At 37.7% G+C, this 62476-nt stretch overlaps 1 protein-coding gene across 1 annotated transcript; it reads right to left on the bottom strand.

Annotated features, from left to right (window-relative positions):
* Positions 1–4213: 4213 nt before the first annotated feature.
* LOC149833231 (uncharacterized) lies at positions 4214–62230 on the bottom strand. The gene is made up of 8 exons (XM_090012755.1): positions 62128–62230; positions 61578–61601; positions 60433–60538; positions 60033–60101; positions 16629–17122; positions 15513–15774; positions 5597–5805; positions 4214–4423 (listed from the first exon to the last, which is right to left on the bottom strand). The coding sequence occupies exons 1-8, from the start codon at positions 62130–62132 to the stop codon at positions 4357–4359; spliced, it is 1236 nt and encodes a 411-aa protein (XP_089868881.1). The 5' UTR covers positions 62133–62230; the 3' UTR covers positions 4214–4356.
* Between the last annotated feature and the right edge of the window lie 246 nt (positions 62231–62476).

Here is a 62476-nt window from a genome sequence, read left to right as displayed (position 1 = left end):
TTTAATATACCCATTTAACTTTAAAAAGGAGGAAAATGCTTGTAAAATTTGAAATATGCGATGCTTTTCGAAAATAGCCTAAGAGTGTAGGCTGAATGTGGCTTATACGAAGATAGCAAATCTGAATTTCATTCGTATTCTGACTATGGTCATAAATACGAATTTCACCGAGTTTGTCAACTCCCTAGAAGCTTGTGCACGTGTCATTCGTGTAAACTGTGGTAAATTTCAAAAATGCATGAATCATCATTCATCATACATTAATATTTACGAAAGCAAACTATATGCAATGCAACTCTATTCTATGCAGAAAATGTAAATTCTTATTTCAATATTACATTTGACTTTACATCAATAATTGAAATTAAAAATAAAATAAAATCGTCAACCTGAATATCCCTGCAAAACTAGAAAAATACGTTAGTGAAGATATGTAGGTTTTTCTGGATTTATCCAATAATTATGGAAATTATTGGATTTATCCAGATATAAACCCAATTTTATGCCTCTCTGAGATAAACAAGGTGAAAATAATGTAAATATGAAGAAATAATGAAATGAAAGATTTTGAAATTCAAAATTATGATGAAATTGACCAAAATGCCCCTAATAACAAGACTATGACCTTGAATAAGGGTTTTCAAAAAATGTCTTTGTAAATTTGGACTTTTGAAATTCAAATGGATGCTAATGGAGATAAAATTGAATATGAAGCATCATAATAAGATTATGCACATGGCGAGACCCTAAAAATACCAAAAATTCCTAAAATATCGCTAAAATATCAAATTTCGCCAATATTTCGCTTGAATCGGGACTCCGCGGGTACCCTGTTTTTACATTTAAATCAAATTATGCCCCAAATGAATTCCAAATTCAATGAAATTCGGCACTTACACTCTTGATAACCCTAATAACAAAATAAAACTGAAAAACAGGATTTTTCATTTTAATTTAATACAGAAATTAAATAAAAGTTAACAAGATAGGCGATTTTGTTTCGTGGTCATGAACCTACAGTAGTATTAAGCACAAATCAGATATCAATCTACCATGAAAATTCCTGAAATTTCACATGAAGCAAATAGATAGAAAAACAAACAATTTTGCTTTTTACAGATCCAGGATCTGATTTATGGTCGGAGAGATATACCTCCGGCAACACAGGTGAGATTCTGGTAAGCATAAAATTTAAGGAAAAAGAACAGGTTAGATCTAAAATTCCGAAAACAATACAAAACAACATCTAAAAATTATAAAAATTTAGAGAATGATAATAGACATACATGGGATCATTTTCCATTTTTACAGGTCTGAGATCTGACCTAAGGTTGCAGAGAAACAATTTCGGCAACATATGTCTGAATCAGGTAAGAACATGATGAAGGGGAAAAGGCAGATCTACTCTGAAATTTGGGGGGAAATAGCAAACATTGCCTAAAAATCTTGAAATTTTAGGAACTGACAGTAGACACCCCGGAGATAATTTCCTCTTTTTACAGGCCATGAATCAGACCTATAGTCGGGAAGTTATGATCGACCTAAGTCGATCTAAAGCGCCGTCGACGTGCAACAGGCCCTGTAACACAACTTTTATCTTTTGATTTATGAAAAATATCAAACAGTAGCCTAAAATTCTAATAAAATCATGTAAAATACTAGACACCCCTGTAAACACGCTGCATTGACAAATCAGCGTTTAAACACCTGCAGCGTTTTCACAACATCCAGACCCTGGTTTAGTATTCTATTTTTTAATAGGTCTACAGACTTTAAAATGTTTCGGTTTTTTGTGGGAAAGCAGAGACAAATAAAGGTATTCAACATAAAATCATCAAGATTTATTGACATGAATTAATACATGAAATCACAACATTCCTATACTCATAAGATCAAAACCTGTAAACTACCATTAAGCATTTAACAAAACTAAACTACACATGAATATAAAGCAATGTAATAAAGCTAAACATAAGGCTTAAAACATAAAAACTACCAAAAAAAATGACAACAAAACGTAAAATCATAAGGGAGACATGCTTGATATTCATATTAGCTATCGAAGTGAGGGATTCAATCCATCAAATGGATGAATCGCCTCATTTATATAGCTCTATCACGAAATAGCTACCATTTCATGCCACGTGAATTCATAAAAACAAGTCTTTTACCAACGTGAATCCAGTTTTGAACTGTTTTCACGTGGTATTCATAACAACAATGCATGATACTTTATATTATATTGCGGCAAGCATGATCATCATGAATGTTTAACTAAAAACAAATACAAAACTATGAAAAGACTAAAGAACTTTACCTTGGATCCTTGCTTGCCACGACTGGAATGGCTGTTGTAATGGAGAGGGCTGAAACACCTTGATATTGTTGGAGGAAGGAGGAGGGAAAAGCCCACAAGTCTGGGGTCCTTGCTTGCCACGGCTGGAATGGCTGTTGTAATGGAGAGAGCTGAAACACCTTGATGTTGTAGGAGGGAGGAGGGAAAGCCCACAAGTCTATGTGAGAGAAGGAGAAGGAAGGGATTAGGTTTGCTGAAGGAAGGAATTAGCTGCTCAAGGGAAGGAGAGGAGAGAGGCAAGTGCATGAGAGAGAGATCTACGATAGGGAGAAAGGATAGTGAATAAAGAAAGGAGAGATAAAGAAAAAAGGAAAGAAAGGGAAATAGAAAGTAGAGGAAAAGTAGGGAGAAAGAAGGAAAAGGAAATAGAGGGAAAGAAGGGAGAGATAAGGAAAGTAGGGGAAGGATTTTCTATTTTTTTTTTGTTTTTTGAAAATTTTCAAGTGTGGCGCCACATTGGAGTGGGCCCCACTTATTTTTAAAAGAATGATTTAAAAATTAATTGAAAAACCAAAGGGGTCAAAACGATTTTATCAAATTTTCAAAAAGAGAATTTTGAACTAAATAAAAGAATTTTGTATTTTCGAAATAAAATTCAAAATTTGAAGTTTCATCCCCTTTGCAGAGTGAGTCCAACTTAAAAATTTGAAAATTGAGTTTGAAAGAAATCCAGATCATTTTCTCAAGAAAATATTTCGAAATGTAAGGTCCCGAGAGTTAACAAATGATAAAATATCGATTTAGAAACCCAAGGTTTGGAGTTGATTTCAAAAAGTTTTAAAATTTGAATATGAATTGAAAAATTCAAAACTAGAGTTCTAGACCTCGAGATGACATGCAATGACGTGGAATGACTGACATGCACTGACATGCAATATTTTTAGGGAAATGCACTTTGAACAAAAGATTTAAAATCTCAAACCCCTGACACATATAAAATTTAAAAAATTTGCAGCTGAAGATGAATATTTGAGCCAGAATATAGAAATGTTGAGGATTTGAAACAAAAATTGGACCTCTGAGTGATCCAAGCTCAAATGTTAACCAATTTGTTCTCTAAAGGCCTAAGAGAACAGGTCTCAACGGCTGAAGAGAGGTGTTTGTGAATACGAGTGAAAATTTGAAGTGTTTACAATACGCCATCCTAGATGAGTCAAGTCACGCTTAGCCCGCTTACCCTACACAAGCTGCTCTCTTGATGAGCCTGAACAAGGTTCATGCGATACCAAACTGCTCGGAGTCTCGAGCATCTCAATTTATCAGTACCACTTCCACACAAACGCAGTACAGGATTTTGTAAGGTTAAAGTAGACACGGCATTAAGCTTCCACAACTCCACTGTTTACTCCATCTTACCTTATCATTCCCAAAAAACAAAAGAGCCATGATAAGCAAAACCTGCTTATAACAAAAATATTTTACTGCAGGATTCTACTTAGCTAGATCACTGAAAACTCGAGAAAAAAGGCCTACTCATCTCCATTGGTGAATTTACAGAAGAAGCTAAGGAATCAAGAACTTGCTTCAAACAATTTGCTATTGGGAGAGACAAAAAGAAACTCAGACAAGCATAATTTCTATTTGATATGGTTCGAGCTGATCTGAATGACAACACTTAAGAATCGATCAATCAAAATTGAAGAAATTAGGAAAAAAAATTCCTTGACGGTTATACAAACTGCCAATTTGGATTTTGAAGAGGAAGAACCAACAGATGATCATGGGATTTACTCAAGAAAAGCCAAACGTGTCAACCTTCCTAAGAGTCCTCGCATTCAACCAGCTTCATGGTACCCAATGACAAAAACGGAAGCTAAGCAGAAGCATATAAGATAATGCAAAGATACTGTACAAGTATGAAAGAAATAGATTATATTTATATGCTCGTGTCACTGCGAGTCACACACATAACTTGAGATAAACGTAAGATAGCTGCCCATAATGAATGAGCAGATTAATGGTTAGCATACAATCCGATAACTACTAAACATAAAACCATTTTATTCTTCTTCTTCAGCCTCCTCCAGCCAGTTCACAAAAGGCTCCAGAGCTTTCACAAATGTTTGCCTGTTTCAAAAGACATTGGAACGACAGAGCAATCAAAATCAGCATTTAGACAGGCAAGTTGGTGCAATAATTCATGCGATAAAGATCTGATAAGAGAATCATTTACAAAAGAGCAGCAGATCATTTTAAACAGTTAGCAGCCAATGAAAAATACTAACACACAACCAATGGGGGCTCCAGGTGGTTGGTAGGAGCTGTCAGTGCACATCTCCCTGTGGTGGGACGTTGCAGGTTTAAAGCCCCAGTGATACTATTAAATAATAACTGGTGGGGGTCTGCCTAACCCCAGCCTGCCTTTCAAAAAAAATACTAACAGATCAATACGATAGGTTCAGTTTTTTCTTTTTCTTTTTTAGTGTGCAGTTTGGATGTCCCATTTACAGGCCAAGAGGTGTCACATTGAACATGGACTTAAGTCGGTGTCCACACTGTAAAACTCCATGAATACTCTCCCCCCCCCCCCTTCCCTGCCCGCCAAAAATAGCTTCCCATTTGACTTGGGCCTTGCGGCAAAGGATGTGCACCCCATGTATCGAACTCTTGACCTTCAACTTGAAAGCCTTAAGCCAACCCACCTAGCCAGGTGTGTGGAGCCTTTAGGGGCTATGATTTACGGTCTAGCTACCAAATACCATTATGGGTAATGTGATGGGAATGCCAAATAAGACAATTACAAACAAATATGCACTGGCAATGTAACAGGCAGATAAAACCAGAGACATGGAGAAATTATGGAAGTCGAGAAACTCTTAAAATTAAAAAAAAAGACTTTAAAGATTTTAACATGGTTCTAATGCATTCTTGATGGAAAATTTTCAGAAATTACCTTTACAAGTCTAGCCACTAGTGTAAATAGTAAGGGAAAACTAGGCACTATTTGTAAGCTGCGTTAAAAACATTGTAGTTCATGGTGACAAAATACTGATTTACTTCTCAGAATGCAAATAGATGAAGGTACACCAGCATAAGAGGCTGAAGAAACTGATCATTCTCCTCTTTGTTTTTTCCTCGTTTGGGAAACCAATAACAAGAAATCACTTTACTTTTTATTCTTTGAAGCAAGCACACCCATGAAAGTATGCATGCACACTTACCGGCAATATGCACTATGCCTTGCCTTCAGGACGTATGTTTAATAACAAAAAATGAGGTGCAAATAGCTGACTTCCATACCTGCCCTTTGGGTTGCTACCTCTACGAAACCACATGAGAATGGTGTCTTCTGCAAGTACATCCTGATCATAAAGAGACCTTATAATTTCAGGAAAGAGCTTCATAAGCTTGGCATCCTCGTAGCATTGAATCTGAACTTTGTACATGAGCTCAAGCTCTAGCTTCGCATTGACACAAAATGTGCTAAGAAGTTTCGCCCATGTCTTCACCTGTTAAATAGGGCACATACAATAAGACTACATCCTTGGATCAGCATGCGTACATGAGAGAGAGAGAGAGGGGTGTAAAAATGCAGGCCTCATGAAATATCCAAATTCTAGTCTTAAATTCAAAAATAAAAAAATGTTCATCACAACTAAAATGATCAGGTACGGTGATCTAATCTGAAGTTCAAACATGGGATACAGTGAGACTTATTTACTTCAGCTCAGTGATGGGTTCCTGGAACATACCATCAAAAATATTGCTGCAACTGTCCATCAAAGGCCAATTCAAATATTTCAAGACCATAAAAAAGAGCAACGATCAATCATCATCTGTTGAAGTACTAAAAGCAGGTCAAATAATTCTCTGAGTGTAGACAACACTTTGAGGCTACCAGCAGCAACCAGGAAGGACTTAAAAAATTGGATATCCATCAATCTTAGGTAACACAGAAGACCTTTATTTTTGCTTCAGACTTCACAAGGATGAAACATGCACGCACACGCACGGCAACAAGGGCAGGTCTGGCCTTAAAACACCTAAAGCCATTTTTGAAGTGTCACTGGTTTCTAAACTGAGTGGCTAAAAGATAAGCCATGTCCCAAAATCAAAATTCATACCTACAGTGTAATAACCTTATTTTTTTACCTTAGTTAATTGAGAAATTTTATAATACGTAAATGGGCTTGGGATCTACATTCCGGATCCAAGACCCAGATAGGATCTTTAAGTATATATGTATAATACCGTGTATAAATATATATATAAAATGATGAAATATATATATATATATATATGCTTTACACAAGTAGATCAGGGGATCCACGATTGGATCCATACGGATCCAATCTGTGGATCCATACGGCGTGGGTGGTGCGAGTCCAAAACCGCGGCCGGACTTGGATCCCGAGTCTCAGACCCGGACTTGGCCCGCACACTGCAAAAAAAAAAAGAGGTAAAAAGGCAACCCGATATGGGTTGCCCGATAAATCTGAAACAAGAAGTTAGGGTTCAGAGAGAGAACCCTAACTGAAATCGCATGGGAGAGGGTGGGCAGGAGCACAGCCACCGGAATGAGGGTAACAACCTCCTCTTTTCTCGGGAGGCCACCTTCCTTCTAAAAGGGGGACCCCGAACCCTTTTTCTCCCTCACTCTCGTGCTCTCTTCCCCTCATCTCTCATCCCTCATTCTCCCGTTCCCTCTCTGTTTCCCCAAATCATTCCCTATCTCTTTTTCTCTCACGCGCGACGTGAAGGGGGCGCTGGGGACGCGACCCCTTGTTCGACAGCAGGGTCACCGGAGGTGGCGATATCAACTCCTCACGGTAGCAGCCCCAAGCATCAGAAGAGGTACGGTTCTTCTTTTGAATTTCGGTGAGGGATCGAATATCGGTTCGATTCTGTGTAGTGTTTTGAAATGAGAATCCATGGGGAAAAACTCTATATGGCTGTCTTTCCTAAGAAACATGAAGGGCGAACCATGGATCGCTCTCCATGGCCCAATAGCTTGCTCTTTCGTCTACTTTCTTCTTTCTTTTTAAGAAAAAAAATCTGTGTATACTAATGAATCAAAAGGAACTGATTTCCTCTTTGTTGAGATCATAGTTTTTGTTTAAATTGATTTCATTGTTTCAATTTGGGCAGCGTATTCTTGGAATTGTGTTCTTGGATTGGAATCGTGTTCTTGGATTAGATCCACGTCAGGGGCGTCAATCTTTAGTGGTTTTCTTTACTGAAAGGGGGTTCACGCTGATTCTGGTTCCATCGATTGGTGGTTGAACATGTACCTAAGTCGGACTACCATGACACAGTCCAAATTGTTTTCTGTTTAGGATTTAATCTCTGTCAGGAGGGGCTGCGTGTTTCTTTTTGTTTTCTTGGCCTGAAATCACGCTGGGCTGATACATTATAATCTGTGTCTCTCCTGAATAACGTTTCACGCTGAGTGAAGCTTGATTCGGGTGGATCGGCAATTCTGATCATAAACAAGATTGTTTTTACACATTCAGAAGGGACACCATGGTTGGGATTAGACCTGTGCAATCGCTGCCAGACCCAGCCGACATGGGTCGGCTGGGTATGGAATGGAATAGAACAAAAAGGGAAAAAAAAAAGAATAATATAAGTACATTTTTTTCACTTATACATGGTATGCATATATGTTGATTCAAAATTCTTTCACAGGTTCTCTTAACTTATATATGTAAAATTTTCTCCAGTGTGTAACTGTTTCTTAATTGTTGAATGTTTAACTGCATACTTGCTCAATAATCATGCATCCTATCAGATATATGATCGTGTATTTGTTTCTTTAAAAATACACCTATACATTAATGGGTGGGTACCTGTCCAGCCTTGACAGCATGCACAGGCCCGGGCTGGGCCAGTGCAGGTGCTGTCAGGCCCCAACAGACGGAGTCGGCTGGGTTGGCTCAATTATCCAGCCTGTTTGCCAGACCCGACTGATGCAGCTCACGTTGAAGGAGGAGAGAAAATAATGGCCCACCGTGAATCGGTGGGACTGAACTTCTTTATTAAACTCAGAAATGTCTCAATAAACAATAAAAGAAATGCAATAAACAGGGAAGAATGCAAGGGAAAACAGGAAATAAGTAAAAGAAGGGAAAACTGCAGCAAAAAGAAAAGTCGGCTGGGCTTCTTTTAATCTTCAATGCCCTTCACGCAACCCTAGACAGCCTCTTAAAGACTGTTTACTGGACCGGGTCGTGGATCCAGGTTTGGATCCGACCCACGATCCGGTTCAGTCTCCCTTTGCAGCTGGTTCTGGGGCGTGCGAGCTCCGCCACGCCTGACGTAGGTGCGCAGGGGTACCTCCCTACGTCGTGGCTCCGTCCCTGCAGGTGAGTCATCTCCACGGGGTCTTTCATCTGCCCTGTGTGGTGGATCGAGTGGCACGCTGGGCCCAATCGGGTCCTGCCCTGCATCATTCTCCCCTGGTTGGGAAGAAGTCGGCTCTGTCGACTTGTTGTTGCCACGGTAAGCATATAGATCAGCCACGTTAAAAATAGGGGAAATATGCCAATCATCGGGCAGCTCAAGGAGGTAAGCATTTGAACCTAACCGCTGGAGGATCCTAAAGGGGCCATACTTCTTAGGACTTAATTTGCTATAGGTACCGACAGGAAAACGCTCTGGACGCAGGTACACCCAGACAAGTTGATCGACCTCGAAATGGACATCACGACGACCCTCATCTACGAAAGCTTTGTAGGTCTCATAGCTTTCAACAAGTTTGGTCCGGACTTGTCTGTGAATGTCACGCATATATTCAACGGCATCAAAGGCATCCGGAGCTGGAGCTGAGAGATCTGACACAGGGGCGAGGTCAACGACATGGGTGGGAGACCGACCATACACTACTTGGAACGGGGATTTACCAGTGGATCGGTTAATGGAGTTGTATAGGCGAACTCGGCTTGAGGCAGAACGAGATCCCAAGTTTTGACATTTTCACCCACTAAGCTCTGTAATAAATTTCCTAAGGTGCGGTTCACGACTTCGGTTTGGCCATCAGTCTGGGGGTGATACACGCTACTGAACTAGAGCTTAGTTTTCAACAGGGCCCACAGCGACTTCCAAAAATGGCTCATAAAACGCGTATCGCGATCGGAAGTGATTGTGTGAGGTAGACCGTGGAAACGGGCAACATCTTTGAAATAATATGAAGCGACTAAAGAGGCATCGGTGGTACGCTTGCACGGGATAAAGATAGCCATTTTGGAGAACCGGTCAACAACGACTAAAATTGAATCAAAACAACGTGGTGTACGGGGAAGGCCCACAATAAAATCCATGGACACATGCTCCCACGGTCGCTCAGGAATGGGTAACGGGGTGTACAGACCACTATTCTGACGATGACCCTTGGACACTTGACACACATGACAGCCTTGGATAAACTTGGCAACATCTTTGCGCATTTTGGGCCAAAAGTATCGTTCATCTAAGAGAGCGAACGTCTTATCATGCCCGAAATGCCCTGCTAACCCACCTTCATGTAATTCAGAAATCAACTGAAGCCTGAGGGAGAAATTGGGTACACATAATTGGTTGCCACGGAAGAGGTAACCATTATGAATACAAAAACGGGGGTCAAGGTTACGAGCGGAAGAGGTGCATCCTTCTCAGACTTTGTGAAAATCAGGGTCCGTATAGTATAACTCTTTGCATTGTTCAAAACCTATGACCTGCACCGACATAGTCATCAACAAGTTGTTCTTCCTACTAAGAGCGTCAGCCACCTTGTTCAGGGTACCCGATTGATGCCGAAGCGAAAAGGTGTACTCTTGCAAGAAGCTGACCCACTTGGCATGACGGACACTCAACTTTTTCTGACTATTCAGGTACTTCAATGCCTCATGATCCGTGTACAAGACAAATTCCTTGTAAATGAGATAATGCCTCCAACCCGCTCCCAGGGACCCAACGGATGGTCCCCGAAATCCAGGCCTGGGTCCTGCTGAAAACTGTTCCGGCCCGGACCCTTTCGGGTTCGGACCCATCCACACGGGTTCGCCAGGTTCCACCCGCTGGTTGGTCATCGCAATGCTTCTGCGCGCGGGACCAGGAGGGAAAAACAACTCTTTCCGGGGTCGGTTTGCTGCGTTGGGGCTCGCAGCGGGGTCCTGCGTACTGCTGGGTCCTTGCGGACCCAACCCTACCTGCGGCAGACCCACAGGAAACCGAGCCCTGGTCTGGGTTGCACTCGGACCAAAGTTTGCGGCAGGACCCGGCGTGTCGCTGGGTTCCTGCAGGCCCAGCCCGGCCGGTGGCATAGCCCCCATGACTCGAGGCCAGGGCAATACTGCACCATCGACATGGGGTTGCCCTGCCCTACCTTCTTGGTTCGGATGGGGGGTACCTGCTGCGTGTGACGCCGTGGCTGTCGAACCTGGGAATGGAGAAGGATCTGCTGGTCGTGGGGCAGCAACACAGTCTGGTTGACAGGACGTCGGCTGAACTGCTGCCGCGTCTGCTACGACCTTCAGTGCACCCTCCAGTCTTTGCCTTGAGGTCGCAGTGGAATCCACCGGCGACTCAAGGGCAGCGACTCGGCCTTCGATCCCATCAAGTCGTCGGGATATGGTTGCCACGTCCCGACTGATACGCACCACATTTTCTTGTATTTTTGTCAACACCTCCATGACACGCAGCATCGGGTCTTCGCTGCTCGCCTCCTCACGCGCTTCGCCTTGTACCGGATCGGTTCCCTCCTCAAGAGCCATACCGCTGATGAAGTTGGAACGCCCGCTGTTCTGATACCACTTTGATGCAGCTCACGTTGAAGGAGGAGAGAAAATAATGGCCCACCATGAATCGGTGGGACTGAACTTCTTTATTAAACTCAGAAATGTCTCAATAAACAATAAAAGAAATGCAATAAACAGGGAAGAATGCAAGGGAAAACAGGAAATAAGTAAAAGAAGGGAAAACTGCAGCAAAAAGAAAAGTCGGCTGGGCTTCTTTTAATCTTCAATGCCCTTCACGCAACCCTAGACAACCTCTTAAAGACTGTTTACTGGACCGGGTCGTGGATCCAGGTTTGGATCCGACCCACGATCCGGTTCAGTCTCCCTTTGCAGCTGGTTCTGGGGCGTGCGAGCTCCGCCACGCCTGACGTAGGTGCGCAGGGGTACCTCCCTGCGTCGTGGCTCTGTCCCTGCAGGTGAGTCATCTCCACGGGGTCTTTCATCTGCCCTGTGTGGTGGATCGAGTGGCACGCTGGGCCCAATCGGGTCCTGCCCTGCATCACCGACCCAGCTGACTGGAGTCGGCTGGGCTTGGTTGGGACCCAAGCCGACTGGGTCGGCTGGGTGTGAGCCTCTTTCTGAAGAAAGACCTTTGTTCTTTAAATACATTTATAAATATATATAAATATATGTGTCAAGAATCGGTATTTACATGTTGTCTGTACTTGACCAAATTATGCAAAAGTTAGGCATGCATTTAATAAAAATTTGCATTGACAGTCAGGTGGAGTGTAATAGAAACTTGTGTTGACGGGCATATGGCATTTCCAAACCGAACCAGTGCATTGATAGTTACACACACTTGAAAGAAAATGTGCATTTGATGTTTCTTTCAATGAAAACATGCATTGACAAGTATGTGTGCACATGATGGGAACATGTAGTGATATGCTTATGATTGGTTTTGTTTTGCATGGATGCACATGCATTTGGCACATTAGATTGATGTTATAAACGAAACATTACTCTGATTTTGATATGTGATACATTGATGGCCTAAATGAACCATCGCCGGCCTGGAGAGCCGTGAGCTAGGTTGTTTTTCATATATGTTTAATTGCATCACCCAAACCACACAGGTTGGTACTGCACACTACTACACTGTTCTTGTTGTCCTCACGGGCTAGAGTCTCATAAGGGTCCTTGCAGGGATAAATGTGAGTTTTTACCTTTACTTTTGCATATGGTATTGCAAAACTTAAAGAATTGTCTTTTAATAAAATATAGTAATAAAGAACAGTGTAATATACGTTCTGGGATCTCCCATTTGGAGAATGAGGATCTTAAAGATTCGGTCTTGGGGATACTGTGAGAATACAAAAACTCTGTGAGCTTTATTTTGTTCCCTTAACCCGATAGTGAGGTTCCTTCTCCTGGCTACGGTTTTAGGGAGAGTCCGCCACTTTACCTGGGGATGGTGTGTTTTGACACAACTGTTGTTTTTTGTACCAAGAAAGTGACACTTGTGGGCATAGGGTGTCCCTTGTGTCCCCGACATTAGATGTAGAGGTCTAATGTTCCGAAGGTAACTCGGTCGAGGGCTAAGTTTGAAGCTCAGTAATAAAATACAAATTGTGTGTTAAGCTACCCTGGGAACCTAACTTGACCTCGGGAATTGTACATGTTTGGTGTATCCATGGACAACGAAAATTAAAAAGAGAAACTTAAAGTTGTATGCATTTAATAGGGCATGCATATGAAAAAATGAAGAACTTAAATGAAAGATATCAAAAGGATTCATGCATTTCACAGAGATCAGGCATGTTCCTGATATGCATTAGATCATGCATATTTTAATTATTCTCTCAATCATTACATAATGATAAGTGTCTAATGTTTACTTCTTATTGTATGTTGAAGTTTTGCTCCTTGCTCTTGCTTAAATGTTGATGCATGTTTAGCACTTATAACTGTTGCATGAAAAATTTCTTAAATGCTATATGATGTCTGGTTTCATTTCCCTCAGATTATTGCATGAAAACTTATCTATATTTTTTTTCTCATCTATTTCACTAAAAGTAATTGTGCTCAGGATTTCGGTTCTAACACCCTACTTTATTGGTTTTTCACAAAGTCAGGTGAGCAGTGAAGTTGACAACTACTGGGAGGGCACGAGAGTCACACTTGGTTCTTGACAGCTTCACTAGTGGACAGAGTGACTCTTTCTTTTTGTCTTTTAGTTCTACTGTTCTTTTCAGTTCCTTGTTTCAGTGAGTTATTACGTTATTTTTTGTTGAGTAAAACACTGTCTCTGAAATTGATTTTTGATTCATAAATAAAGAGGTTGTTTTGGTTCTTATGGATGATGACTGTAAGTTCCTTTGTGGTGTTTGGCTATCCAGTTGGAATTGGAATTGTGAGGACCCCGGGTCTCTGGAAAGTTTTTCACATTATTTAAATAAAAAATCCGCATTTTCAAGAGATATGAGTTGGGGTCGTTACATACAGCCTCTAAATAATAAGAGCAAAGTCAGATTACCTTGCATTGGTTCTAGCAAACCTGTTTAATTGAACCACGAATTTCACACCTTGAACAAAACAAATCGAAACTGACAGACCAGAAAAAAGACAAATCTGACTAATTCTCTTCCAGAACTGAGACAGAGGGGCAACTATGTAATGTAAGAAGGATATGGAGATTCCCGCATGGATGACATGGTACCCAGACTGATTCAACACTAAGGGGGGCCTTTGTTTCAGCCCAAAATGAGGGGAAGAAGCCCATTTTCATATCAAAATGAACCTCATTCCCACCGAGGGTGAAACAAACACCATGTGAGAACCCACAGTGGGGTCCACACGCTTTCCAATGAAAAGAGGAAAATAGAGAGTTGATAGCTTTCATACATTATATTATTGCACATAAATAGTATAAGACCCACAAGACACATAGAGTCGTTCACTACATGATTCAATACAAAAATCATTTCATCAAATTTTTTCCATTTTTCAAGAGCTCGGCAGATCTTCAAATATTTACAATTTGCATATGTGAAAAAGAATATTGGTTTATGTTAAAAAAGGTGCCCTTGTCTATTCCAAACCATAGTTTTCATTCTATCCATGGAATTTGCAAAGGCTCAATGAATCTTCGTTGAAAAAGAATACTTTCCCTATAAGTGCCTGCAAATTAAATTTTTAATGGAAAAAATCCATTACTTGAATACATCTGCTGCATATTAGATTTTCAGGTCCTTTCTGTAGGTAACACATTTGCCATTTTTAAGATTATGCATATTGTCAGGATTGAATGTCGTAGCACATATGCTTGTGTGCATGTGTTGGTGTTTCCTGCATCTTTTATTACCTATATTCATGATTCCCTTGCTTGTGTGCATGTGTCAGTGTTTCCTGCATCTTTTATTATCTATATTCATGATTCCCTATTTTTTATTTATGTTTATGAAAGTTTTTTTTTAAAGCATCCAACCTATTGACAATATTCAAAACCATAGTCACAAATGTCGGTATTGGCTATCTCTCGGAGAGGCTATTTCTGGCGATATTATAGGTTTGGTGATAAATCTTGGGAAAAGATTGGGGTTAAAAATATAAAAAATAACAAAAATAAGTAAGAAAATAACATGTTTAGACAAAAAATACATAAATAATAAAAGAAATAAGTAAAAAAAATCTAAAAGAAAAAAGAAAACATTTAAAATGTAAAAAACAAATTAAAACAGTACAACTAATTGATAATATCATGAGAATGTCGCAATATTCTCACGATATTATCGCAATATTATCAATTTGGCGATATTTTCAAAATATCTTAATATTTTATCTACATTATCGTTTGCTGAATTTACAGCAATAATATCGCGATATTTTCAAAATAACGCTGATATCTGTGACTATGTCCAAAACACACCAACTTTTTCATCATGCTAAAAATGCACCTGATTTTCTCTTCGTTAATCAAAACCAACTTCCATCAGATGAACTCAAGACATCTATCAACCCAACTTGGGTTAAGCTTTTACATTTCAACCTATGTCACACGGACACTCCATTTTGCCCTCCGTACCCGTGTCGACAGGTGTGTCCTCGTGTCAACACACATTGACACCTGAACATGCCATTTTACCCTCTGTACATACAAGTTTGTATTCAATTTATAATTTATAATTATATTTTCAGTTTATAACTTTATATTTTCAGTATATAATATATATTTTAGATATAGCATATATATTTAGATTATATTCAGTTTATTTTGTATTTATGTGATATCTATTATATTTAGATTGCCCTCTGTACCCGTACCCAGGTGACATATATTTCAACATATTTACCCTCAAAACGTTACAAAATACTACACATGCAAACCAACACCCACAAGATCCGGACTCATAAGATGCAACATTTTTGCAATAACAGCACCACTTTTCTGGTTCAGCATGTGTGTGCACACACACACACAGATAGAGAGAGGAAATAACCTGGCGAAGTGCCGCATTTGTGTTCTGCTGCTGATTTTTACCAGACCATTGGACTGCCTCCATAATGACATCCCACAAGATCCGGACAACATCAATATCTGGTAATTTAGCATCCTTCACACGCTGCTTCACTGTTTCTATAACGTCAGATATGTCAGACTCCTCTGAAATCTGTGCAATAAGAGCAGATTTCATCTCCTTCAGTTTGACCTCAAATATCTTTTTCTCGTTGTATTCAACTAGAGGTATGAGCCCTTCCTTCCTGCAAAAAAATAAGCACCCAACAGTAAGATTTACTAATGACAATGAGTGTAATCCACATACAATTTCACTCATATCTATCTATCTATTTTTGTGTGTGTGTATATATAGAGAGAGATGGGTGTATCATCGAACACCCATCTCATTCGACGCAGGTCGGATGCTGTTTGCACCGCTGATCACAAGCATGATCAGCAGCCCAAAAAAATTGTGCAAAAAACAGTCTTTGGAGGCAGTCAGTGACCACCACTAAAGAGTGTTTCTTGATACACTCATGTCAATCTGAATGAATCAGTCTTTCCACGGACAGTGAGTCCAGGCCTGCTTAACACGCACCAAGCGTTCAACCACACAAATCCTGTTTGATGTTAATCCTTTCCGCATATATATATAAGAGAGAGAGAGGCTTTAAGCCATCACAATGTATTTTGTCAAAATTTAATTGTTACACAAACAAAACAACTACTATAATATACTAAAGATAAAAAACACTCAGAGAAAAAAACTTTACAGTTTCAACTACCTCCCATCTTAGACCAACCGAAAAGAACAGAGGCATGAAACAAGATTGTTCCTCAAAGACAGAAGTCAGCATTTGATGTGCTTGTGTCATATTCAAACACACACTTTACAAGTACAATGGAAGTTGAGCAAACCCTCCAGTTTGTTGATCCAATGACATTGATGCCTCACGGAAAATATAGGCATATACTTTGTACTAGTCATACCACTTAGAAAAGAGAAACAAAATCCAACTTTCAACAACATTTAAGAAACATTGCCATCTTATAAAATATCAGGCAGTTTCTTGATCACTGCTTAAACAAGACCATGAACCCAGAAGATGAATACCACCTGAAGTGCTCAGAGAAACCTTCTGCAGATCGTTTTGCAGTGGGGAAAAACTCCAGGAGATTGTCTTCCATTTTTCCCCGCTTCAGAAGGAATATCAGATCATCAAGACTATTCTCAACCAAATACTCCTTGAAAAAGTCTGTTACGAACGAAAGAACGAGCCCCTTGGCCACAAGGCTGTCCTTGAGCAGCGGCTGAAAAACTGTCTCTGGTGGAAGCCCTGAAAGCTTCTGAGAGAATGTAAGGGCTGTGAAAATAGCAAGTTTTTTCCTCTCATTCTCTTCAAAAAGTTCCAGTGACTGAAGGAATTTTCGCATAACATTTTCAAGATCCTTTATGAGAAACGGTCTTCTTCTCAAGATCTTTTGTATGTAGAGAACAGAAGGAAGGATGGATTCACGTGTTGGTTGACAATCTAAAACAGAGTATGTGTGGCGCTCTCCTTCATCAGGCTTGATGGTGCCAGGTTGTGTACGTCCACCAGTGAAGACCACCTACAGTCCATGATTTCAAGCAGACAAACACATATGTAGGATCTAAGAATCACAATTAATAAGATCTTCAACAGAAATTCTATAAACATGGAATAGATCGAACATTGTCAAAAAGCACAGAACCAGAATAGACCGCACAGAAATAAGATAAACACTCCCTAAAAGATTAAATTTGTGGATCTACTAGGGTCTCATGGAGTAAAGCAGTTCTTGTTCTTTATTGCTTCAGTATTACCTTCTCATGCATTTAGTTTATCAAGATCGAATTTACATCCCTGATAGAAAAACTAAACAAAAAATTCAGATTAAGGATATCAACTAAAAGGTCAACAGCTAAGTATTCCTTGCCAGGTCCAATCCATTCTTACATTTTAGATATGCAGTTCATTATCAGCAGCTACCTAACCTGAATCAATATTAACTTGAATCAATTCTACTCTGGGTATAGGAAAACCTAAAAGCATCGGATTGGGTATATATGTAGGACTTCTATAGGATCAGGTACCTGGCCTGAATCCATATTTTGGTACCACACCCAACCTGGATATGTCTGTGTATCCCATCGAAATATACATGCACATGAAAAGTGAAATGGTAGGTGTCGAGCCAAAACATCCTGTTTAAAGGTGAAATACACCACCACTATACCAACATGTGCTTATGTCACATAGGCACGGGCATGGGTGCAGGTATGTGGGGTACAACATGGAAATATTTAAGTGTGTGTGTGTGTGAGAGAGAGAGAGAGGGAGAAATTATGTACGCATGTAATTTCACTGAACAAACTTGTAGCACTTGTTAGAGATAGGGTTTCACAAGAGAAACAAAGGAGAGAAAACTTAATATTCTCATTCATCTAGAAAGAACAAGAGTCACACTTCCTTTTTTAAGGGGTCGACTCTCACAATGTCACAAGTAAAACAAGAAAAACTAAAATAGGACTAAACTACCCCTAAAAATAAGCTAATGTACAAAAGAATGTTTAAGAAAAAAGGGGGTAGCACAAGCCTAGTAATACACCTATTTTACATAAGTCTCAACACCCCCTTTCAAACATGGAATGATGTAAAGGGATCATTCTTAGTTTGGAAAGGAAAGAGTTGAAACGTAGAGTCAAACTCTTCGTAAATACATATGCAATCTGATTCTTTGAGCTCAACTGTTCCAAAGCAATAACTTCATCTTCATAAGCCCTCCTTGTATAATGACAATCTATTTCACTGTGCTTGGTTCGCTCATGAAATTCTGAATTCTTTGTAATATGAATAGTGCTCATATTGTCACAATATAACAGAGTCTTGTCTATAGTGGAGATTCTTTGACTCATTCAATAACCATTGTATCCAAATAATGTAATGTCACGTATTTTCACACTTAGTTAAATTTGAGATTTTCGAAAATTTGGCTAAGTCTGGGAGAAAAATCGTTTGAACCTCGATTTTAGATTGATGTTTTTGAGTTTGGGTTTAGCCCAGGTCTCATCAACTAGTCTAAACGAGCCACTTAAAAGGTGAGAAAAGGTTTTATTTTCGACCTTTAAATTCAAGCAAAAATCGAGCAAAAATCGGGTTATTTTCAGGCGAAATTCGTAATTTCGTAGTCGTGTAATATATCGTTGGATGCATCTCGAAATTCTGAGCGCAACGATGTCTTGTTTTCCTGATTTCGAGTTCTAGTTTGCCCGAAAATCGCATTTTGCTGAAAATTAAGCAGTTTGTCGAAACGGATCCGGAGTTGGATCAGATTGGATCCAAGGCCTATGATCTGAACTAATATGTATTTGGGTCTTATTTAAGTCCTACTTTAATCTGGATTTAATCCAGATCTTGATCCATTTCCGTTTTGGGTATGAGTTTGGATTTTGGACTCGGATCCAAATCCAAATCCAAGTCCAACGTTTTTCCAGCTTTAAATTCACTATAAAGCCTTAATTTGAAGTCTAATAAGGTTGAGAAGCCTTTTGGGTTAATTTGGTAATTTTTGAAAGTTTCTAGGTAATTTTAATTAATTAGTATTTAATAATTAATTAATTAATATTAATTCCAAATTTTATTTTTGGGGCTGAGTAGGACTTTTTAAAAGAGTCCTTATTTCAGCTTAAGAGAGGTTAGGAAAGTGTTTTAAAAGAATTGAAAGTTTTTGTTTTGAAAAGTCAACATTTGGTAGTATATCCAAAAAATTAGGAAACTAGAGGGAGGGAAAGAGAGTTTATCTTTTTTGGAACTCTCTTAGAGAGGGCTGGAGAAGGAGGGGCGACCTCCACTATGGGGGCCTATAAAAAGACTTCAAAAAGAGAGAGAAAAGAGTAAGAGAAGGAAAAAAAAGAAAGGGGAGAGAGAAAGTAAGGAAAAGAGAGGTAAAAGGGGGAAGAAGATGAGGATATTTGATCTTTTTCAGCCATCCAACCCTTGATCCACCATTACTGTGGAGGAGTAAATTCGATCATTTCCTCTAAGATCCATAGATGAAATCCATATGTTTCATCTTTTTAAAGGTTATTGTGGAATAATATACATGTGGATGTATTCTTATATTAAAACAGAATTTTAATCTACGAAAAATATAGTTTGCCATGTGTGTGCACCATAGTATTGTCGATTTTTTTTTAAAGACCCATGTTACGGATTAGTAGGGCATGTGAATCTGGAAATAATCAAACAAAAACGTGGATGTTGTAATGAGATATTGCGGAAATATAAAGAGTGCATACAAGCACATACAACAATGAAAAAGAGACAATATCACAAGTCCACGAAGGGACTACACAAGCACAAGCCTTTAAGAAGGCAACAATATACAAAGCCTCTTATTGAAAAGAGAGAGAAGCTCTCAAGAATGAAAAATATACAAGGGGATCACCCCTATTTATACAAAAGGAAGAGGAGAGAGGAGGAGGCAAAATGCCTCAAAAGGGGAGCCAAAAAGGGGGCTCCCATGGAGTCGTTGGGAGCCCCCAACGGTCACATTTGTGACCGTTGGGGGCTCCAACGACTCTATGTTGGAGCCCCTTTTTGTTATTTAAAAAATACACAAAATAAAAGGAAAAAAATAAAAAGAAAAAATACATTTAAAAGAATAGTTGTTTTCTAAAACAACTATTGTGAAATTACAAAACTACCCCTATCGGGTATTTTGTAATATACAGAATATATATATTATATATATATATATGAGATACATTTTAACACCCCCCCTCAAACTTTACGGGGAGATGACGGAAAGTTTGCCAAGAAGAAACATGAAGCGAGGAGCCGGAAGAGCTTTAGTGAAGAAGTCCGCCAACTGATATTCTGAAGTGACATATGGAAGAGAAATAGTTCCTCGCAAGAATTCGTCACGGACATAGTGGCAATCCATTTCGATATGTTTTGTACGCTCATGAAAAGTATGATTGCTCGCAATATAGATGGCACTCTTGTTGTCGCAACAAAGCTTTGAGGCTTCGGTGATATCAACTCCCATGTCTTTAAGCAAACTGCGAAGCCATACAAGTTCCATTGTCGTGGTTGCCATAGCCCGGTACTCAGCTTCAGTGGATGATAGTGAAACTTTCTGCTGCTTCTTGCATCGCCAGGCAATCAAAGAGTCTCATAGAAAAACACAAAAACCAGTAGTTGAGACTCGATCATTGGGATTACCTCCCCAATCTGCATCAGTATAAGCAAGAAGATTCAAGGAAGAAGAAGATGATAGAAATAGCCCTTTATTGATGGTATTCCGAATGTAGCGGATGATTCGGAGAACAGCACTCATATGCACAGTTGTAGGAGCATGCTGAAATTGGCTAACAGAGTGAACCGCATGAGTGATATCTGGTCTGGTGATAGTTAAATAGGTAAGAGACCCAATGAGTTGTCTGTAAGGTGTAGGATCTTCCAGAAGAACCCCATCCTCCAACCGCAATTTGGCATTAATAACCTCGGGAGTCTCTATTTTCTTTTCATCGGAAATTCCAGACTTAGAACATATATCTGCAGCAAGCTTCATCTGTGACAAAATATATCCTCTAGGAGAATATGCAACTTCAATTCCAAGAAAATATCTGAGAAAACCTAAGTCAGACATATCAAAATTATTTTTTAACATATTTTTAACATTAATAATACTATTTTGATCATTCCCAGTGATAATCATATCATCAACATAAAGCAATAAAATTACAATACTAGAACCTGCATGTTTGACAAAAAGAGCAGTGTCAGTATAACAAGAGTGAAATCCTAACTTTATCATGATATCACTGAAACGATCATACCAAGCCTTAGGAGCTTGTTTAAGGCCATATAATGCCTTTAAAAGCCGAAGAGTTTGACCTTGCTTAAGATTTATTCCGGGTGGCGGATCCATATAAACTTCTTCACTTAAACTTCCATTTAAAAAGGCATTTTTTACATCAAGTTGATAAATAGGCCATTTTTTGGTTGATGCAACAGCTATTAAAGTCCTAACACTGGTCATTAGAGCTACAGGAGCGAATGTTTCTTCGTAATCAATGCCATATTCTTGGGAGTATCCCTTAGCAACTAATCTAGCTTTATATCGTTCTAAAGAGCCATCGCTTTTAGTTTTAACTTTGAAGACCCAACGACAACCAATAGGTTTTTTGTGTGAGGGTAGATCAACTATTTCCCAAGTATTGGCCTTTTTTAGCGCATCAAGTTCAACTTGCATTGCTTCAACCCAATGAGGTATAGATTTAGCTTGATTATAGTGTGCCGGTTCAAAATAAGAGTGTAAGGTTATTAAACATGCCCGATAGTTGGGAGTTAAGGAATCATAGGATACAAACCTATTTGGAGGTATTGATATTCTAGAAGAATGCCTAACTTGTGGTTCCTCAGTGGATTCAGAGATTTGAGAGTATTTTTCGAGGACACTAATAGGATTTTCTTGATTTCTTCTTGAGTAAACATTTATATTGGTGTCGCTATCATGAATATTTATATTAGAATCACTATCATTTGAGGGTGTTATGTCAAGAGGGGATACCTCACGAGAATCATCAATGTTTTCAAGAAAATCTTCTTGTATGTCATCAATAAGATCATATAAGAATATATAGTCAATTTCATTTGTTTCTTCTAGTTTATCAAAACCGTTTTCTTCTTCTAGAAATGTTACATCTTTTGAAATATATAACTTATCATTCTTAAAATCATAACATTTATACCCTTTTTTATTTTCACCATATCCTAGAAATACACATTCAATTGCTTTTGGAGATAACTTATCCCTTTTGTGTGATAGAAAAAAACATTTGCAACCAAAAATACGAAGACGATTGAAGTCGGGTGAAAATTTAAAGAGTTTTTCATATGGAGAAGCATTTTTTAACTTAGAAGAGGGCATTCTATTGATTAGATAGATTGAGGTTAAGACGACTTCGGCCCAAAACTTCTTTGGAATATTCTTAGAAATAAGTAATGTTCTAGCGGTTTCAATAATATGCCTATGTTTCCTTTCCGCTAGGCCATTTTGTTGGGGAGTCCTAGGACATGACTTTTGATGACAAATGCCATTTTGGGTTAAATATTTTTGGAATTCGTGAGATAAGTATTCGCCACTGGAGTCGGATCTTAAAATAGATATGTTACTTTGAAATTGATTTTGAACCTTTTTATGAAAATCTTTAAAGAAAGTAAATACTTCCGATTTATGACTAAGGAAATAAATCCAAACATACCGAGTAAAATCATCAATAAACGTGACATAATATGAATAACCTCCTTTAGACATAACCGGAGAAGGCCCCCAAACATCCGAATGCACCAATTCAAAAGGCCTTGATGAATGAAAAGTTCTAGTTGGAAATGGAATAGACTTCATTTTTCAAAAAATGCAATCTTTGCAATTAATTTCTTTTTCCTTACAAAATTTGTTTCCAAAAGGAAAGAGATACATTTTGGAATAACTTGGATGACCAAGTCTTTTATGCCAAGTTGCCATGTTTTTTTCTTGGACATAAGAACAAAAAAAGTTTGTAGGGAGATCAAGATGGTCCATATAATATATGGTCTCCCTTTCTATGGCCTTGCCCAATCCGCTTCCCGGACCGGAGATCCTGCACAAAGCAACCATTAGATGAGAAAGATATTTCACATCCATGGTCGGCAATTTGAGAAACCGAAAATAGGTTTAAATTTAGTTTAGGAACAACTCTTACTTTTGGAACACAAAAATTTTGTGAATCTTTAAAAGAACCAATACTTGAAATTTTTAAAAAGGTTCCATCGGCCGTAGAGACACAAGAGTCCTTTGAATTGGTGCAAACATCAACAAGTGCATTTTCATGAGGGGTCATATGAAAAGAAGCTCCGGAGTCAAGGATCCAAGAATACGTACCGGGTGAAGATGATGAAGCAATAGCCGCACCCGATGTGGAGGAAGAAACTTTTAGCATTTGTTGGAGAGCCATAGATATTTGTCCAAGAGTTTCCTTGATGTCATTGTTCTTGCCTTCATCTTCTTTGGTGGTGGTTTCCTCAAGAGAAGCCACTTTAGGTTTGAAGGTTCCAATAAGCTTAGGACAAGCGGGTCTAATGTGACCCGGCTCATTGCAATAATGACACACAATCATTTTTCTTCCTCCATTGTAGTTTCCTTGTTTCCCAAAATGAGGAGGCTTGTAGGCTCTAACATTATTACCCGGTTTGGATACGGCAAGGACTTCATCAACATGCTTACTCATGCCAAGCCTTGTCTCCTCTTGAGTGATTTTGGCAATAGCATCCTCAATAGGAGGAAAAATAGATCTATGGAGAAGTGAAGATCTCACTTGCTCAAATTCGGGACGAAGCCCAAAAAGAAATTGAAACAATCGCTCTTGTTCCATTTGTTTTTGCCTTAAATCAACGTCTTCCATAGAAACCCATTTTGGCTCTAAGAGAGCCAATTCATCCCATAGTGGGTTTAAAGCACTATAATAATCTTGAATGCTAGAATCACCTTGCTTGGTGGTTCTAATCTTTTCTTGCAAGAAGTATGCTCTTGCAAGATCCTTTTGGGTATACATACCCTTCATAAAGGACCAAGCCTCATTGGCTCTACGAAATTTAGCTATATTAGCACATACCTTAAGCTCCACATTATTCATAAACCACGCAAGGATTTTTGCGTGATTGCTTTCCCAATCTTCCACTTCCTTTTGATGACTTTCAATGGCCTTGAGGCGAGCATCTCCTTCAAGAGCCTTTTCTTGACCTTCTTCAATCTTCGTGAGCATAAGCTTAGGTTCCGGAACGGAACCCATGACAAAACCCCAAAGCTTCTTCCCTTTGAGATTGTTTTTCATTGCCGATGCCCACATCATATAATTCTTTCCATTGAGCTTGAAAGAGAGGTCGATTTTTGTCTCCATGATGATGCCAAGAAGTGAGAAGATATCTATGGGATATGAAAAAACACGAACCACACCTTTCCTTCAAGAATCGAGTGGCTCTGATACCATGTAATGAGATATTGCGGAAATATAAAGAGTGCATACAAGCACATACAACAATGAAAAAGAGACAATATCACAAGTCCACGAAGGGACTACACAAGCACAAGCCTTTAAGAAGGCAACAATATACAAAGCCTCTTATTGAAAAGAGAGAGAAACTCTCAAGAATGAAAAATATACAAGGGGATCACCCCTATTTATACAAAAGGAAGAGGAGAGAGGAGGAGGCAAAATGCCTCAAAAGGGGAGCCAAAAAGGGGGCTCCCATGGAGTCGTTGGGAGCCCCCAACGGTCACATTTGTGACCGTTGGGGGCTCCAACGACTCTATGTTGGAGCCCCTTTTTGTTATTTAAAAAATACACAAAATAAAAGGAAAAAAATAAAAAGAAAAAATACATTTAAAAGAATAGTTGTTTTCTAAAACAACTATTGTGAAATTACAAAACTACCCCTATCGGGTATCTTGTAATATACAAAATATATATATATATATATTATATATATATATGAGATACATTTTAACAGATGTATGTTTATGGTAACAATTGATATTTATTTCATAATCCGGTTGTTAACTTATGAAACTGAGTATACTTGAATTATGCAATCATACCTTGTGCAAAAAAGTTATGCACGTGCATACTGAGATTTTTTTTCTTCTTTACTTGTGCACAAGCATGCTTGAAATTTTTATGTCTCTGTTGGTATATATACATAACTTTTACTGTGTTAGGCCTCAGCTGAGCTACATGCTGGCAGCCCCAGCCAATTGGATCGGCTGGGCTGGGCTTCCAACCAGGCCAGCTTGGTGCTGGCCATGTCAAAAAAAAAGGTTTTTTTTCTGTGTGGGCTGGCTGTCAGACCAGCCAAATTCGGCTGGCCTGACAGGCCGAGCCTGGTGGGCAGCCGAGCCCAGCCGAGTAGTCGGCTGGGCATGTTTTGAACAGAAAAAAAAAGTTTAATAAGAATTTTTTTTATTTCATGTTAGGGCTCAGCCGACTATCCGACCCTTAGTTGGCTGAGTAACTGACCCAGCCGACTGGGTCGGCTGGGTCAAGTGTATTGAAAAAATATATATATATATATAGTAAAATAAATAACTATAATGCAGCGTGTGGTATGCTTTTCTTTTTAATTTTAGTTTCCTGTTAAGTGGGTGTAACTGAGTACATGTTAAGGAATGGGATTGTTACTTGACAGGATATGTTGAAGGTAACGTTGGTGTATGTATACATTTAAACTTATGAGTAGGACAAGTGTGGTCTATAAGAGTGTGCATCTATATGACAGGAATACTTACATTAAATGAAATTATACTGTGAACATAAATATGCGTATTGGTATGGAAGCATGCATTTAACTTGGACACGTGTGCACTAATGCATAAGCTTATGAATTTATTGTTTCATGTGCATCTCAAAAGTTTGCATATACGAAGGTGCATTAAAAAGCATGTGAAAGTAATGCATAGTGACATGCGATTGATGATTTTTGTATATGAATGCATTGATGATCAAATGGATCATTCTGGGCTATGTGAGCATTGAGCATGTGTTGCTCTTTGTTTTAGCTATTCTATGCATTGCAAAAATCAAATGTGATATTATTGTTTGTATTGCATTGTTCCATAATGCCACGGGTTGTGGTCCCGTGAAGAGCTTGACACGTTGAAGCTTATGTTATTAATTTTGCATGTTGATTTGCAAACGTAAAAGAGATGAATTAATAACAAAATAAAAGAAAGTAAATAAAATGTAATTTATGTTTCCTTGATGTCTTTTCTTTAGTGTGAGAATCTTGAATATTGTGGTTCTGAATAAACCGTGAGGATACTAAAACTCCGTGTGCACTGTTGTTGCCCCTGAACCCAATATTGAGGTTTTTCTCCTAACCACAGTTTTAGGGAGAGTCCGTGACTTTGCCTGGAGGTAGTATGTAGACACAACTGTTGTTTTGGTATACCAAGAAAATGGGCGTCAGTGGATGCTGATTTTCATGGTGTCCCCGACATTGGATGTTGATTTTCAATGTTCTGATGGATGGTGTTGTTCCTGATATCGATCGACGGCTAAATTTGAAACCCAGTAATAAAATATTTGTGTGCTAAGTTACCCTGAGGACCCTACTTGACCTCGGAGATTTTACCCGTTTGGAGTATCCGTAAGTAACGGTAATTAAAAAAAGAAATTTAAATTGTGTGCATTTAATAGGAACATGCATATAAAAAAGAAAACTCTGATAAAAGATAATAATTTATTCATGCATTGCACTGAATTATGCGTATTCCTACTATGCATTAGATCATGCATATTTACTTGTTCCCTTAATTGTGATATATTGATGAATGCATGATATTGTTCCTTAATGCATGTTAAATGTCTTTAATGTTTAGATTGTGATCTTTGTTGCTATTAAATGTTCTCTCATGTTTAGTAAATGTTCCCTATTGCATGAATGATTATTTGAATTATAAATGTGTTATATTTATGTCCCTCTAAAATATTGCATGAATCTTATTTATGTTCTTTTTACTTATTTGATTCATTAGAGGGACCTGTACGCAAGATTTTTTCGATTCTGACACCCTACTTTTTATATTTTTCACAACCTCAGATGCTTAGTGGGGAGGACTTGCTTCTGAGAAGAGTCACGAGAGGACCACACGACTACATGGCAGATTCTTTAGACGGCGTGACTCTTTTCTTTTGTCTTTCCTTTTGCTTTCCTTTTAATTAATTATATCTCCGACTCTTTACATTTGAATAAATAAAGTTTGGTTTGGTTTTGTATGAAAGATGAGTATAAGATCCCTTGTGGTGGTGGTGGTGTTTAACTATAAGGCCATGAGTCTCTGGGATTGTTTCCGCACTTGCTTTTAAAAAAAAAAATCCGCATTTTTAAAGAGTATGAGTTGGGGTCGTTACAGGTTTGGTATCAAAGCCCACCACAAAATCCTATATTCTATCATTTTTTGTACCAAATTTTTTTCTTTTGATAAGTGAGCCATGATGTCCGAGAATGCCAGCAAGTCGTGCCTCGTACTATAAAGCAGTCTCCGTCGCTGGTAAGGCTATCACTAGTAAGGCTATGAGAAACTTTTATAAAAGGATGTGAATTTCTTATGTATTTATGGTTTATTTCTTAATTTTTATAATATGAATTAAGAAATTGTAATGCGCTTGTACAATTGTATTTATTGTATTCGAGATCAATCTTAAGAGGGTAGGATCGATCGGGTTATAACTTTTTTAACTTTTCATGTTTTAGATGTATACCTACACTTATTTGGTACGTTGTAATTTCGAGGACAAAATTCTTTTAAGGGGGTAAGGATGTAATGTCACGTATTTTCACACTTAGTTAAATTTGAGATTTTCGAAAATTTGGCTAAGTCTCGGAGAAAAATAGTTTGAACCTCGATTTTAGATTGATGTTTTTGAGTTTGGGTTTAGCCCAGGTCTCATCAACTACGTCTAAACGAGCCACTTAAAACCTGAGAAAAAGTTTTATTTTTTACCTTTAAATTCAAGTGAAATTCAGGTTATTTTTGGGCGAAATTCAAAATTTCGTAGTCGTGTAATATATCGTTGGATACGTCTCGAAATTCTGAGTGCAACGATGTCTTGTTTTCCTAATGAAGACTTGTTATTTTTCTTTTAGTAGAGCATTAGGCCAATTATTTATTTTGGTTGTATTAATTTTTATTTTTGATCTAACATTTGTAATAGGCTTGATTGCGTATTTGTTTATTTTCAATGCAATAAAGAGTGTGTTTTGTATGGAGTATAAGGTTTTGACCGGTTTTCCTGTGTTCGTCCCGGACTTCACCACTAGTGTGAGCCGGTTATTTATAATTTGGTGCACAATTTACAGAAAAGTTGCATCACATCTGCATGCACAAGATCAAAAGGACTTTATAACTCTCAATCACTAGACCCAAATGGTAAGGCATGCCTTTGCCAACCTACAACTCACTCTTTAACATGATTTGATACAACTAATTTAAGCTCACCAAAACTTTTTCAAGACACCAATTTATGCAACCTAGAGCTGGAGATATGACAGAGTCTCTAGTGCCACAAAACAGATTCATCTATTACTAAAGTTGTCGATTTGATCTCAAGTCTCTTCTTTGCTCACTCATATCAATCTAGTTCAAGTAATCCAGGTCTCATCTTCTATGACCAATCTCAATTTTCTTCCCTAACAACTAATCATACATCACACAGTCAAAATGAGAGAAGGTAACATTACAATTAAGCTTGATAATTTAACCGACAGAAATAAGATTTATAGTAAGGGGTAAAACATGGTAAACTTGAGAAAGACTAATCTTACTATCGGGATAAGAATCAAAAGTAATGAAACCAACTTTTGAGATAAATATAGAAGAATTATCTGCAGTGCAAAAAGTGTCACTGCAAAGCTAACAGTTGGTTAGAATAGGCTCATGGGATGTCATATGACATGAAGCGTCTGAGTCTACCAACCAGAAAAACAACTTGAAATACCTGAGAAAGCAGTATCAAAGGAAGAGACAGGAGTAACAGAGGGAGGGGCTATAGTTGATTAGGCAAGAAGTTGTAGTTGAATTTATTGCATCTGTTGTTGCACATTTTCCAACAACTAAAGTTGACCCCCACCTAACGATTTTGAAGCTCTTACAGCTGATGGGCCAACATACTAAGTGTCAATGCCAATGTGATCATCGTTAGGCCTTAGGACCTTACCATCAAAAGATGTTGCATAAACTCCACCTTTCTTTTTCTTGAGAATTAGGCTATAATTTTTCATATGACCAAAATTCTTATAATAGTGACATTGAATAGAGATCAAGTCACCTCTTCCCCCAGCTCTTCCACCACCTCTGTCACCAAATCTGCCACCCGGTTGCCGAAAAATTGCCATGACATTGTCACTAGATGAATAGTTTCCAAGAGACCTCATCTTGGTCTCTTCTGCAATAAACTCTGTTAAGACCCTAGTGGCAGAGGGTAAGTGAAAACGATGCAAAATGACACTGTTCACTCCATCAAACTCTAGTTTGAGCGCCATAATAAACTCAATAACCCTATCAGTTTCCCTATTGGTCAAAAAGCCCCGAACAAGTTTGACATGAAATACATGTCTCACACATCACACATTTTTCAAATTTTGCTTGGCCCTCCATAAGTGCAAGGGCATTCCAAATTCTTTGCATAGCCGAATAAAAATTTTCAATTGGCTTATTTCCTTAACAAGCACTTGTATCACACATTAATAAGAGATGGGATAAGAGCCACTACCGTGCTAACGAGGATGCTAGCAACATTAACACTCATTGAGATTGAACTTGAGATCTAACATAAAGCAATCAACTTCTAGATTGATGCATTCCAACCATCTCCAAAACCCTTTTTGTTCCCTTCAAACGGTGTCAAATGCTTTGGTTAAGTTGGCCTTCGACATGAATATCATCAATCTATGGTGGAATGGATGTATTCAATCACAATGACACCATAATCACATATGCTTCATCCCTTGACGAAGGTGTCCAAAGATGACTTGATTAGCTCACAAGAAATACAAAGAGAATAGGTGCACAAAGGCACAAAGAAACACTCACAAAGGAGCACAAATGCACAAAGGCATAAAAAAGTTATCTTTTATTTAGGGAGAAAACACTCCAAAGCATAAGAATACAATGGGAAAACACCCCTTATTTATAGACTACAATGGGACCCAAGGAGGGCCTCTCATATAGACGTTAGAGCCCCTCCAATGGTCATATTTATGACCGTTGGAGGGGTCCAACGTCTATTATGTGGACACTTCATTCAATAATTAAAAAAACAAAAAAGAGAAAAGAAAATACATATTCAAGTGAATATGTGAATTACATGTGAAAAGACAGATTTACCCCTAGAAGGTATTACAAAGAAAATATATATTTATATATATAAATAGATACATACATAGACATATATATGGAATATATTGTTAACCGAAATACCCATTAGGGGTATTTTGGTCTTTTCTCTATAATAGACGTTAGCCCATTAGGGGCTGACATTTCTGCATTTTATTTCATGTATTTATTTTTGTCTTTTTCCTTTTTCACCTTTTTGTCTTTTTTCATATTTAATAGGACAGCTCCATATAAATGTTGGAGCTGCCCCAACAGCTATATTTATGATCGTTGGGTGCAGCCCCAACAGCCACATGGAGCTGCACCCTATTGGCTCCATTGTATTATAAATTGGCTCTTGTGGCCTTGTATTCTCAACTCATTTTTGAGTGCTTCTATGCAATAACAAGTTTGTAGACCCTTGTGTGGGTGGTTTCGTGATTCAATCAAGTATTTTTACTTGATTGAAAGTGTGTTCTTGCATGTGTATCATATTCAATCCACTTCATTACATGATATCAGAGCTTTGGTGGTCCAAAGGCAAGTTTTTTGAAGAAAGTTCGTGACAATATCAAGAGGAGAATCGTACGCTTAGGGGATACAACAAATCAAGGATTGTTGCATCGGGAAGCGTGTTATCTCTCAAATAAGTCTTGTATTTCATTCTTTTTTCTTTCTTCTTCGTTCTCTACCCTTTCTCTTAGCCTTGTAAGGAAACGGAGAATAAAAGAGAGGTAATGGTCTCCATTCCCGTATGCCCAAACGATACAAACTATGTGATGTGGGCATCCATAATTAAACACAAAATATGAAAAAGGGATTATGGGGTTTGGTGGACGGTACACAAAGAGAACCCAAGCTCATTCTTGCGAAAATTGAGAATGGGAAAGAGGTTGCTTTTCAAGGAGAGGAAATGGGTAAAGCCGTTTCCGATTATGAGAAAAAATGGAAAGAGCGAAGGATGGGCCACTCCAAAATAATTGGATGGTTCATCAATAGTGTAGACATCTACAAATGTTCTAGCTTAGCGAAATTTGATTTCGCTAGTGAAGCATGAAAATATCTTAAAAACATGTATAGTCTTAAAGATATTGCAAACATATGCAATGTCCAAAACAAGTGAGAACCATGACCCAAAGAGAAATGAGTATAAGAGAATATTACAATGCACTTTCTCTCCTTTGGGATGAATTGGCTCTTCTTGAGCTAAAATGGCATTGTCCTCAAGATGTAGAACTCCGTGAAAATCAAATTAAAACAGAGCATTTCTACCAATTTGTGAATGGGCTTAGGCCCGAATTTGAGGGAACTAAATCGGCTCTCCTTCATAGAAGAGGTGTCATCCATAGTCGAAACTCTTGAAGAATTGACTATAGAAGAAAATAGATTGAAGAAGTCATCTGCTTCAAAAGATGAAACCGTGCTTGCTATGTCAAAGCCCGGTAATCATACTAGGAGTTATAAACCTCCTCACTTTGTGAAAAATGAGAATGGAAGAAATCCTAACAACTACGAGAGGAATGACAAAAAAGGTGCCGAAATCATATGCTATCATTGTTATGAACCGAGACACATCAAGCTGTTTTGTCCAAAAAGCTGTTTTGTCCAAAAAGAAAAAGATCACCGAGATGATAATAGAGTTGCTTTAGTGGAAAGGAATGATGTTGAAGACTTCAAATGCATTGACTCCATATCTTTAGCTCAATTAATAGAAGCGCTACAACCAATGTTCAAAACTCAAGCTTCTTCATTTTCGTGGGCAGCAGTATCCACAAGTGATGACCCTGGTAAGACTTCTTGGATCTTGGACTCCGATGTCTCTTTTTATATGACCCCAAATGAGTCAATATTATCTGAATGTCATTCTAACTCAAATGATTCTTATGTTTCAACCGCCGATGAAACATCCTTAAAAATCAAAAGTTTTAGAATCTTTCAAAAACAACCAAACTTTCGCATACCAAATATTAGGGTTGTGTCAAAATTAAATTTGAACATTTTATCAGTTTCACAAATTATGGATCATGGTTGTAAAGTTTTATTCTCTTCTAATGATTGTTTAATACAGGATCTTCAGTCCGGGAAGCAGATTGGACAAGGCCATAGAAGAGGAGATCTCTATGTAATGGACAATCTTGAGTTATAAAAAAAGAAAGATATAAAAAATTGGCACAAAAGACTAGGACATCCTAGTGTGACCAAATTACACTTGTTTCCATTTCTTACTTATTATAAAGAAAAGAATTTGGTTTGTGAAGATTGCATTCTTGGCAAAATGAAATCTTTACCCTTTGGGCAAAGACAATTTATATTCAAAAATCTATTTGAGTTAGTACATTCGGATGTATGGGGACCGACTCCAGTTATATCTAAAGGCGGGGTATCTTATTATGTTATATTTGTAGATGATTATAGTAGACATTCTTGGAACTTTTTTGTTAAGCAAAGGTCAGAAGTATTTGATTGTTTTAAAAGATTTTTTCTACTCCGTAAAGACTCAATTCAAAACCAATATTCAAATTTTTAGATTTGATTCCGGGGAAAATTTGTATCAAAAGAATTTAAAAAAATTCTTGATTCAAATGGCATCATTCATAAAAAATCTTGCCCTTACACTCCTCAACAAAATGAACTAGCTGAAAGAAAGCATAGACATATTGTTGAGCCCACTAGAACACTTCTTGTATCAAGAAATGTTCCAAAAATGTTTTGGGCCAAAGCTGCTCTTACGATAGTTTATCTGATAAATAGAATGCCCTCAAAAGCATGGTAAGATACCCTATTGAAAAATTGCTTAAAATTTCCCCTGATTATAAAATATTGAGTCTTTGGATGTAAGTGTTTTGTTCTTACCCATAAGAACGACAAACTTTTTCCAAAAGCAATCCCTTTTGTTTTTTTGAGCTATGCCGAAAATCAAAAGGGATAGTCAGGGAAAGGAACAAATTATATGTTTCACGAAATGTTACATTTCTTGAAAATGAAGATGGTTTTAGCAAGGAAAAAATCCAAGAAAACTATGATTATTCGTTTCTTTTTTATCTCATCAATGAACATGAAGGGTATGAAAATCTTCATAATGAGCATGAGAGTGAACATGAAGACTCTCATGATGCAAGTAAAAATATAGACAACAATCTTAACAATATTGACCCGTCCCATAGTAACATACAAACATATACTAGGTGGACAGAAGAGCACCCACCATGTGCTTTAGAAAGATATTCTCAAAATCAAGATATTGATTCTGCTAGTATTAGCAAATCGGTAAGAATTTCAAAAGCCTCTAGTAGATTTGTATCCTATGATTCCTTTGAACCAAGATATCGAGCATGCTTAATGGCCATACACTCATAACCATCATCCTACTATGAAGCTAAAAATTATCAAGAATGGATTAAAGCCATGAACGATGAATTAGAAGCATTAGAAAAGACAAAAACTTGGAAAATTCAAACATTACCTAAAGGAAAGAAAACTATAGGATATAGATGGGTTTACAAAATTAAAACCAAATGGGATGGGATATTGGAAAGATATAAAGTTTAGACTAGTAGCTAAGGCATACAGTCAAGAATATAGAATTGACTATGATGAGACCTTTGCCCCACTTGCTCGAATGACGACTATCAGAACTCTCATCTCTATGGCATCAATCCAAAAATCGCCAATTTTTCAAATTGATGTGAAAAATGTCTTTTTAAATGGCAATCTGAATGAGGAGGTCTACATGGATCCTCTACCAGGTTTGAATTTAGCACATGAAAAAACTCTTCGTCTACGAAAAGCCTTGTATGGGTTAAAACAAGCTCCCAAATCTTGGTATGATAGATTTAGTAATTTGATGACTCAACTGCATTTTAAATCTTGTTTTACTGACACTGCATTGTTTGTTAAGTCTTCTAATGTAGGGATGGTTATACTGTTATTTTACGTAAATGATATGATAATCACAGGAGGTGATAAGCAGGGAGTAAACCATATCAAAGATGTGATTAAAGACAACTTTGATACGACAGATCTTGGCTTTTTACGGTATTTCCTTGGAATTAAAGTAGCTTACTTACCTCGTGGTTATTTTTTGTCATAGACTAAGTATGCCGCAGAGATCATAGAGAGATCAGGACTCTTAGATGAAAAATGGGTTGATACTCCAGAGGTCATAAATGCAAAAATGAAGAAGGATGATGGAGAACCTCTGTAAGATCCAACCCCACATAGACAAATGATTGGAGCTTTGTCCTACCTTTTTATTACTCATCCTGATATCTCTTATGCTATTCATTCAGCCAGTCAATTTCAGCATGTTCTCACTACAGTACATATGAGTGTTGTAATGAGAATTATTAGATATATTATATATTAAGAATTCTACAAGTCATGGATTGTTTTTATCATCTTCTTCCTCTTTAAAAGTCATTGCATACTCAAATTTTGATTGGGGAGGGGATGTGAATGATAGACGCTCAACTATTGGTTTGTGTGTTTTTGTAGGTGACTCCCTAATCTCCTAGCGATGCAAGAAGCAACAGAAGGTGTCTCTATCCTCAACTGAAGTTGAGTATCGCACTAAGGCAACGACTACGTCTGAGTTAGTATGGTTGCGACAACTACTAGAGGATTTGGAAATTCACGCCACAGAACCTTCCAGATTATGTTGTGACAACAAGAGTTTATATATCGCGAGCAATCATACGTTTCATGAGAGGACAAAACACATTGAAATGGATTGCCACTATGATCGAGAAGAATTTCTGTGGAAGACTATTACACTGCCTTATGTTCCATCAGAGTATCAACTCGCGGACTTCTTCACCAAAGCACTTCCTTCACCCATATTTCACTTCATACTTGGCAAACTCTCGGTTGTTGCACCATGAGTTTGAGGGGGTGTTAAGATATACATATGCGTGTATATATATATATATACATATATGTATATGTATATGTGTTTATTGTTAACCGAAATACCCATTAGGGGTATTTCGGTCTTTTCTTTGTAATAGGTGTCAACCCATTAGGGGCTGACATTTTTGCATTTTATTTCATGTATTTTTTTTTGTCTTTTTCGTTTTTCACCTTTTTGTCTTTTTCAGATTTGATGGGACAGCTCCATATAGTTGTTGGAGCTGTCCCAATAGCTATATTTATGACCGTTGGGTGCAGTCCCAACAGCCATATGGATGTTAAAATACAGTTTGCGTATGGATCTGGAGAAATCCAGATGCATGTTAAATGAAACACATGCTCATATACCTCATTAATGGCATACTTGTAATATTATTGTACACCTTTACTTTATAATGTTTAGGGTTTTGGAGGTCGAGCAATTGATTGCTGCCCCAAGCCATTGTGCATTCTCTCTCTCTCTCTCTCTCTCTCTCTCTCTCTCTCTCTCTCTCTCTCTCTCCTTGTTTCCTGTGTAAGCTGAACCAGAGACATATGAGAGCAAATCTGATATGGTATCAGAGCTTGAACAGCCCCTGCGTGAACAGCAGATCTGAACACCCCTACGTGAACAGCACCCTCCCTAACCTTCCTTTTCATCTTCTGAAGGTCCCAGCGTGGACAGATCATCGAGAAATGCACATATCAGCGTGAACATCAAATCTGAACAGCCCCTGCGTGAACAGTGTGCCTTGTGTGAGCGTGCCTTGCGTGAACAGTGTGAAACCTCTGATCAGCGTAACAGCAGCCTTCTGAAATCTCCTCATCTGAAATCTCATCCTCTGAAATCTCATGTTCTGAAAGTTGGTACCTTTTCTCTTTTCCTTTCAGCGTGCTCATCGATCCTTTCCTTTCTATTACTCATTATTTATTTATTTTATTATTCTCGTTCATTTGGTATCTGTCTATCTTCTTCATTCATTCCATCGTCTGTGTTGGTTCCATCTTTTCCTACACATCAACGACTGCTACATCCTTTAAACAAGTTTTTTTTTATTGATTAAGTGATCTCAAATCTGTTATTTCTTTTCATTCATCTTGTTTGCTTATTCATTGTTCCACTGATATGGACTACTCTTCGTCATCCGGTCCCTCTGCCAATTTCTTGAGTTAGCTCATTACAAAAAAACTTACTCATTCTAATTTTTTGACCTGGAAGAGGCAAATCCTTCCTTTTATACGGAGTCAGGATCTCGATGAACATTTGGATGGTTTAGTTCCTATACCACCACAGCTTATTTTGCAGGAAACCAAGGATGAGAAGGGTGACACAATTACCATTTCTATTAAGAATCCAGAGTATACAACTTGGAGGAAGCGGGATCAGTCTTTGGTTGCTTATATTACGTCAACACTCTCTCAAGAAGTGTTGGTTACTCTTTCAGATGATTGCACTGCGGCGGATTTGTGGAGTAAGTTGTCTCAGACATACTCTTAGATATCAGAAGCCCGAGTTATGTACTTAAAAAATGAATTTCAAAGTTTGAAGAAAGGCTCCATGACCGTCATGGAATACATAGGCCGCTTGAAGAGTATTATTGATCAATTGGTTGTTGTTGGAAGTGCTATTGCAGATAAAGATAAAGTTCAACAACTTCTCAATGGATTGGGTCCTGATTTTGACATGTTTACCACAGCTTTATCATGCCTTCCACACTTGCCCACTTTTGACGATCTCCAAGCGAAACTTCTCCAGCATGAGATGATTATGAAGCAAAGGGCAGAAGGAAATGAATCAGCTCGTCCTCATTCAGTTTTAGCCATGGACATTTCTGTAGGTTTTGGACGAGGGAATGGAGGGCATCAAGGAGGCAGAGGCCGCGGACGTTTTGGGTAGGGAGGACGTGGTATCTTGCCTACACCTAATATTTCAGGGGTTTTTAATACAGGGAATCAGAGGAGATTGCCCACTTGTTTCTTATGTAACAAAAGAGGACATGTGAAAGCTGATTGTTGGTTCAATTTACAGAATAGAGGAAAAATAAACAAAATTGAGAATAAATCAGCTACTGCTGTGGACACAAAAGTGCCATCCACAGATGTGCAACAACTTTTGTTATCAGCATTGTCACAGATGACGATCAAGCAAAATGAACAAGGCGAATGGTACGTTAGGTGCCGCCACACATGTTACGGGTAATGCGGGTAAGTTATCTCACTTATTGCCTTATTTTGAAAAAGGTAGTATAGTTACGGGAGATGAAACTTATCACTCCATTAGTCATACTGGCAATGCACATATCCCTATGTCAAAGTCCTCAATTCACTTGTCCAATGTCCTTCTTGCTCCTAATATTAAAAAGAACATTGTTTCTGTAGCTAAACTTGTTGACGATATGAATTCTTCCGTCGAATTTACTCCCTCTTATGTTTATGTTAAGGATCTACGAACGAAGGAGACGTTCGCTAAGGGGGAGCGACAAGGAAACATGTACGTCTTCAAGGAGATTCCTTCAGTGTCTTTGCCCTCAGTACCAGTCCTCCAGTTGAAGTCGTCCAAGCATTTTTCAGTGTCTTCGCCTTCAGAGTCTTTGTTTGCTCTTTCATTGGAAGTTTTTAATTCATCTCATTGTAATAAGCCAAATATTTGGCATAGTCGTTTGGGTCATTGTAGTCGAGGTTTCGTTGAAAATCTTGTATCTGATGGTCTCCTTCCAGAGTCTAGTTTATGTTCATTTTTTTATAATAATAATAAATATTCTTCATGCGAACTCTGCAAAAGCCATGTTCTTTCTTTTCATATTATAAATAAAAGAGCTTCAAAGCCATTTGAGATTATTTGTTCCGATGTTTGGGGACCCGCACCTATTCCTTCTCTTTCTGGCAGTCGTTACTATGTTGTCTTTATTGATTCCTATTCCCGTTATACTTGGATATATTTCTTAAAACACAAGCATGAAGTTTTTTAAATATTTCAGGAATTTCATTCGATGGTCAAAACAAAGTTTGCTTGTGATATTGTGCATTTACAATGTGATGGTGGAGGAGAGTATTCATCAAACGAGTTTATTGCCTTTCTTCGGGATAAAGGAATAAGTCGACAGGTTTCTTGCCCTCATACTCCTCAACAAAATGGAGTTGCGGAGAGGAAACACAGGCATATTGTCGAGAGCGCGATGAGCATGTTACATGATAGCAATGTGCCCGTTAGTCTCTGGACAGAAGTTTTTCACACATCTGTTCATATCATAAATCGTCTTCCTATGGCACTTTTGGATCGGAAATCTCCCTATTATACTTTATTTGGGCAACATCCCTCTTACGATGAGCTGCGTGTTTTTTGTTGTGTATGTTATGTACATATTGATTCATCTCTGCGAAATAAGTTTCAGGACAAGGCTGTCAAGTGCAGATTTATTGGGTATGCAGATGAATACAAAGTTTATCGATGCTATGACCCTACTACAAAACGTATTAGGACCTCCAGAAATGTTTTTCACGAACAAAATTTTCAGGCCAATGACTCTGCAGCATTGCCACCTCGAGAATTAGAAGTATATGATCCATGGATGAGCGCAGATCTTTTTGCTAATACAGGAGAAACAAGTCAAACAAATTGTCCTTCATTCGGCTTGAGTAGGGAGTTGAATGACTCAAAGATGCATGTTGAATTATATCCAGTTGAGCCAACCCCAGTAGAACGTTTCTCTGGACAGATATACACTAGACGGGACAAAGATACAGAGTCGAGGAATGTGGAAAGCATCGCCAATGATTCGGCTCAAAGGTCGTCACGCATTAAGCATCCTATTCAACGATGGGTGAGTTATGAGACCTTCTCCCTTGATTTCCAGTTGTTTATGTCTCAGCTCACAAAACAAGATGAACCCACTTGTTTTAATCAAGCTCTTCAATCTCGTCATTAGACTGAAGCTATGAATGAAGAAATGGAAGCTCTTCATGAATGCCAGACTTGGAAAATAGTCCCTCGACCAGAAGGAAAGAATGTAGTTGGCTCAAAATGGGTTTATAAAATAAAGTATAAGCCTGAAGGAAGTACTGACAGATATAAGGCGCGACTTGTTGCTCGAGGATTCACACAACAATATGGTGAAGACTACGATGAAACTTTTAGTCCGGTAGTCAAAATGGGTACTATTCGTGTCATCATATCCCTAGCAGTCGATCGAGGATGGAGCCTCAGCCAGATGGATGTTCAAAATGCATTTTTGCATGAAATTTTAAAGGAAGAAGTGTATATGGAGCAACCACCTGGTTATGCCGAGAAGGATCCTACTGCCTGGGTCTGCAAACTAAGAAAATCTTTGTATGGGTTGAAACAGGTATCCCGTTCCTAGTTTGAAAGCTATGTCACATGGGTGCGAGTGCGGGTGCGGCTCAATTTCAAAAAATTTGGACACGGGGACACGGGTATATATATATATATATATATATATATATATATATATATATATATATATATATATATATATATATATATATATATATATATATATATATATATATATATTTTTTTAAAAATATATCTAAGACCAAGACTATACTGAGCACAGTCTGGTAAAGACAGTCTTTACGATTGTGCAGAGCACAGTCTTTGGTAAAGACTGTGCTCAGCAGAGTCTGGTAAAGACAGTCTTGGTAAAGATTGTGCTCAGCACAGTCTGGTGAAGACTGTGCTCAGCACAGTCTGGTGAAGACTGTGCTCAGCACAGTGAGGTACAATCTGGGTTCTAAAAGTATATATATTTTTAAAAAAATATATAAAAGATAATTTTTTTAGTTTTTATACATTTTTTGTCCTAAAAAATGGACAAAAATAGACTCAGTCAAAGTTGACCGAGTCCAAAAAGTGGACGGACTCAGCCTCGACTCGTTGACCGAGTCTGAGCCGAGTCCGAAGCCGCACCCGTGTCCGCACCCGTGTCGGGGCGTGTCGACTCGGGTGTGGCGCCTCCTTAGCCGAGTCTGTGTGACATAGTTTGAAAGTTTCTCTATGCAAATTCAGAGTTATGGTTTTAGAAGATGCTCTCTGGATCACTCACTCTTTATTTACCAAAAGGCAGACATTGTTATACTTCTTCTTATATATGTTGACGACATTGTGATCACTGGGAGCTCAGATAATCATGTGCAAGATGTGAAACAGTTTTTAATGAGAACTTTCAAGATGAAAGATTTAGGGGAGTTGCGGTACTTTCTTGGTGTGGAAGTTGACAGACAACAAGACACGTTGACACTCATGCAACAAAAATACACTCTTGACCTTCTGGAAAGAGCTGGGATGACGAATTGCAAACCAGTCAGCACTCCTAGTGTATTACATCAAAGGCTGAGCTCTGAAGATGGTCATCTTTGTGTCAACCCTACAACGTATAGAAGTCTCGTGGGGATGTTACAGTACTTGACCTTTACCAGACCTGATATAGTTTATATTGTCAATCAGGTATCCCAGTTTATGCATGCTCCAACGGAGGGTCATATGGAAGCTGTGAAGCGCATTCTACGGTATTTAAAAGGAACTATAGGAGGCGGACTTGTTTATCGCAAGAACGATAATCTGCATAGAGGACATGAACTCATCACTTATACGGACGCAGATTGGGCAGGGGATCCAGATGAGAGACGATCTATCTCTGGATATTGTGTATATATTGGGCACAATTTAGTTCCTGGAGCAGCAGAAAACAAAAGGCAGTGGCACGATCGAGTACAGAGGCCGAATATAGATCATCGATGGTTGCAGGCACGGCAGAAGCCACATGGATTAGACACTTATTGAGTGATCTTGGGGAGACAATTATTCGATCATTTCTTTTATGTGACAATCAAAGTGCAATAAACATTGCTTGTAATCCTATCCAGCATAGCAGAACGAAGCACATTGAGATTGATCAACATTTTATACGGCAGAAAGTCGAGATGAGGGAGATAGAACTGCGTCATGTTTGAACATAAGATCAAGTGGCAGACCTGTTTACCAAGGGATTAACAGGACGTCAATTTTGGCTATTGAAGAGCAAGTTGTACATGCTCTAAAATCACGTACAACTTGAGGGAGGGTGTTAAAATACAGTTTGCGTATGGATATGGATCCAGATCCATACGCATGTTAAATGAAACACATGCTCATATACCTCATTAATGGCATACTTGTAATATTATTGTACACCTTTACTTTATAATGTTTAGGGTTTTGGAGGTCGAGCAATTGATTGCCGCCCCAAGCCATTGTGCATTTTCTCTCTCTCTCTCTCTCTCTCTCTCTCTCTCTCTCTCTCTCTCTCTCTCTCTCCTGTGTAAGCTGAACCAAAGACATATGAGAGCAAATCTGATAAGTTGCACCCTATTGCCTCCATTGTATTATAAATTGGCCTCTTGTGGCCTTGTATTCTCAACCCATTCTTGAGTGCTTCTATGAAATAACAAGTTTGTAGACTCTTGTGTGGGTGGTTTCGTGATTCAATCAAGTATTTTTACTTGATTGAAAGTGTGTTATTGCATGTGTATCGGATTCAATCCACTTCATTACATATATGTATAGGTCTCTCTCTCTCTCTCTCTCTCTCTCTCTCTCTCTCTCTCTCTCTCTCTATATATATATATATATATATATATATTAGATACAATTTAACACTCCCCCTCAAATTTACGGTGTAATGACTGAAAGTTTGCCAAGAAGAAAATTAAATCTAAGAGAACAGAGCTCCTTAGTAAAAAAGTTAGTCAGTTGATATTCCGATGTTACATAAGATCTATAACTTTCTTCGTATATTCTTCTCTAACATAGTGTCAGAGTCCATCTCTATATGCTTCGTGCGCTCACAAAAGGTGTGATTTTTGGCAATATAGATTACACTCTTGTTATCACAACACAGTTTCGCGGGCCCTTAAACATGAACCTCCATGTCCTCCAATAGCTAGCGAATCCAAACAATCTCCATGGTTGTAGTTGTCATGGCTCGGTATTCAACTTCAGTAGATGACAGGGACACCTTTTGTTGCTTCTTGCATCTCCAAGAAATTAATGATTCACCTAAGAACACGCAAAAAACAGTGGTGAAGTGACGGTTATTTGGATCACCTCCTCAATCAGAGTCAGTATAAGCAATTAAATTTATCTCAGAAGATGAAGATAGAAATACTACCTTATTCAAAGATCCCTTTATATATCTTATGATTCGGAGAATGACACTCATATGAACTAATGTAGGCGCATGATAGAATTGACTTGCAACATGAACGGCGTGTGAAATATCAGGTCTAGTAATGCTAAGATACATCAAAGACCCAAACAGTTGCCGGTAAGGAGTGAGATTTTTTAGGAGAACCCCATCATCGATTTTTAACTTTATTCTTATCACTTCAAGAGTTTCACAAACTTTATCATCTGTAATTCCTAACCTGTCAATAATCTCAAATGCAAGTTTAGTTTGAGATAAGAAGTAACCCCTATGTGAGTAGGCAACTTTAATGCCTAAAAAATGTCAGAAATCCCAAGTCTGACATTTCAAATTTATTTTTTAGTATAGACTTTATACTCTTAATTCCTTTAATATCATCACCTGTAATTAGCATATCATCAACATATAATAATAAAATCACAATTCTTACATTGGATTTCTTGACAAACAAGGTCGTGTCAATAAAATATGAAGTAAATCTATTTTCTATCATTACATTATTAAATTGATCATACCAAGCTTTGGGAGCTTATTTTAAACCATAAAGAGCTTTCCGTAGGCGAAAAAACTTTACATTTAAGAACATTCATCCCTAGAGGAGCATCCATATAGACTTCTTCGTTTAGATCACCATTCAAAAAGGCATTTTTGACATCCATTTAATATATGTTCTATTTTTTAATTGAAAAAATAGTAATAAGACATCTAACAATAACCATACGCACAATAGAGGCAAAAGTTTCATCGTACTATATTCCATATTCTTGACTATACCCTTTGGCAACTAGACTGGCTTTATACCTTTCAAAAGACCCATCACTCTTGGTCTTGACCTGGAAAACCCATCTAGATCCTATAGTCTTCTTTCCACTAGGAAGATCTTGAAATTCCCGAGTTTTAGCGTTTCTCAAAGCTTTAAGTTCATTATCAATAGCTTCCCTCCATTCGACAATTTTCTTAGCTTCTTCAAAGTTTTTAGGTTTCACATATGAATGGATGGTGCTAAGGCATGCTCTACATTTAGGTAAGAAGGATTCATAGGATATAAATCTAGAAGGAATTCTTCTAGATCTTTCAGTTCTTCGAGGATTTAGATCATTTGTGGAAGTAGGCTCACTAGATTCACTATATTTCTCAATTGAACTTCTAAAAGTATTTTTATCTCTATGTATATAGGTTATAGGGTCACTAGATGTTCTTTCTTGAATAGGATGATCAATAGATTGATGAGAATAGTTGTTATTCTCTTCTATATTTTCATTATCACTAAGATCATTATATGAGTTCATCATCACTAGAAACTTCAGCATTTCTAAATAACAACTCAAACAAAAAAGAATAATCTACATTTTTTTTATGAGGTTCACATTTTTCAAAACCACTAACATTTTTCAAAAAGGTTACATTCCTTGAAATATATAATTTATCATTTTTAATATCATAGCATCTAAAACTTTTTTTAGATTTGAAATATCCAAGAAATGCACAAAGAATAGCTTTTGGTGAGAGTTTAGCATTTTTATTTGTAAGAACAAAACATTTGCATCTAAAGACTCAACTTGTAGTCGGATTCTTTTATATAGAATTTTAAAATGTGAGATTTTATTTAAAATTTTTTAGGAAAGACGAATTATAAGATAAACGGATGCAAGAGCCGCCTCGGCCCAAAATCTTTTAGGAATGTTTTGAGAAATAAGCAAAGTTTTAGTGGTTTCAATAATATGCCTATGTTTTCTTTCGGTTAAACCATTTTGTTGAGGTGTTTGGGACAAGATTTTTTATGAACAGTTTCATAGTTTTCAAGATAATTTTTAAATTCATTTAAAAGATATTCACCTCCGAAGTCGGTCCTAAGAATCTTTAAGTTACTACTAAATTGATTTTTAATCATCATGTGATATACCTTAAATGATGCAAAAACCTCATGTTTATTTTTAAGAAAATATATCCAACAATATCTAGAACAATCATCAACAAAAATAACATAATATGCAAACCCTCCTTTAGATATAACGGGTGTCGGTCCCTATACATCCGAATGCACAAGTTCAAATGGTTTGGTTGTAAACATAGATCTTTGTTCAAAAGGCAAGCTTCTCATTTTTTCAAGAATACAATCATTACAAGTGAAGTCATTTTTACAAAGATGTTTAACAAAATGTAAATAAGAAAGCTTAATGGCATTGGGATGCCCAAGTCTTTTATGCCAAACATTTATATCTTTATGTTTGGCAATATTACAAAATGAATATTTTGGAATTTGTAGAAACTCCATATAGTAGAGATCTCCTTTTCTAGAGTCTTCTCCAATCAACTTCTCGAACCGGCGATCATGTACCCAACATTTTTTTTATGAGAACTTAATATCACATCCATGGTCCGAGAGTTGAGAGATCGAAAGCAAATTTAAATTTAATTTTGGCATAAATCTAACTTTGATAATAAAAAAATCTTGTTTTTCAAAGTTTCCAAGTCCTTTGATTTCAAGAGAAGTGTCATTTGCAGTTGAAACAAAAGATAGTAAAACATTTTTTGTATATTCGGAAAGTGCAAAAATATTGTGTCATATGAAAAGAGACACCCGAATCTAAAATCCAAAGAATCTTACCGGAAGAGAAGAAGATGATATGGTGGCACCGAAAATGGATCATTTGAAGAAAGGTTGAAAAGCCTCCATGACTTGACTTAATGATAATGCACCATTGTTGAAAGTAGATGGATTCTCCTCCCTGTGTGGTTGAAACGTGGTAGACATAGCCACCTTCTTCTTCCACTTTGGACAATGACAAACTGGCTTAATATGTCCTGGTTTTTTACAAAAATAACATAATTTTTCCATACTCCCTTCCTTAATTCCATCTATTTTGGCCTCCTTCTTCCCTTGCTCCTTGATTTTGATTTTGAAACATGTTGAAATGAGGAGGCTTATATGTTTTAAAATTGTTTCCCGACCTAGGGATGGCATAAGCTCCTTCATTTTCATCTTTGGTTGAAGGCATAGCTAAAACACTTTGATTGGTTTTACCCATTCCAATGTGAGTTTCTTCACCACTTAGCTTAGTAAGAACATTTTCAAGAGGTGGAGAAGTGAAAGAAGATAAAAGAGAAGATCTTATTTGCTCGAATTTGGGTCTAAGCCCATTCAAGAAATTAAAAAATTGATTTTCTTCTAATTGTTTGTGTCGCAGCTCAATGGCTTCTCCACTCCATTTTGGTTCAAGAATAGCAAGTTCATCTCATATATATGATAATTCGGCGAAATATTCTCTAATGGTCATTCGCCTTGTTGAAGGGCCAACGCCGTTTTTTTAGATAATATTTATGAGATAAATCTCTCAAGGTATACATCCTCTCAAGATATTCCCAAACTTGAAACGTCTTTTTAAACTTCAAAATGTTTGCATTGATTTTAGTCTCAACCAAAGAAAAAATCCATGAAAGGATTTTGTAGTTTTTCATTCTTTCCTCTCCATCAATGACTTTTATTTCCCCTTTTTCAACTATAGTAATTTTTTGCTCGGGTTCCAAAATTGTACCTTTGATATAACCCCAAAGCCTGCTTTCTTTGATGTGAGATTCTATATTACTGGCCCAAACATGATAGTTTGACCCGTTGAGTTTGAATTTGAGGGAAAAATGTGTCCTTTTCCACCATTGAAGAGCTTTTATGGGAAACAAAAGAGTCTTTACAATTACAACACTTACCACAATGGATCTTCTTTTTGCTATTTCTTGAAGCACATCAACCGACAAGAATCTTGCAAAAGCCTTTCACGCCAAAATAAAATAGAGAAGGCACGATTTTTGAAGCACCGATCGCGATGGCTATAGCATACACTTCCACTTCTCATAAACCAAGCTATGATACCATGTGAAAATATCTTCAAGAATATCAAGTCCAAGGATGACTTGATTAGCTCACAAGAAACACAAAGAGAATAGGTGCACAAAGGCACAAAGAAACACTCACAAAAGAGCACAAAGGCATAAAAAATTTATCTTTTATTAAGGGAGAAAACACTCCAAAGCATAAGAATACAATAAGGAAACACTCCTTATTTATAGACTACAATGGGATCTAAGGAGGGGCTCCCATACATACATTGGAGCCCCTCCAACGGTCATATTTATGATCGTTGGAGGGGTCCAACGTCTATTATGTGGACCCCTCATTCAATAATAAAAAAGAAAAAAGAAAAAAGAGAAAAGAAAAATGAAAAGAAGAAAAAGAAAATACATATTCAAGTGAATATGCAAGTTACATGTGAAAAGACAGATTTACCCCTAGAGAGTATTGTTAAAATGTACCTCATATATATATATATATATATATATATATATTACATCAATACCCGATAGGGGTATTTTTGTAATTTTGCATAGTTGTTTTAGAAAACAACTATTTTGTTTAAATGTAAATTTCTTTATTTATTTTTTAGCTTTTATTTTTGTATTTTTTAGAACCAAAGAGGGGCTCCAACCATAGAGTCGTTGGAGCCCCCAACGGTCACAAATGTGACCGTTGGGGGCTCCCAACGACTCCATGGGAGCCCCCTTTTGGCTCTTCTTTTGAGGCCTTTTGGCCCTCCTTTTTCCTCCTCTCCCTCTTGTATAAATAGGGGTGAACCCCTTGTGTATTTTCATTCTTGAGAGCTTTCTCTCTTCTCAATAAGAGGTTTTTTATATTGTTGCCTTCTTAAAGGCTTGTGCTTGTATTGTCCCTTTGTGGACTTGTGATATTGTCTCTTTTATTCATTGTTGTAAGTGCTTGTATGCACTCTTTATATTTCCGCAATATCTCATTACAGGTATTACAAAGAATATATATATATATAGAGAGAGAGAGAGACATAGACATATATATGGAATATATGCATATGTATCTCTCTCTCTATATATAAATATATATTAGATACAATTTAACATATCCATCCAAACTTGGTATTTTATATTTACAAGTGCCGGACCACGTTTCTCTTATTCATGAAATTATGCTTCCAACGTAATCCGCTACTACTCCAAGTACTCCTTCAAGGTGGCATCCCTCACATTGCCCACTATTTCGTCACTAGCATTAAAAAATGTATGAAAATGCCCAATAATTTCTTGCAACACTTCCTTTGCGATTGTTTTGTCGCAAATTCTCAAGGATGGAATACAATTACAACCTCTTTTGTGCGAGGCAAAATGATGAAATTTTTTTATGGTTTCGATTAGAGGTGGGCAATGGGTAGAGTGGCCCGCCATGGCTCGGGTCTGGGCCTTTAAATTTTGCCTAGCCCAAAGCGACCGACTCAAATATATATATAAAGCCCAGCCCGATTGGGCCCATGAGCCTAACGAGAGGGTTGTGGGCCAAGGATTTCCCAATGGGTCGGCCCAAACCAACTCAATTGACATGACAAACTTTAACCGGGTCGTCCCGCTGCCCACCCCTAGTTTTGATCACCTTCATTTAGGCACAATACTCGTGCACTTCTTTCCCACATAAGTTCCTCTTGAACATGTCCTTTTAGCTTCCCCTACCACACTAATCACCCCTTTAATCAAATCAGGTACAACCATCCCTCATGCAGCTTTTAGTTTGTTGTCTCATAGCTCTATTCTCTCACCTTTGCACGATGCCCAATGCAAAGTCAATGATTTATTAACTTTTGCAAATCCAATATCTCACCCTTAGCCTACAAGAGATTTTGTTCCACCAATCCTCTACTTTGGCTATGAACATGAACCCTTATCCACCATAACTCGAATATGTGGGGTGACCTAGAACTTCGTTGCAACCAAGAGAGATCATGGTATTCTTCCATGAATTCTTCATAAACTAGATATCAATCAAGCATCCGTAAGCAAGTCATCTTCCTATTATTTGACCATGAGTACTCTGCCATTGCAATATCGATCGGGGAAAAAGCTTGAAGAAACTCATTGAATCATCTCATTAGATAATGCCTCACCATTAGTTGGTTGTTGTCCTCCATACACAAGGTGGAGTTGAAATCCCCCCATACACCAAGACAAAGAGAACTCATCCATCAAAAGGAGAAAATCATCCCAGAACCTTTTCAATTTAATGTTGACCCATAGACCACCATAAGCAAAACAGTGCCTCTTTGACCTCAACTAAAGTTTAATTGTAATGCAGATGTCTTTCAGTTTTATGCCAACTTCCTCGCCCCAACCACGCAACCTCTTGCCACATAACTATTATGTCCTCATATTTGCCAATTGATGGCTTGCAAGCAATCATAGTCCCTCTATATACTATTTATGATATCAACATTCATCTATTCCAACTTCAATTCAACTAAACTCACTAACTCAAAATCTTTTTTGTTTGGTCCTAATTGACAAAAAGAGTTGGTGACTCCAATCACCCAACCATCGAATGTTCCACACCCCTATTCTCACTAGGGCGAGACTAAATCCTCCCTCACGCCTCTCGGAGAGTGAACCACCTTTCTTTCAATATGATCTTAGAAGTGTCTAATGCCCTCAATTCCAGCACCAGCATTGACTTCTCCTTGGCTTTGGTGGACTCCACGCCCCTCACCTCCCTAAGAGAAGTTTTTGTCTTCCCACGCTTTGTTAATAGCTTGCTAAACTCATTAAAACTCAGCAAATGCATTCATATTGCTGTTATCACATGCATTATCTAATGAATCATTATCAGATCCACATGGATTAACATTTTCAGCTTCAACATCACAAGCGGAAAAGGATTGAGAAAAATAAGTTGATTGTCCATCATAAAATCGAACAATGTTACCAACAATTTTATCTTCATTATAAATTTTCTTAAAGTAAAATTCTACGAGTTTTATTTTAAATGTGATCTAATACAATACTATTACAAAAATTGGGTTGCACAGATTTCAATACTTGTCAAATTTTACACCATGTAGCAGATGTTATTGATGTGATGGTTCGTTCAGTGAGAAAATTCGAAGCTCCACGAATGCCTTATAGATAAATGTTGCAAGACTTGCCTCAGAGGTGAGGTAGCAACAGAGGACAGGAGCAGCAAGAACACCTTCTTACAACTTAGACCTTAACTATTGCACCATAGTAGAGAGTGTAAACTATCTGCCAAATCACCTTTTGGCATAGTTGCAAGCTATTACAAAAAATTAGTAATCTTGCTTCTCCCAATATGAAAATGAACTTCCTTGATATTGTAAGTGTCGTTTATAATGAATATGAAAATGCTTAAAATTCATTCCAAGTAAAGAACACAAGTTCTAACTATACTTTTTGCGTGGCTTTCTACTAGCTTCCCTTTATGCTCTCTAAATGTTCCATGCATCACACATCAAAGCATTTGATAAACAAACTTGCTTCATCTTCAACCCACTTTTTACTCAAGTTATGGTTTAAACATGCTTTTACACTCTCTCCTTGTATTTTGAAGCTAATACATGTCTGACACTTGTCTGTGTGTCTATACATACAAATACTACATACATCTATTGTATATTTTTTCAAGCCTCCACGTGTCTGACACTCCATATTCACTTCTAACACTTTTTTATTTATCTTTAACCCGCATGTTTGCAATGCCCTGTGATTCTTGGATTTTCTCAAGATCATGTGATTGTAAGTCACAATCACAACACATTCTCAATGTTAATGAAACATGAGAAAGTACAAGTGATTGTGAAAAGCCCGATCAATATGGAAGTTAACAATCAAGAGTACCGTATCATCATATATCATGATATTTAAGGTATCCACAAAATTTTGCGTAATTTTCAATTTTTTTGCATTTTCCACCTTACTACCCCACATCTAGGGCTGGTAAATGAGCTGAACGAGACGAGCTTGCAGTGTTAAGCTTGGCTCATCCTTGTGGTGACTGGTGAGCCAAGCCAAATTCGAGCTCATAATGAGTCCAAGTTAAACAAGGCGAGTTCGAGCTGGCTTGTTTATGGGAAGAATACATTGTTTGAGTTGGAAGAAAGAAGGCTACAAAAAATACATTTCAAATATATCTAAAATACATTTCTTACTACCTAATGAGGTTATTTGAGTCAATCCGAGACGAATACCTATTGTTCATATTCAGCTTGTCGAGCCTATTTTATGAGTTTGAATGAGCTCTTTATGAGTTGAACATGAGCCGAGCCAAAGTCGAACATGATCCTGGCTCAGCTTGTTTCCCAGACCTACACCCACATCTATGGGAGATATTCGGCACATTTACTATTTCAAAGTGAATAACAAAAAGATGGTCCATTCTTCTAGAAATTAACCATTTTTATAGGCACATATCTTTTTACCCTCCATTTCTCATTCCTTTTTATTTTCAAAATTGTTTTTTGTCTTTACTTTCAAACTTAAATTTTGTTATCAAGATATTTACAATTTCTCAATTACCATATTTTTTATTTATTTAAGCAAAAATATTGTGGGACATGAAAGCTAATGGCCTAGATACTAAAGCTAAAGATAGCAATTGTTTATAAATGGTGTTCTCAAAGATGTGGTTTAAACTTCTAAAGGATCTCATGATCAAAATAAATTGCAATGCATGAATTTGTATTTTGACACAGATAATGGATCGTAAAGTTATCCTTCCATCAAGACCCATGTATACCTAACATGTTAAAATATATTGTATAGATCATATATACATATATATATATGTGTGTGTGTGTGTGTAAACTGAAATACCCATCAGGGGTATTTCAGTAAATTCACATTGTAATAGGGATCAGCCTATAGGGCTTGTCTTTTCTTTCTTTTTCTTTTTCTTTTTCTTTTTACTTTTTGTTTTTTGTTTTTTGTTTTTTGTTTTTTGTTTTTTGTTTATGGTTGCTGGGACAGCCCAACTAGCTGTTGGGCTTCCCACACTCTTCCGTTTGTTTGGTTATAAATAGGGGTTTTCCCCTTGTATTCTATAATGTTTTTCTATGCATTTTGCGTGAAGTAATACATTTATATTTTTTACATTGTTGCTATCTTGTGAGTTGTTATTTTTGTGTGTCTCTTTTGTGAGATTGTAATTGGTCCATTACCGGGCTTCTTGTGTTTGTACACTTTTATAGCCTTTTGTTGGTATTGTGTTTGTGCACATCTTGTTTCATTATATAACATAGACAAGCATAAGGAGCATTCCTTGACCATAATCCAATGCACATTACTAGAGTCCTAACTTAGTGATGCACCTCCATAGGCAGCCTGATCATGCATACATTTTACCTATGTATTAATCGTTATTTATGCATGATCCATGGTAAAATCGCGTTAAAACCCTATGTTTGCTGTTAGTTTCGAGAAATCGCATCGCATTGAACTTTATCATAAAATCGCATGTTCTGAAGTTTGACCCTACATTTCTAACATTTGTCATTAATGCAGGATTTTAGTAAACTCAAGTAGGTCAGACTTTTATCATTTGAACTTTAGTTAGTCAGGATTACTATTTGGCAAACACGTTTTTCAAGAGGCCTTTCCTTGGAAATTTTGAAATATATTCGGACTAAAACTAAAAAATCGTGTTCAACCTAGGTTTTGGCCTTAAATACCATCATTAAGGATGGAGGAGGCATTTTTCCAGTTTTGGGAATCACGCCCCCTCCATCCAGCCCCTTCTTCTCCTTCTCCCTTGCCTTCTCTCTCTAAAACCGATGTTCCCTCTTCCCCCTCTTCTTCTTCTTTTCCTTTCCTCTTCTCCTTCCTCTCCCAACGTCAATAGCCTCTACATCGGTGGGGGCAACGTGTGCACCTTGGTGGAATCTCCATCTCCTTCTTCTTCAGCCCTTCATTAGAAGCAAACTTCGGTTTGTATCTCTTCTCTCCCCCCTTCTTCTTTTACATATTGCATTGCATAATAGATCGTTAGCTTAGTTTAGTTCTTTAAGTGATTTGCATTTAATCATTACTGCATTGCAAAACAAAAACAAAACGAGAAAAATTAGAAAACAAAAAGAAGAAAAAAAACACAAAAGAAAAGAAAAAAAAAATTTGCCGTTTTGGTAGATAGCCGTCTTTGTTTTTGTAGACAGGGGCAGCCACCTGTGTAGAGAGAGAGAGGGAGAGAGAGAGAGAGAGAGACGGCTGCACAGAAAACTCAATGACATACACTTGATTAGGGCTTCTCTCTATATTAAATAGAGAGAGGCAAAAAAGAGAAATTACATCTAAATCCTTATAAGAGTAAAATTTCAAAAAGACTCTAATATAAGAGTACTTAACATAAAACCACCTATTACTTAACATAAAACCACCTATTCTCAACACTCCCCCTCAAGCTAGAGCATAGATATCAATCATGCTCAGCTTGTCACAACATTTGGAGAAATTTGGCCTAGCAAGAGGCTTTGTAAACATATCTGCAACTTGGTCTTCCGACTTTAGGTATTTTGTAGTGATATGCCCAGCTTGAATCATATCTCTTACATAGTGACAATCAACCTCAATGTGCTTTGTTCTCTCATGAAAGACAGGATTGTTTGCTATATATGTTGCCGCTTTGTTATCACACATCATGGTCATTGGAGAGGAAACCTTCACCTGAAGATCATGAAGAACAGTGCGAACCCATATCAATTCAGCAGCTGTTTGGGCCATAGCCCGATATTCTGATTCTGCACTTGACCTGGAAACCACATTTTGTTTCTTACTTCTCCATGAAATCAAGTTGTCTCCCAAAAACACACAGAATCCTGTGGTAGACTTTCTATCTACTACAGATCCAGCATAGTCAGCATCAGAATAGGCTACTATCTCCAGAGTTCCACCTTTCCTGAACAATAACCCCTTTCCAGGAGAAGATTTTAGATATCTGAGAATCATTATGGCTGCATTCCAGTGTACCTCAGTTGGTTTATCCATAAACTGGCTAACTTTGCTTACTGCTAAAGCAATATCTGGTCTGGTAACAGTTACATATAATAACTTTCCTACTAGGGAGCGATAGCTTTTGCTATCAACTGGTTTTGACCCTTCTTCAAACAATTGAACTTTATGGTCCATGGGAATATTTGTTGGTTTAGCTCCCAACATGCCTGTTTCCTTTAATAAGTCAAGAACATACTTTCGTTGAGACAAAACCATCCCTTCACGGCTTCTAGCGACTTCTATACCCAGAAAATACCTGAGTGACCCAAGGTCTTTTGTAACAAAGTGTTTTTGAAGATGAGCCTTTGTGGCTTCAATAGCTTTCACATCATCTCCTGTAAGAATGATGTCATCCACATATACCACCATAACAACTATGCCAGAACTAGTTTTCTTTATAAAAAGTGTATGATCTGTTGTTGATCTATTAAAGCCAAATCTGGACATCACGTCAAACAACTTTTGAAACCATGCACGAGGACTTTGTTTCAAGTCATAAATCGCCTTTCTCAATCTGCACATCTTCTGACACTCCCCCTCAACCTCGAAACCTGGAGGTTGTTGCATGTAAACGGTCTCAGATAGATCCCTATATAGAAATGCATTTTTCACATCTAATTGACACAAGTTCCAACCATGTTGAACAGCTACTGAGAGAACAAGACGGATGGTACCCATCCGTGCAACAGGAGAAAAAGTTTCAAAGAAGTCAATTCCATATGTCTGAGTATACCCTTTCGCGACTAATCTGGCCTTGTACCTTTCAATAGAACCATCAGATTTGTACTTTATTGTATATACCAATTTACATCCAACAATGTCAGCATCTGCTGGAGAATCAACTAGATCCCAGGTATGCTGAGATACTAAAGTTGTCATTTCTTCTTGCATAGCCAACTTCCAACGAGTATCATGTTTTGCCTGTTGATAGTTCAGAGGAATAGTTTCAGCAGATAAGGCTGAGATAAACGACTTCATCTGATGTCCAATTCTGGCATGGGAGACAAAGTGAGATATGGGATATAAGGTACATTGTCTTGTCCCCTTTCGTAGAGCAATAGGCATGTTATCATCATCCTGAAGATCACAATTGTCAGTAGAACTTACCTTAGGAGAAGAAGAAGATGAAGGCTCTTGCGGAAGTGGAGCTCTACGCACATATACCAATGGTGGATTATTAAATCTGGAAGAGGATGAAGTTTGGTTTGGTAATGAGGGCACAAATTCCAAAGGAAAAGGAGGTATAGGTAATGGAAAAGACTCAGTTGGACCAACCTGCAGCGGGAAACCGGAAATGGAGTAATATGGAGAGGATTCCAGGAAAGATACATCCGCACTGACATACTCTCGGCGAGAAGTAGGATCATAACATCGATAGCCCTTTTGATTTTTGGGATAACCGATAAATATGCATTTTGTAGCTTGAGCAGCTAATTTATCACGGTCAGGGCCAAGTTTGTGCACAAAACAAACACATCCAAATATTTTTGGTGATAAAGGAAAAAGTGGAGCATTAGGTTTGAGGATATGTAATGGAATTTGATCACCCACAGAAGACGAAGGCATGCGGTTGATCAGATAGCAAGCAGTGGTAATCGCATCACCCCAGTATAACGCAAGAACATTAGATTGAATCATAATGGTCCTGGCAACATCAAGGAGGTGCCGATGTTTTCGCTCAGCCACCCCATTTTGTTGAGATGAATAGGCACAGGAAGTTTGTGGTTGGATGCCATGATCGTGGTAAAATTGTAACAGACCTTTTGATTTAAACTCGAGAGCATTATCAGTGCGAACAATCTTGACAATAGATTCAAACTGAGTTTTTATTTCAAGAATTAGGGATTTGATAAGACTTGAAACTTCAGATCGTTCTTTTATTAAAAAAACCCATGATAACTTAGAGAAATCATCAACAATAACAAGATAATAACGACACTGAGTCCTAGTAGGAATCTTACTAGGACCCCATACATCTGCATGAAGAAGTTCAAACAATTTATTACTAGACTGACTCTGACTAGAAGGGAACGAACTTCGATGATGCTTGCCCAACTGACATGCTTCACACTGAAATGATGTGGTGGAAGGAATCTGAGGAAAGACCGACCGAAGTTTTGACAATGAAGGATGACCAAGACGACGATGCCACTGAACAGGACTGAGTGAATGTTCCACTGCAGCATTAACAGAACCCATTGGATGATGTAGGTAGTAAATTCCATTTTCTTCATAGCCTCCACCAATCTTCTTCCCCGTCAGCAAATCCTGAAAATGACAACCCATTTGATCAAAAATCACTCTACAGTTTTTTTCTTTTATAAGGCAACTAACAGAGAGTAAACTTTGAGGAAAGTTTGGGGCATGAAGAACATTATTCAACTGTAATGAGGAGGATATAGAAATATTTCCCTGACCAGCAACCGGGGAGGAGCTCCCATCGGCTAAGGAGACTCCAAGCTGAGCCTTAACATCCTTAAGATCTGAAAAAACATGTGAATTTCCACACAAATGTCTGGAAGCACCAGAGTCAATAACCCACTTACTATCAGTCGGATGAAGATGATTTCCGGTTGAATATGCAACACCAGCTACAGGAGGTCGAAGAGCTATCAGCTCATCATATTCTGCACGACTAAGGGTGATACTACTTTCATTTTCAGCGATATTCTCTTGTACATTTGTTGCCTCGAGAGTAGTCACATTTGCTTTAGGAGTATATGACTTTGATGAAGAAGATGTTGGCCGACCATGCTTATCCCAGCAACGATCTTCTAAATGTTCAGATTTTCCACAGAATGTACATTGAAGCTTTCCTCTGCCTCCCATACCACGTCCACGTCCACGTCCTCGTCCTCTGATATTCTGAATATTTCCACGCCCATAACTAGATGGGACAACAAGAGCAGATGACTGAGTTATAGGCTGAGACTGTGGCAGAGAGATCGCAAGTCTACTCAGACGATTATAAGCATCAGCAAGAGTGGGAACATCTGATCCAGTCAACATTTGAACTTTTGCAACAGAAAAATCTGAAGAAAGCCCTGTAAGAAAACGAGCAACCATGGTTTGTTCTTGATGATCCTTTTGCTTCGAGCAACAAAGAGGCCTGTGAGCATTAAGTCTTTCAAACGCAGCTTTGACAGAAGCATAATACTGGGCCAAGGTCTGATTTCCCTGTTGTAAATTATATATTTCTTGTTCGACTTGCAGGATACGACTCACATTCATTTCTTGTGAGTATGTATCACGAAGATTGTCCCACATCAGTTTTGCTGAATTATAGTAGATCAATCCATCTGCAATATGGGGTTCAACACTATTCATGATCCATGACATAACTATGTCATTATCTTCATCCCAAGTAACATATTTTCCCAACTTTTCAGTGGGTTCGCCTTCCAACAAAATGTGTTTTCGACGATGTCCAGATACCGACATCATAAAAGTTCTGGACCATCGGGCATAGTTGGTTTCATTCAACCTAACGGAAGAGCCATATGAGAAGGGGTTGGCAAAAGCCTTATACTCCCCAATCTGTTCCATTTTCGAATCATATTTCGAACTTTCAGCCATACTGTTCTCTAGAACAACAAGTATTTAAGTAGAGTTTTCCACCACTATAAGGAAGCAGCCCTGCTGTTTCCACAAAACAGTCCACAACCAGCAGGTAATCACTCCTGCTGCTTCCACGACAAATGTATAGCTGAAACTAATACAGCACGAAACACAACTCACCCCAGCAGGGAGTTAAGACCATTGGGGCACCCAAACACACCACGACCAACAATACTATTCAGTTGCAAAGCATACGAATACGACAACTGCTGTTTCCAAAACATATAGAGCATAACTGACAATCAGTCTTCAAACAATTAAATAGATCAATCATATCTCGATGACACGCAGCAAAAAAAAAATCAGAATCACGGTAGTCACGCAATCAGCACAGAAAAATATGACACTCTCGGCTGGCACGCAATATCACAAACACTTGTTGCGTGGCAGGAACAGCCCGGAACAGCCAACAACTCTCGGCTGCGATACAGCAGCACAGAAGCCTGCTGCGTTACCCAAATAGCAGCACGTCAATCACAGCATGCACGCATCAGCAGGAACTCATCATGCTCCAGAAAATCACGCCAGGCGATAAAAAATCCAAAAAAAACAGATAAAATCTGTTTACAGCTCCAGGAGATCACGACAAATCTGGGTAAGATCCATCCTTAGATCTGACGACAGATCTGGGTGACATCCCAGATCTGTTATCAGATCTTCCCACTAGTGCAACAGCAAACCTGATATATTTTTTTTCGCAGTCTGAAATTTTTTTTCGTTGGTGACGATCAGTCCTCTTCGAAATCACGCTCCCGAGATCGCAAGCTCTGATACCATGTAGACAGGGGCAGCCACCTGTGTAGAGAGAGAGAGAGAGAGGAAGAGAGAGAGAGAGAGGGACGGCTGCACAGAAAACTCAATGACATACACTTGATTAGGGCTTCTCTCTATATTAAATAGAGAGAGGCAAAAAAGAGAAATTACATCTAAATCCTTATAAGAGTAAAATTTCAAAAAGACTCTAATATAAGAGTACTTAACATAAAACCACCTATTACTTAACATAAAACCACCTATTCTCAACAGTTTTGTGATTAGCGTTTTTCTGAATTAAGTACATCAGTAGTTTTAAAAATAGATGGTAGATTTATTTTCATAGGCATAGTGTGCTGTAGGTGTTTTTGTTTGATGTCTTTTCGTGTTATTGCATAAACAACATTTTATTTGTAGATCATTAGCCTTAGTGTTTTTGTTTTTTGTTTTTGTTTTTTTTTCTTTATTATTTATTGATTTCGTTAGTTACCATCTTCAGCAGTTTATTTCATTCATCGTTTTTAGCTTTTAGTTTACTAGTTCTTTATTTAGTAGCCTATTACTTTAGACGTTGTTTTCTTCAGGTCAGTTCATAAGTATTATTTCATTAAGTGTTTCATTAGTTGTGTTAGCCCACATGCCCTTTTATTTCATTAAGATTCGTTAGTTGGTTGATTCAGCTGTTACGACTTCTTGTTTAATAGTTAATATTTTTATTTTGTTAGTTGTTTAACAATTTAAATAGATTCAAATTCTAGGTAAGGTTAGTATAAGTTTATTTTGATTTGTTCTTAGTAGATTTAGTTAGTTGGTCAACCAGTTGTTTCACGTTTGTTAGGTAGTTTCACTAATTCATTTTTTAGTAGTTTGTTAATAGTTAATTAGATTTTGTTTTGCTGATTTTTTAGTGAATTACCTCTTAGAATTTGTGTAGCTTTGCTTTGTTGCTGTTGTGTTTTAGTTTTGTCCCATTGCAGGGAAGCGTTGGAACGTGCAATAGAGCTCTTTTCGTGCCCTCAAAGTACCCTTTGAGGTCCCCTCAAGCCCTCAGAAATGCCCTCAAGAAGCCCTCAGAGGGACCACAAGTGATATGCAAATAAGAAAAGCAGAAAAAAGGGGACAAGAAGACCTCAGCACTGAAGCCCATTTTCCCTTTCTTTTAGATTAGGCTTTTATTTCATTTTATTCAATTCATTGGGGTTATAATAAGGCTTTTTTATTCTTTTATTCGTTTAAGCCCTCTACATAGGGCAGTACTCTTTAGTTATTCATTTATTTAATTAATTCTTTCTCTTTATTTTGGCAATAAAGAGTAGCATAGTTGTCTGTTTGAATACGAGTATTTCTCGTTCCTTGAGTTCGACCCAGACTCCACCACTCGTGCGAGCCGATTTTTATAATTTTGGTGTCTGGCTTTCACTGGAATTTCATTAAAAATATTGTTTTAAAAAGGGTTTTCATAAAACTTACACCACAGCCCCAATGTCCCAACCCCAAGAGTTTCAATTATCTTTCTATTTCAAATAATATTATCCTAGCATGATGCATCTTTGGATTCATGGTGACTCATAACCGGTATGAATGATCTTGGAGACTATGGACCAACCCCGCCACTATTAGTTTGTTTTAACTTTTTCTTTCTTAAGCAAACAATCGGTAGTTTGTAAAGCATCCTTTACAAATTTTGTAATGGACAAGACTTTGCATTACAGTCTCCTCTATATCACATAGCACAAACCCATGACGAAAAGAAACCTCTTAGCCATTAATATTTTTGTTTCCATGAAAGTTTCGATGACACAGAGAATAGGAAAAGACCTCAATGGTCAAACGAAATTTCAGCTGCTGAATGTACAAAGGTTGCAAAAATTTAACGGCCCAAATAAATGAAGGAAAAATCCAAAAAATGGAAGCATTCTTACCTTGATTAAGATAATAATGTAATCTAATAAAACAATCCAATATTTCCAAGAAGACAATGCAAGACAAGAAAATGAAGTGAAACCAACAAAAGAACAAAAAAAGACCAAAGTGAATGGGAATATCTGAAACATAGTAAAAGAATGGTTCTCAAGTATCTGATGGAAAAAGGCATGCATCTAGGGATCGTTCACACTAGAATTACATTCTCATGAAGGCAAAAGGGCAAACAAAAAGGTCCAACAGTTGGGTAGTATCTATAAGCATTTCTATGAATCACTAGTGATGAAGTAGAGAGTGATGTAAACATCCATCTGACACATTTTTTAAGTTCAAAAGCAATTGTAAGCACCAAGTACCTCAAAAAAGGTGTCACCATATCTTGAGAAGTTGAGATCTGATGATTCGATACTCTTGGCAACAAGTTCCTGAATACAACAAACTTTATCAGAAAAAGCAACAAACAGCTAGAAGGTATCCCATGTGGTTTCAAGAACTCTAACAATTATGTGTTTAACATCATTGGAAATTGACCTTTGTATGCTAACAAGACACTGATGATTATTAATCAATAAAGCAAGAACACTAGTTTTTTTTATTAATGAATAAACAAGAAACTGGTTTTCCGTTGAATAAAAGACAAAAGATTAAGGAGGTGGGTTGGGGGACGGGAGAAGAGGAACGAACAGCATGCTGCAATATACACATTCTACCACTGAATAGCAACAAGAACCACTCACGAAGTTAGAGAATACTAACCAAATCACCAGCACTATCCAAATAAATCTGGACCACTGCATCTGCAAAAGCTGCAGGGTCCAAAGGAGCTGAAATATTCCGTTTGCGGGTCTTAATCCGCGTACCACTGAAATTATAAAAAAGGAAAACAGGAATTCATTAGAAAGCAAATTTTCCAGTCAAGCAAAGAAAGCCAAAACATAATAGTAATAACACAATAAGACTATGAACTACACACGATTTGTAGCAGCTCCATCTCCAAGCAAGCACCAACCCATTTTACTAATATATTTGTGTGACGATAAACATATTGCAATAGACTCACTGTAAGAGAAATAATATCTATTGGACAAAATCAGGAAACAATAACCAAGCCTTGATGATATATAACAATCTTCCACGGCATGCATGTAAACAAACACCACAAGCCGGCATATAAAGGTTTCCTTTCTTAGGCTCTGTTCAGGGACCGGTGCATTGGAGTTCAGTCTTACCATTCTAATAATGGTTGTTTGAGAGAAAGAATTAGAGGAATTGAGGGGGTAGTTGCAGCAGTTGTTTGCACATAAAACTAAAAACGGAATTGGAAAAAACTACATCTAGAGGCAGTAATTGAGGGCTTTCACTTTTCCAATTCCATAAACTCCCTCCGCCGCCTAGCTCTCAAAAGAGATGAATCAGCATTTCAAGCTAAACCTTCATAGAAGATACAGATTGTGCAAACAAAACAAGTGTTACAGCCAAATATACACAAAGAACATCTCACCCAAAAAGAGGTTTTTACAACGGTTTGGAAATTGAAATTTGTAATGAGGCATACCAATTACCAATAAAGTCATCAAAAAGTGCACGTGTTCTCATGCAACAAAGGAAGAGATGAAAATTGAAACAAACGAAAAGTAAAAGGCCAGGCATCGATAGAACATTAAAAAGTTCTCATGTAATCAACAACTCAAAATCAATAAGGAATTTATCTAGCATGAGCTTCAAAACTTGATTCTGGCCACGGACGAAGAGTCCTAAGTAAGAATCTACGGACATAATTTAACAAACATAAAAAAAAAAAAACGATCAAAAGCAGGACCACATCTACTTGAACTTACATTGGTATGCTATAATAGTAAAATACTGAATTGTGTAAGTAATGTCAATGAACTTTAACTTACCCAAGGGTGGGTTTCTCCTTCGAGCTGCAACAAATTAAACACAAAACATCAACATCACCAAACAACCCAAATAAAAACTTCGAGGAGTTCCAAATAGAGCAGAAACATAAACGACCACCATAGCACGATCAGGGCACAAGAATCCCTATAACGATTTTTTTAAAAAAAGGGCTTAAATGTTATCAATCCAGATAGACGGAAACCCTCAAAATAAGCGAAACCCAACGTAGACTCTACAAAGAACCATCAACCCCAACAGATTTTTACATCGAAAAATCCCTCCAGAATCAACTTTTTTGCGACATTGGGAACAAAAAACTATTAAAAAAAAAGGCTACCGCAAGTAGACAACAAATCGGAGGAAAAAAAAGTGTTTTCTTTTACTTCCTTTGATAAAAAACCAAGACGGGACGATAAAAGAAGGATCCAACACCAGGAAGGCATAAAGAGAAAAGCGGGATAAGAACAAGAGACGGCGATCAAAAGAAACGAAGAAAGATCCAAAGGGAGTAACAAAAGAAACTTAGGAATAGGATAAAAGAAAACGCACCTCATAAACCACAACGGAGAGAGATCTGAGAACTCTTTTAGACAGAGAGAGGCGAGGGGGGAGGATACAAAGAAAGATCGATCACTCTCGCTTGCTCGCTCTCTCTATCTGTATCTCTCTCTATATATATATATAGAGAGAGAGAGAGTAATGGATCCGTGCTAAATTTTCCGAGCTTTTTTCATTTTATTTTAAAATTCTGACCATTGACAAGTTTGATTCCAACACATGAGTAGGTTTTTATAAAGTTCAAAAAATGAACGATCCAAAATCTTTGTAAATTTTCATGGCTCCAAACATCTTTTTTTTCATTGAAAACATATGATTCAGGTAAATAAACCATGCCCAA

The sequence above is a fragment of the Nuphar pumila genome, chromosome 7 (genome assembly GCF_984573655.1).
Source record: "Nuphar pumila chromosome 7, dmNupPumi1.hap1.1, whole genome shotgun sequence".
Classification (NCBI taxonomy): Eukaryota; Viridiplantae; Streptophyta; class Magnoliopsida; order Nymphaeales; family Nymphaeaceae; genus Nuphar; species Nuphar pumila.
The sequence above is the reverse complement of the archived record's forward strand: the minus strand, read 5'-3'. Positions and strand labels throughout refer to the sequence as shown.

Excerpts from the sequence above, each read along its gene's own strand:
- LOC149833231 (XM_090012755.1), bottom strand. Across the intron at positions 60,539-61,577 it reads AAGGAGAAACCCACCCTTGG|TGGTACGCGGATTAAGACCC; the intron begins GTAAGTTAAAGT and ends TTATAATTTCAG. Across the intron at positions 4,424-5,596 it reads GGTAGCAACCCAAAGGGCAG|GCAAACATTTGTGAAAGCTC; the intron begins GTATGGAAGTCA and ends CTTTTGAAACAG.